This window comes from Quercus robur, chromosome 7 (assembly GCF_932294415.1).
Source record: "Quercus robur chromosome 7, dhQueRobu3.1, whole genome shotgun sequence".
In the NCBI taxonomy this organism is placed as follows: domain Eukaryota; kingdom Viridiplantae; phylum Streptophyta; class Magnoliopsida; order Fagales; family Fagaceae; genus Quercus; species Quercus robur.
The window spans coordinates 27,402,722-27,474,810 of record NC_065540.1 but is presented as its reverse complement, the minus strand read 5'-3'; the positions used below and the strand labels follow the sequence as shown (position 1 = coordinate 27,474,810).

At 38.0% G+C, this 72,089-nt stretch overlaps 2 protein-coding genes across 2 annotated transcripts; both read left to right on the top strand.

The window, feature by feature from the left end:
* Window positions 1–37,105: 37,105 nt before the first annotated feature.
* LOC126692984 (carboxyl-terminal-processing peptidase 3, chloroplastic) lies at window positions 37,106–43,943 on the top strand. Its single transcript, XM_050388817.1, has 12 exons — window positions 37,106–37,524; window positions 37,633–37,714; window positions 37,791–37,921; window positions 38,036–38,122; window positions 38,527–38,605; window positions 40,515–40,603; window positions 41,438–41,473; window positions 41,610–41,729; window positions 41,868–41,954; window positions 42,066–42,215; window positions 43,075–43,182; window positions 43,516–43,943. The coding sequence occupies exons 1-12, from the start codon at window positions 37,180–37,182 to the stop codon at window positions 43,762–43,764; spliced, it is 1,563 nt and encodes a 520-aa protein (XP_050244774.1). The 5' UTR covers window positions 37,106–37,179; the 3' UTR covers window positions 43,765–43,943.
* A 17,178-nt stretch (window positions 43,944–61,121) lies between these two features.
* Window positions 61,122–61,943, top strand: LOC126691231 (uncharacterized). The gene has a single exon (XM_050386290.1). It carries the CDS (start codon window positions 61,122–61,124, stop codon window positions 61,941–61,943), a length of 822 nt encoding a protein of 273 aa, XP_050242247.1.
* The last annotated feature ends 10,146 nt before the right edge of the window (window positions 61,944–72,089 follow it).

The following is a 72,089-nucleotide window of genomic DNA, read 5'->3' as shown; positions in this document are numbered from 1 at the left end:
GATCTATGAGCACCTACACGGGAGGGTCCTCCCACCAAAGCCACTCCTGTTTGTCGAGGGATAGGTTGAATGAATCCAGAGAAGATCGCTCAAGGACACTAAGAAGAGAAAGGCGTGGGTGTCCCAACGCCGCTATAGACGTCGTGAGTCGAGCACTACAAAGGGTGGGTCGATCACTATTCTCTAAAGAGATTGAGCATACCAAGATGCCTAAGCATTTACCCGTCTGCCGTTTACTTGTAATGATGGTAAGACTGACCCTATGGAGCTAAGTCATTACACTCAGCCCATGGCTCTCTACTTTTGGAATGATGGACTAATGTGTAAGGTATTCCCCCCCCCCCCCCCCAGCCTCGGGCCCACGGTGATGAGATAGTTTAACAATTTGATGAAAAGGTCTATCCACAGCTTTAGTGAATTGATTCAAGAGTTCGGGGCTCGTTTTATTACATGCGATCGGGCTCCCCAACCTATTGACGCCCTGCTATCAATGAGAATGAGAAGTAGGAAGACTCTTCGATCATATGCCGACCGATATTGGGAATTGTATAATGAGATTGGGGGAAGGAATGAATAGGTAGTAGTAAGCATGTTCAGAATAGGGCTACCTTAAGAATTCGAGTTGAGGGATTCATAAACCATGAGACCCCCCGAGAGTATGCACCAGCTGATAGAAGAACACAAAAGGTTGGAGGATGATAGGTTGCAGAGTAAGGGGAAGGCTTCTGTTATTTTGCCATATCGCAATGATCCCTGACTTGGGGGCTTCCCACAGAGGTCGTGAAGAGAAGTCCGGGTGCAGAACCCCAAGGTTAGGACTAAGGAAATCAAGGTAGCATTTAAGAAGCCGGTATATAAGATCATGGAATGAATAAAGCATGAGCCATAATTTTGATGGCCAGACAAGATGTGCGGAGACCCATCGAGAAGGAACCAAAGTTTGTACTGCATGTATCACCGAGATAAGGGGCATACTACTGAGCAATGCAGGACGTTCAAAGGTTACTTAGAGTAGCTCGTTAAGTTGGGACATTTGAGGGAGTTTGTGGTCAGTCAAGGGGGAGGCACCATGTGGCAGACGTTAGGGAGTCGTGGGGGTACATTGCCTCTGCCTTTCAGGATCATTGAAGTCATCCATGTGGCATTAATAGGTATGACCGCAAGCAGACAAAGAGGAATTCTAAGTATTGTTGCCTCGTAGGAGCCCGAGGTTCTAGATCACCTAGGCAAAAAGCCTAGGCAAGCAAGAGGACAGATAACCTTCGACGACGGCGACCTTGAAGGAGCCACCCAACCATACGATGATGCTCTGGTAGTAACCCTTAAAATTGGGGGTTTCCTGGTGAAGATGGTGATGATCGACCAAGGGAGCGTGGCCAAGATAATGTACAACCTATACAAAGGTCTGGGCCTAAAGCTAGGGGATCTCAGGAAGTATGAAACTCCCCTAGTGGGGTTTGACGGGAAGATGGTGGTGCCAAAAGGGAAAATAGAGCTCCCAGTGGTGGCAAAAGGGAAATAGGTAATGGTTTTTTATTTATTTATTTTTATTTTTATTTTTTATTTATTTTTTTAGGAAAGGAAAGAGGTGAAGGTTAATTTCATAGTGGTGAACGCGTTCTTCCCATATACATCAATTTTAGTGTGGCCCTGGCTCTATGCCATGGGAGTCGTACCGTCCTTATTGCAAGTCAAGGTAAAGTTCCATATCGAAGAGGGAGTTGTGGAGGTTAGAGGTGACCAGAAAGTGGCTCGCCAATGCTTGGCAGTTGCGATCAACCATGAGATTAAGCAAAAGGGGTAGGAAGAGTTGAAACCTTTATAGTAGTTACAGTGCCTTGAGGAGTTTGAAGGGTCTGATAGTGTCGAGGAATTGATCGAGGTTTGCATCTTGCCATATGAGGATAGATGTTTCCGAATAGGTAAGAGCCTCATTACCAAGGACTGAGTGAAGGTGCTTTCATCCCTGGTCCAAAATTTAGATGATTTCGCCTGGAGCCCATATGAAGTACCTGGTGTCAATCCCAAGTTTATAATGCACAAATTGAATGTGGACCCTCAATTCCCACCCAAAAAGCAAAAGCTGAGGTAGTCCACCAAGCACCATTCCGAAGCCGTGAAAGAAGAAGTGGAGAATTTGAAAAAGGCTGGGGCTATCAAAGAGGTATTTTATCTAGAGTGGTTGGCTAACATTGTAGTGGTGAGGAAGAAGAGTGGGATATGGAGAGTTTGCGTTGATTTTACCGACTTTAATCGAGCAAGTCCTAAGGATCCTTACCCTGTTCCGAAAATAGACTAACTGGTTGATGCAACGTATGGTCACCCGAGGATGAGTTTTTTGGATGTCTTTCAAGGGTATCATCAAATTGCCTTGGCCCCCGAGAATCAGGAAAAAACGTCATTTGTCTCTCTAGAGGGTAATTATCATTACACGGTCGTGCTTTTCGAATTAAAGAATGTAGGGGCGACATACCAATAGATGGTGACTCGTATGTTCAAGGACAGGATTGGTAAAACAGTGGAGGTATATATTGATGACATGGTTGTTAAGAGCAAAGTCCCTGAGCATCATGTAAAAGATCTTACTGGGGTTTTTGAAATTTTGAGGCATCATAAGTTGTGCCTTAATGCCAATAAGTGCGCATTTAAAGTGGGTTCTGGGATATTTCTTGGATATATGATAACCTACAGAGGCATCAAAGTCAATCCCAATCAAATCAGGTCAATCCAGCAACTATGTTCTCTGAGTAATCCTAAAGAAGTGTTGAAACTTACGAGGATGATTGCAACTCTGAATCACTTTGTGTCAAAGTCAGTAGACAAGTGTAGGCTTTTCTTTCAACTACTAAAAAAGTGGAAGGGGTTTAGCTGGACACCTGAGTGCGATGAGGCATTTCAAAAATTAAAGGAATATTTGGCCAAACCACCTATCTTATCGAATCCTGAACCCGGGGAGGATCTTTATATGTACCTATTAGTGTTCGAACATGCAGTGAGTGCGGTACTAATCAGAGTTCAAGAGGGGGTACAAAGGCCGATGTATTACATCACCAAGACCCTGGTGGATTTGGAAACTTGATATCTACCACTTGAGAATATGGCACTCACCCTGGTGCATGCTAGGTGAAAATTACCACTCTATTTCCAAGCCCACATTATATACGTTCTAATTGAACATCCCTTACATGTGCTATTACGGAGATTGGACTTCACGGGAAGAATAGCCAAGTGGGGTACCAAGCTAGGATCGTTTAATGTTAGGTATAGATTGAGGAATGACATCAAGGGGCAAGTACTAGTAGATTTTGTTGCCAAATTCACCCCGACAACCGAAGCACAGTTGGTGTGCCAAGTTTCAGTTCAGCCATGGCAAGTATATGTGGGTGGAGCCTCAAATGCATGGGGAGCTGGGATAGGGATAGTGTTGGAATCGGCAGAGGGCATTAAGTTGGAACAATCACTTAGGCTGGGATTAAGGGCATCTAACAATAAAGCTGAATATGAAGCACTTCTGGCCAGCTTTCGTGCAGTGAAGATCTTGGGTGCTATAGAGGTAGAGATGTATTCAGGTTCAAGGTTGGTGGTAAGTCAAGTTGAAGGGAGTTTCAAGGCAGAAGACCTATGAATGGCGAAGTACTAAGGCTGGTTAACTCCCTTAGGAAGTGCTTTGACAGGGTAAAGGTAACCCAGATCTTTAGGGGGCACAATAGCTATACAGGCTCTTTGGCTACCCTGGCTTCGTCTGTGGAGGATGGCGTACCTCGGGTTATTTCAGTGGAAGTACTAGGTCGGCCAAGCATAGAATGCTCGTGCAGTATAGCCATGGCTTCAGTCATTGCCCCGAGTTGGATGGATCCTATCATTTTGTACATTGCAAATGGTTCGCTCCTATACGAACCAAAAGAGGCCAAAAGAATACGAAGGAAAGCGGCTCGGTTTTGGCTATTAGAGGAAAAGAGGTTGTACCGACGGTCTTATGAGGGAGGACCGTACCTTCGATGTTTGTACCCTGATGTCGTAGAAGGGCTACTTGCTGAGCTTTATGAGGGGATTTGTGGGAGCCACATTGGGGATCATTCGTTAGCCCACCGAGCTAAGACGCAAGGCTTTTAGTGGCTAAACATGTAGAGAGACGCACCAAATTATACTAAAAAGTGTGACAAGTGTCAGAAGCACGCTTCAAACATACATCAGCCCAGAAGAAATCTTAACCCAATCTCCAGTTCATGGCCCTTTGCCTAGTGGGGCTTGGATATTGTGGGACACTTCCCCTGAGCCACTAGGAATAAGAGTTTTTTTTATAGTCGCTACTGATTATTTCACAAAGTGGGTGGAGGCTGAGGCCCTAGAAAATATCTGGGATGTCGACGTAAAGAAGTTCATGTGGAAGAACATTGTCACAAGGTTTGGGGTCCTGTGCACATTGATCTCGGACAATAGGTTATAGTTTGACAGCAAGGCATTCAAGAAATATTGCAGCGACCTTGGGATCAAGAATAGGTACTTATCTCCAGCTTACCCCCAAAGTAATGGACAGCCAGAGGCTATCGACACCCAAGCCTCGATTAGTTAGAAAACCACTGGGCCTTCGTTCGACCACCTGCTGTGGCGACGCTCCCGCACGCACGGGGCTCGTTGGAGGCCTTTCTCAATAATGGTGTGGTTTGACTTTGGGAGTCTCATGTGGAGCTTTAAGTGCTCCCTTTCTTGGTGGAGGAAGGTCGGTCTACCTTTAGAGGTATGGCGGGAATTTTAGCCAAATTTTAGGTGATTACCAAAGGTAAGTGAAGTCGCCACCAATCATTGAGTTTTTCTAAGGTGTGATTGGTCACTTGTTTCTAGTCGATTTTATTACCGATCCTAGGCTAAGAAAAATGTCATTTTTCCTAATCTAATGTGGATGGCAAAAAATCTTGATTCTTAAGTCCTTAAGTTTGATTACGTGTGGAGAAGGTGTTAGGCACCCTACAACGCCTGTCCAAGGACAGTCCTTTATTTTGATAAAGCCTTAATTCTTAGATATTGCAGTGAAAAACATGATTTTAACATTGGCTATCGAGGATTTGCATGCATGGAGCTTTGAGGTTTGGCTTTTGAATGGGTGGTCCCAATCTATGCTTTCCTAAGGTATTCAGGCAAATACCAGATTTCCATAGCGAAAATCCGATGACATGTCACCTTACTTTCATGGTAGAAATTAGGCATTGCTTTGCCTTAGATGACATGGAATGTGACAATGACATCGGGAGGGGTGAGAAGGTATATATATACATACATCATGCATAATGCTAACACACAAAGCAGGAAAGTAAATTCCTACATCCCTAGAGCGTGGCCCAAAATATAGGTGCAGGAAAGTAAATAGGGGTCGCCATACTTTAGAGATGAGGACGAATGATACATGGCATGATATACCTATCTAAAAGAGAAAGGGGGGAGGAAAGAAGGGGGTTTAAAAGAGTACATAATCAATTGGGAGAGGCTAGACCCCTAAATCTATTGAATATAGTCGCTTGGCTCATGTCTACATGCTTGCATCTACACCCTTTTTGCTTGTGCTCGGGAGACCATGCCCTAGCTCCATGCGTTCTCGCTCCATGTGTGTACATGCAAAGGCAAAGACAAGAAACCAACAGACATGCAATGGAAAGAAAGAGATGCGTAGATAATGTGCAATGGGTATAAAGCAAACAAGCAAACAAGTGAAGCAAGCATAGCATGTGGCAGGAGACATGACAAGCAACAAGATAAGCAAGTGAACTAGAAGGCAAACAGACAAGGAAGCAAGTAAGCAAACAAGCAAGAAGGCAAACAAGAAAGAAAGCACACAAAAGGTGGTGTTCGCGGGGGACAAACATAGGTTTGGATCGAATGTCCATAACTTCATTGTGTTGAAGCATGAACGACACACTAGCAAGCAAGACTCATGCATGGACATGTGAGGAAGCGAGTAAAGATGCATAGAAAGCCAACAAGTGGCACAAACAAACATGGTAAGCATAAAATCGCATAGAGCGAAAAAGGAAAGGGTATGCACGGAACAACTGGCATCACAGAGATGCGTCCCAAGCGGTTACATCCAAACAAGGCCTCATAGGTGTTGAATGTAACCAAACAAGATCAAGCCTATGGAGGGCGCCAAGCATGGCAAAACCTAGAACTAGAGAGGCTAACATAGAGCATAAAGCATAGAAGCAAGCAAGCATAGACATGCAAATAGGGGTGATCCAAACCCTTTTATGTAGGCCTTGGTGTATGGATGATGACAAAGACCATAGGGTTTAGATCGGGTCTAAACCAATAGGCCAAAATGCAAGAAAATGCGATAAAAGGAACAAAAGAGCTACAATAGCACATGGCATGACAAACAAGGTCTAGGCCCAAGCACATAAACATGGCATAGAGCATCTAAGCACATAGATCTAACATAGGAGATGGCACTAGGCATGTAGCAAGGAAGATCCAAACACCAAAGCACACGGAGGCGTAGATCTAAACATATAAGCATGTAGATGTACATCTAAGCATGTGGATATGGTCATAAAGACATGGAAGAACAAAAATCTGAGCATGGATATAGGCAGGAAGTATTGGACATGCATACAAACATGTAGATCTAAGCAAGGCATAACCATAGACATGATATCAAGTATGCAGGCATGTAGACCCAAACATCAACACATAAGAAACAAGGATCTAAACATGGCATAAAGCATAAAGCATGAAGAAAAGGCAACTAGCACATGAACAATCATGGAAGCATATGGAAATAAACCAAAAACATGGCAAAAGCAAAATAAAAACAAAGAGCATGCATAGATAAAGCAATAGATCATGTTATTAAGGAAAGAGAAAGCAAGATAAAAGCTAGATGAATCTTTAAAGAAAAAGGGGTATGGCTAGTAGCTAAAAAGCTACAACCATACCCCTTAATCCTTAAATCCGAGGTATGGAACCAAGGAGAGGAATATGGAGGGTATGAACACTACCTCCTATTTTTGGTGAAGAGAAGAATCAAGAGGTTTTGATGTGTTTTTTGTGTTTGGAAGAGAGGAGAAAAGCTCAAAATTTGTCTAGGTAGAGAGTAGGCAGCTAGGAAAGTCTCCTTTTTTTTTTGGTCTAGAGGTACCTGGGGCCTTTCATAGCTCTGGCATGCTTTACGAGGTAGCGCACCTTGGAGGGCTGCCACCTGTGAAGCTCCTCAAATGGGGTTGGGCTTGACACCCTTGGAAATATCTTGACTTCCAATTTCTAAAAAGGTATGGAACTTAAAAATCCAATGGTCGAATCAAAAGTTATGGCTCCGGGCAGTTAGCGGTACATTAATTGGTGCATTAACCGGTTTTCATGCTATCTCGATCGTTTTAACTCCGATTTCAACCCATGAGTAGTCGTTGAAATAAGAATTTGATAATCTTCACAATGGTGTTGAGTTCAACCCGTTTTGACGGTTGGACCAAAATTAGGGTTTTTGGGGCCCACTAAGAGTCCACTCCATATCAAACTTGGTCATCGAGTTTGATGTAAAACTATAAAAAGTGATATTTTGAGGGGATTTTGACCTTATTTGACTTTTGGCCAACTTAGGGTTGACCAAGGGCGTTTTGGTCATTTTGGCTGAAAATAGGCACTTTGAGTGCTCCGATGTCCAAACGGTTTGCGCCACGTCATTCTAGATATTCTCGCGGCCCCATGGAGAGAAGATGATATTTTTGAATTTTTTGGGGTCTAGCACGCAAATTGAGGGTGGACAAAATACGGCATCAACGAAGGCGACGAACAAGACTATTGTTAATGGGTTAAAGAAGAGAATAGAAGGAGCTAAAGGAAAGTGGGCCGAGGAGTTACCTAATGTCCTGTGGGCCTACCGAACTACCCTTAGGAGATCTACAGGTGAGACACCTTTTTTAATGACTTTTGGAATTGAAGTGGTTATAACCGTGGAGATTAATTTGTCAAGCTATAGAATCACAAGGTTTTTTCCAAGCACAAACGACATAGCCTTGGCCGGGCAATTGGAGTTTATCGAAGAGAACAAGGAACGAGTATCCATCAAGCTAGCCAATTACCAGTAGAAGTTAGCTCGGGGATACAACTGCAATGTGAAGTCAAGGGAGTTCGTTCTTGGAGATCTCGTCTTGCGAAGGGTTTTGGGAAGCATGAAGGAACCATGCTTGAGAAAGTTGGCTCCGAATTGAAAGGGCCCTTACCGAGTAACTGCCGTGGCTGGAGCTGGGGCCTACTACCTGGAAGATATGAAAGAGAGGCCACTACCACAACCATGGAATGTAGGCAACCTATGGAAATACTTCCAATAGTTGGTCTTATTTATGTTTACCAAGCTCAAAATGATGTAATATAATGAAAAGTAGATGAACATTTGGCCTTGTCCAATTTATTTCTTCACATATCAAATTATGGCGTATGTCTTTAACTTTAGAAGAAGAAAGAACAAGAAGACTAAAGGACAGAAGCCTAGCCTTGGCTAACCCTGGTCATCTACTGGGTGGAGATCTATAACAGGACAGAAGCCTAGCCTTGGCTGACCCCAGTCACCGACTCGATGGAAACCTACCACAGGACAAAAGCCTAAACTCGGCTGACTTCGGTCACCAACTAGGTGGAAACCTAAACATCCGAAATGTTACAGGCTGGTCCAAGTACAAACACTTTGCGAATTCAAAATGGCAAGAGAGAACAAGAAGGAATTAATTGGAAATGATGCATAAATAAAATATGGAATAAAGCCAAACAAAGACAGATGTGACAATAAAGTACTTGAAACATTCAACAAATTTAAGTCCAAATAAAAGAAAGTTATTGTCCTTACAAAAAAGCAGGCAAACCGCCAAGCAAATCATAAAATAACATAAGAAAATATATATACAAAAAAGGAGGGTATATCTAAGTAGCAACATCTTGTCCGGTAGTGGGAGGGACGGGGAGAACTTCTTTGGAAATTGGGGGAACTGGGTCGGGCAAAGGCCCTACAGCTTCAAAACCCTCGGGACTGTTGGGAGGGATTGGATTTTCCAAGTCTATCACCTTGGTGTGGGCCCCTATCTGCTCGGCTAACTCCCGCATGCTCAGGCTATTCTCCTCTTCCATTACAGAGGTTTCTTTAACTTGAGCCCCAATAGGATCCTCGGGCATAGGAACTTGGCTTGGGTCCTTGAAGGGAGAAGAGGAGGGCAGGTCGAAGGCATTGACGGTGGCCATCCACCCTTCTGGGAAACCCAACCACCGAGAGTCGAAGACTACCTTTCGGCCAGAGTGTTCGGCATCATCAAATCCTTCATCATAAAACTTCTACTCGGCCTCTTCCAAGTCATCCTTGAAAATTTTCAGTTCCCTATCCCTAGCCAAGATTACTCTTAAGGATTAAGATAGCTGAGTGTTAGAGTCCTCAAGCTTTCCCTTAAAGACATCGACCTTCCATTGATAGGAGTCCCAGTCTTTCTTGGCAGCTACATCCTTTTTTTCCATAGCTCTCTCTCGAGTTTTCTTCTCCATGGTAGACTCTGCCACTCGCTTTATAGCCTTTTCCCTTTTGGCCTTCTCCATGACACCTTTCAATCGACCCTTTAGGACTAGGTCATCTGTGTGGCCTGAAGCAAGGAGTACCAAACACTAAGTATGAAGCGAAACACTTAGTTAAAAATTATGCTGGTATAATGATTGTAAAGAAAGGGTGTGCTTACCGTGATAGTGTGCCACTTGAAGTTCAGAGCAATATCTTCATCCTTGCAGTCCTCCCAAAAATGCATGTCATTGGGCAGAAGCAAGGCCTTATCGAGGTTTTTGGCAAGGACACCGGTCTCTCCTTGTCTTCACATCCGCAGGTGCGCGTCCATATGGATGAGACCTTCACCGAATGTAAAGGTATGCTGCCACCCCAAAGGAGGGGGAGTAGAGGAGGAAGCCTATCTGGCGACCACTGCAGCAGGATGTTCCTCTGTTCTCAGTATGGATTTGGTCGTAGGAAGAACAGGTGGATCTGTTATGGTCAGGGCAACGAAAGGAGTTTGCTGTTGGATTAGGGGCTCGGTTTGACTCCTAGAGCCGCTAGAGGTCCTCAACCTCTTACAGTGGTTGACACCGCACTTTGTACCCCTTACGACTTGGGCCCTTGTTCCCTAATGATGTTGAAATTCTAAGGCTTAAGGTTGGTTTAGGGCCTAATCAAATTACAAATTGACTTGAGAGGTGTTAAAATGGAAAATATAACTTTTATGAGCAAATAAATCTATTTTTGGAAAATAAAAGGCCAAGAAAACCCTCGGCTTGCGTATGTAGGCATGGACTTGCATATGCAAGTCTGATGCATGCATACGCAAGCACAAACCTATGCATGTAACTAGGGTTTCAGAAACCTATGAAAGGCAAGTTTTCTGCATTAAAGACTGAGGTTTTGGAATGAACCCCACATTGTCTGAGAGTTGTTCTAAACCCCAAATTTTCAACTATATAAAGTCTTACATGGTATATTTCAAAAACACACAGAAAATCTTAAGGGAAAACCTAAGATTCACTAAAAATAGTGAATCAAAGAGGGAGTTAACAAGACACCCTTAATTCAATTTTATTTTTATTGAGACCTTTTTTAGTCTTTATCTTCAAGTTTTAAAGTTTACTATTAATTTTTGTTTGGTTGTGAATAAATTGACTGAGGAAAACGGTCAAAATCAAGCTTTAAAAGCTTCTTGTTTGAAGATTTGAGTTCTAAACTCTTTTCTTGCATTTCTGCTTTAATCTTGTTTCCTTGTTTTGTTTATGTTTATGTTTAGATATGTTTGTTTAGCTTAGATTTAGTTAGTCTTTATGTTTTAAAGCATGTTAGGTTGTTAGTTTCTTCATTTTAAGTTTCTGCTCTATTTTTCTATTTTTCTATTCTAGGTTAGGGTTCCTGAGAAAGTCTGCATAAACATGCTTTTTACAAGCACACGCAGGCTTGAAGCATGCATACTCGTGCTGAAAAACCCTAATTTAGGTTTTCTACTTCTATTTCTTCGTTTCTTTTACACCATATGCGTTTGTTTGGTTCCTTTTGATGCTTTTTAAGTCTCTGTTCGTTTATTTGAATTGTGTGTTATCCTTTGACATGATAGAATAGGGTTTTCTTTTCTTTTTTCGCTTTGATGCCATGAACATGCATTCATATGTCCATTTATGATGCATAGGTTCTGAGATGTAGTAAAGTAAGGGAGGTAAGTCATGCATTCACATGAACATGCATTAGGTATATGTTTGATGATGAGTATGAACATGTTTTCTTGGATGATTTGTTTTTAATGCAATCACATGTTTATTTGGATTCTGCCATGTTTGTGTTTCTACCATGCATACTTGTTGCCATGATTTGTTGTTACCTTGGATTAGATGCCACGATAGATGTATGCTAGGTTTGGTTGATAAGCATGATTGATGAATGTTAGGTTTTGGAATGTTTGATGCCATGTTGATTGTTAGATGCATGTTAGTGTGTGTGTGTGAGTATAGAATACAATGTTGAACATTCCTTTAATGAGATTAAGACATGAGACACAATGAGTGGAAGCCGACCCATGGGTCGGGAGATTTTATGTGCGTAACACCTTCCCAAAATCGTACCTAAACTTCAAATGCACACTCTAGTAGTAAGATCAGTCCTTCCACGTAAGAGTGCTATATTCATGGTACCTAGACCATAAAATTAAGTGGCTACTCTGTGTTTCTCTGCCCCGGTCCATTGGGCCGAAGAGTACTCTCCAAACCACGCGTTGCCCCACAACGGCCATTGGTAGCAGGAGGTGCTCGGGAACGCGGAGGAGATGGTCGGTCCCCAGAAGTCTGGGCATCCGAAAAATAGTGTCCAATTTCAACATTGCATCGACAAACCATCTCGACATCCTTCCTTTCCTTTTTGGGAATGTTCATTGGAAAATGTTGCAATCGTCCGTGAAAAACAAAATCACCCGAACTGTCCCTTACTAGTTCTCTTGATCCTTCCTTTGCTCGATGGGGTCCCTTTCGCCAAGCCTCGCTCATTGAGATATTGGGAAGGAAACCCGGTATACAGATGTCGATATAGGTCAATAATGGGTTTGAAACAAGAAAGGTTGGTCTTGGAGTTTGGTAGCTGGTGTACGAGGGGGTGTAGCCTAAAAGCAGGTGTGACGCTTGGAGTTGACCATTGAAATGTATAAATATCTTTGAGCAAAGGACAAAATTAAGGTCCTGAGCTTCCATGAGACCTAGGTTCGGTTTGATATGTCTGGAATCTGTAAAACAACAATCGAGAAACTATAGTTAGCTAATAATTAAAAAAAAAAAAAAAAAAAAAAAAAAGAAGAAGGAGGGAAAAGGGCAGAGGATAAGTAAACTAAACAAGTTCTTGGGGAATACCTACCTACAGCTCAAGGTGATGTCGGGCAGGTAAGCTCACCGACAAGCTAGTTCCCACTCACTTTTATAAATTCCCCTTGGGAATTTCTATTGGAGTTCGGGAGACAGGATATCAACTAAATTAGAGGTCCTGGACCTTAAGGTAATAACCATTCTCGAGACTACCACAAAAATTGTATAAAAAATTGATGTCATGGTAGGTAAGGTTTAAATTGTACAGCCTGTGTAAGGTTGAATTTTTTCAACCATCTAATTGGCTTTATTCCGTGCCAAATTTGCTTGTAATTCAGCATTTAGTAACCCTGTATTTAGGTGGGATTGTTGTAAGGGTAGTGAGTGAGATAGTGTGAAGATTGCTCAAGAGTGTGCAAGAAAACAGAGTGTCACGGCTGGGACTCGCGTGTGGACTCGCGGCTTCAACCCGCCAGAAGATGCACACGTGCCAAGCATGCTGGAAGATGAACAGTCATGCTAGCTGGAGCACTACAGGACAAAACAGGACAACTGGCCATACGGTTAACTCGCGACTGGATCTCGCGACTTGGTCAAGCCGCGAGTTCAAGCCGCGAGCCACCCCTGTTTTGGAAAAACCTGACGTTTCGCATTCCTCTTCACTCCAGTATAAATACCCTTTTAACCCACGATTGAAAGAGAGCTTCCAGAGAGAATTTTGAGAGAGAAACCCTAAAGAAAAACCAGATTGTTTCACCCACAATCTCTACCTTAGAGTCTCATCAAAATCCCTCACTCTCTTCCTCTCCATTGTCAAATCCTTGAGAGGCATTATACCAAACCTGGTTCTCACCATTATCATCTCTGTGAGACAGACGTTTGGAGTTCTGGGAAGCAGTTAGGAAGGAGCCAATATTCATTGGTTGATGCTACGGTGTAGTAGCGGAATCCGGAAAGCTAGAAAAGAAAAAGGTTCGGCGCAACCTCGTTGGAGCAAGAAGCTTGGAGGGCTTAGGTGCATTGGGTAGATTAGGCTTGGAGGGTCTATTGCTGTCCTTGTATCCCAACTGTATTTTCTAGTGGATTGATTACCGCTTGGAGGGCGGCGGAGAGGTTTTTTCGCCGAGGTCTTCGGTTTCCTCTTCGATAACACATCCGGGTGTTATCTCTGTGTTTGCATCTTCCTTCCTCTCTATCTCTGCCTTTACTTTATCTGCTGTGGTTTATTTTGTTATGGCTTAGATAGTTGTTCAACCAATTCCATATTATAGCATATGTTAAGTTTCCGCACACTAGTTGTTTAACATATTGCTTGTGTTGATTAAGTTGGTTTTTGGGGGTCTAAACGTTCAAAAGTGTTTTTGTACACGTTTTTGAACTTTCAATTGGTATCAGAGCGGGTACACTTGTTGTGGTTTAAATACCTAAGTGTGATCCTTGACCCCTTGTGTTTATTTGCCATGGATTGTGCTTTGTATGACTCTTTGCATGATTTGGTTGGTGATGAATGTAACATGCCACGTGTTTGTGAAAATGCCTCTATGAGTGTTAATCCTCATAAGTGTGATGACATGTTATTTGAATCTATGGGTGTTGCTGACAAACTCTTCAAGAAAAATGCTAAGAAGTTTCAAAAGAATTTGAGCAAGTTATTTTGTGAAAATGATGATTTGATTGCTAAGCTCAATGAATCCAACAAATTGGTTGAGAAATATAAAAAACTTGCTGAAATTTCTCTTGAAAAGCTGAAAGAGTTTGAATGTTTGAATATGGACTTGGATGCTAAACTTGTTTTGTCTAACAAACTTGTTGATGATCTTAAATGTGAAAATGAATCTCTTAAGATGCATGCCAAGTGTTTGATTGCTGAACCTATTGTTAAAAAGGATGATAATGTTTGTTGCAATCATGTTGTGGTACCCGATTTTGTGCCTAGTGTGTGTTCTACCTTAAAGGACAAATCAGTGTACATTCCTCCACATAAAAGAAATCAAAAGGTGGAGAGAAAGGCTGTTAAGTCAAAGCCTTCGTTTAGGTCTCAACCTAAGGCTTTGGATGGATCTAAGTTTGTTCCAACTTGCCACCATTGTGGTGTGATTGGTCATATAAGACCTCAATGTCATAAGTTGAAGAGGGAACAAAACCGTGTTGCTAGATCCATTCCCAAAAAGCCTAGTGGACCTAAACACATTATTTGTCACCATTGTGGTGCCTTTGGTCATCTAAGACCTCATTGCTCTAAGTTTCAAGCTCTTAAGAGAATCAAAAGAAAAGAGAAACTTGAGCTTTTTGGAAGTTGTGCTAAAAAGAGTAAACTGGATTTGAGTGAAAATAGCATGTTGTTAAAGAAAATGTTTAATGCTCTTAACTCCTTGACTATGTGCATCTCCGGTTCTCATTCTTCCAACCCTCGTCTCGCTTCTCTTGAGACACTCATTCCAAACAATCGTTCCGTTTGGATGAGGAAGGGTTCCTATGGTTGAGCTTTTGCTCTTTTGGTTCTTGATCTAATTCTTTCGATCTTTGTAGGACCCTTCATGCATTAAATGTCATATCTTCATGCATTTTGTGCATCTTGCATTTATTTGTATGCATTGTTTCGTTTTTGATCTTACTTTTATGTTTCTATTTTGTGTGAGTAAAAATCCAAAACCACATAAAAAGTGAAAAATTCAAAAAGTTTGATCGTATATGTTTGAGCACATATCACATGTGAGTTTGGCCTTGTACCTTTGTACAAATGGCTTTGTGCATTTTCGAGCTTAGCTTGTTATTTTTGCACTTATATCTTTGTGGGAAAAATCTTGACATCTTTGTGTGATTGTTGTAAATCGATCTTCAAGCTTGTCATGAATGATTAGTCAATAGTCATGTTGGTTTTGATACATGCGTAGACTTGTGCTTATATCTCTTCCCACTCTTTTATCTTTATTGCTTAAAGAGCTCAATAAATGTAAATCTCAAAATGAAAAGAGATAATGAGCTGCAAAAGCCGTCGCACATACTAGTATTCGACTAGGAAAAAGGGAAAGCGACTTATATGAAAATGTATGATGCCCAAAAAGCCAAAGGCTTGTTCATCAAATTGAAATATCAAAAATTTCAGGCATCAATCTCAAAAATGAGATGTATTGCTCAAAATGAGTTGTATTGATTCAAAATGATCAAATGATATGAATTGTAAGAAGCCAAATGAAAAGCTTCAATCTTATGTAATCATTTTCTTGTGGGAGGTCATATATGTTCACTTCTATAATTGAGATATACCACTTGACTTAGTACTAGTTGTGTATGACTTGATTGAATTGATCATTGAAGCTTCATTCTAGACTAAGGACTATTCCACATTTGATACACACACATAACACACTTGCCTTATGTTCAATGAATGTCTTATTCATTTGTTAGATTGTACTTGTCTAAATGTGATGTGTGTGCTCAATCATATATGGTTCAATCCAAAAAGATTTTTGATCATTTTATATGTTTTTGGAAGTGATTTTTATCACTCTTTAAGTTTATGTTTAGTGCTTACTTTGTTTTTCAATGTTTAAACATGTTCTGGTTTGAAAAACAAGTGTCAGATTTTTTGGCCACTCATTTTGGCTACTTGCGTGAGCTGCCAGCAAGCTGCCAGTTTTGGCTGGTCGGTTTGGCGGCTTGCAAGCCGCGAGTCTAAGCCGCGAGCTCAGACAGAGAGGTTTCGCGGCTCACTCGCGACTTGGCTCGCGACTCGCCAGTCGCGAGTCGCCCAGAATCAGCTTTTTAAAGAGCTTTTTCGTGGGAAACTTGTTTTAAACCTCTCTCATCCTCTCTAAAACCCCTCTTTCAATATTTTTACATCAAAACCCAACCAATTTGAATGGTTTTTCAATCCATTAACATCTCTAAGGTAATTATAAACTCTTTTCATTGATTTTGATCCTTAGATTATGTTTTGGAGAGTTTTGTGCTCTTGGTTGGGATTTTCATCATAGGGGTTGGGAAAACTTATTTTTTGTCAATTTTCTTCATGGGTTTGGTTTCTTTTGTTGATATGCATTGGATATTGGCCCCTTGTGGCAGTAAGAACATGTATTAAGGGTGGTTTTCATGATGTTCATGCATTGTTTCTCATTTTTGTTTATAGTGTGCATGCTAGGTGTTTGATAAAATGTCTCTTAGACATTTTCTCGCTTGTTTGGACTCCGATGAGTACCAAAATTTGGGGTTTCTCATGTTTCCTCATTAGAAACATGTTTGGTTCATTGGTTGTGTATTTTAACACACTTTGCCCCACATGTGCATTTTTCATGCATTGATCATGCATTGCACTTAACCACCTCTTGCACACACCTTTGCTACCCTTGTCATGCATTGGTCTTAACCTTGCTGTTTCATCCTAGCATGTCATGCTTACCTTATGCTTTGTAGCATGTTACTTTGTCTTAGGTTTGAGCTTCATTTTCTCATTCATCTTACACCCCTCATGCATCATTAGCATTGTTCATACCTTCATCTCTTGCCCTCGTTTCTTCTTGACCCTTTGTCTATTCCTGACAAAAAGGGGGAGAGTATACTCTAGCGAATGTTTCGGAGTATTTTGTCATTTCTATATGACTCTTGTGCACATCCTTAGGGGGAGAAATTCTATTTCTCACATGCACATTTGTAGGGGGAGAGATATTCCATAGGGGAGATGCATATACCAAGGGGGAGAAGACATTGTGTTAACTAGAAAACCTTGTTCTGTTTGTTTTCTTGTTGGCTTTATGGTGCTTTGTGTTATGCTTTGGTGTTCTCATTGCATCATGTTTGTGCTTTGGACATGCATATATCCCTATGTTATTATACTTCATTGAATGCATGTTCAGATGATCATTTGCTTTGCTATGTGATCATTGTAGTCATTTCTATACTTGTCATTTATTACTTGCTTTACCTTGAGGGTCTAATGTGGTTTGTGCAAGTGTTTCAGGGTACAAGTATAAATATGTTCCAAGTGCATCACAGCTTCTCATCACTTTGAAGGGGAGAAACTTTAATCACTTTGAAGGGGAGAAACTTTATGCACTTTTAGTTTATATTGTTTAAGTTTTTATTCAATATAATGTGTTTGTACCCATATGCTTATGTAAGCTTTTAGGGTTATTGTTTTATGCATAGTTTGTAGGCTTTATGGTATGTACCATGCTTAAGTGCAGCCTTTATGCTATGTTGAAATCAGTACTTTAATCTAAATGTTCTGCATTGTGGTTGTTGTACTGTCACTCTTGTGCCCTTGTAGGATTGTTCCTAGATGCATATGCCATGTGAGCTATGCATTGGTTGAGTGTTGAGCATACAAGTGTCTTGCTTTGTGCTTGTTAACTTGTATGTCCTTGTGTTCATTCCAAGTGTGAATGAGCACTGTGATCACTACCTTGTGGTGTTCACTTGGTTGATCAAGCCATGGTTTGTTTATTAACTCCATTTTTGCTTGATCTCATTTTGCCTGTTTCATATGCATTTATAATTTTCTGCTTACAATGATCATGGTGTATTGTTGTGTTTCAGGAATTCATGTTCATATGATTCAAGTGCTTCACAGCTTCTAGAGTTAGGTGTGAGTGAGTTTTGTTCAACTGTTCTCAACTCACATGTTAAGTCTAGAGTCTGTTTTAGGGTTTTGTCACGGAATAGCCAAAGGGGGAGATTGTAAGGTTGAATTTATTCAACCATCTAATTGGCTTTATTCCGTGCCAAATTTGCTTGTAATTCAGCATTTAGTAACCCTGTATTTAGGTGGGATTGTTGTAAGGGTAGTGAGTGAGATAGTGTGAAGATTGCTCAAGAGTGTGCAAGAAAACAGAGTGTCGCGGCTGGGACTCGCGTGTGGACTCGCGGCTTCAACCCGCCAGAAGATGCACACGTGCCAAGCATGCTGGAAGATGAACAGTCATGCTAGCTGGAGCACTACAGGACAAAACAGGACAACTGGCCATACGGTTAACTCGCGACTGGATCTTGCCACTTGGTCAAGCCGCGAGTTTAAGCCGCGAGCCACCCCTGTTTTGGAAAAACCTGACGTTTCGCATTCCTCTTCACTCCAGTATAAATACCCTTTTAACCCACGATTGAAAGAGAGCTTCCAGAGAGAATTTTGAGAGAGAAACCCTAAAGAAAAACCAGATTGTTTCACCCACAATCTCTACCTTAGAGTCTCATCAAAATCCCTCACTCTCTTCCTCTCCATTGTCAAATCCTTGAGAGGCATTATACCAAACCTGGTTCTCACCATTATCATCTCTGTGAGACAGACGTTTGGAGTTCTGGGAAGCAGTTAGGAAGGAGCCAATATTCATTGGTTGATGCTACGGTGTAGTAGCGGAATCCGGAAAGCTAGAAAAGAAAAAGGTTCGGCGCAACCTCGTTGGAGCAAGAAGCTTGGAGGGCTTAAGTGCATTGGGTAGATTAGGCTTGGAGGGTCTATTGCTGTCCTTGTATCCCAACTGTATTTTCTAGTGGATTGATTACCGCTTGGAGGGCGGCGGAGAGGTTTTTTCGCCGAGGTCTTCGGTTTCCTCTTCGATAACACATCCGGGTGTTATATCTATGTTTGCATCTTCCTTCCTCTCTATCTCTGCCTTTACTTTATCTGCTGTGGTTTATTTTGTTATGGCTTAGATAGTTGTTCAACCAATTCCATATTATAGCATATGTTAAGTTTCCGCACACTAATTGTTTAACATATTACTTGTGTTGATTAAGTTGGTTTTTGGGGCTCTAAACGTTCAAAAGTGTTTTTGTACACGTTTTTGAACTTTCAGCCTGTTCAGTCAACGAACGTAGCTTACTACCCTATGAAAATTGGCAAGACCCTGGTCAGGGCGAATCCCGTAAAAGCTAAGGGTCCTAAAGAGAAAAGGGTCTAAGGGGAACTTGACCCCACCTTCAAGGATTGCCATTAGGGGAACAAAAATCACCCTCAGCAGCCTTTCATCTTCAATATTTCCCTCAGTACAATACTCTATATCTACATCCCGAGGAATTTTAAATTGAACCTTAAAGGTTGTTATGGCAGCCTTGGTATTTACTAAGTGAGAGAAACCCATCTTAGACAAACAAAAGTGAAAATGAGGGAAGACACAGGGAAAAGAACTTACAAGGAAGTTGCCTTCTCGGCAAAGGGGTTTGTTCTTGGGAAGAGGGACTCTCGGGTCTGGAGGAAGTTTAAAGGCTTGAGAGAATGTAAAGAAAAATTTTGTTTGAGGGGTCAGCCTTTATATATAGGGTTGGGGGTATTAAATGCATAGGTAGGGAGATCGATAACCTCCCATATCCGCCTCTACATGTGTGCCTCAGTAACTGAAGTGTCCTAGGATTCTAATCGTCAATCATGACAGCTGGCCTTCCTCGTGTGTGTAGTCCCAGTTGTCAAATCTGAGGCATTTATTTCCTAACGTTTGACATCCCCGAGGGAACAACGGTCACTTCAATGCAGGCTGTCAAAATCGAGGCATTTATGGTTTGACTTTTGGTATAACTGAAAAAGAAATTGTCGTTTAGGCTACCACCTGATCTCCATTGAGGAGAATTGACCCCAATCTCATATTCCGTGCTTGAAGATGAGATGGTAAGGGGCTATTGTACGACCCAAGAGCCAAAGCCCGGCCCAAGATCATGGCCCATTTAAGCCATACCCACCCGAGCAGCACCGAACACTACTGAAAGGCCCGAACCGACCATCAGCTATACCGAACAATGATGAAAGGCTCGAACAAAGCTTAGTCCGAACCAATCACCATTGGATGTTACCGAAGGCATGACATAATGCCTTGGGGAAACCCGCCTGCCAAACACAAATTTGGTGGCTGGCGCAAGTTCCAAAGGTGTCATTTCAGGAATTTTGAGTGGGACCCACCTGCTTGGGGAAGGGGCCCCTCATAATGGCTAACCCATTTAAGGATGGGTAAATAAGGGGAAGGAGACTTAGGAACAGGGGGTTGGAAAAAATTGGGAGAGAGATAAACATGAGAGATAGGGAGAAAAAGTATTAAGATTGGGAAAGAAAAGGACCCTACTCGGCACGAAAAAGCAGGGGTCATTAAGAGGATACAATGGGTCGAACCACCACAATTTCCTAACAAGAGCAACACCATTCTCGGGCCTCCTGTCATAGGATACACTTGACCCATCACACAAATAAATTGAGAATCTCGACCCATAGTCTATGAAGTACTAGGTTAAGCTTCCACTATATATATAATTTTTTAAAAAAGTTTAGAGACAAAGTGAAATATTTGAATTGTTTTGGGATCAAAAAAAGAACTTTTTAAAATTTAGAAACAAAAAATGAACTTCATGCAAACTTTAGGGACAAAAATAATATTTTAGACTTAAAAAGATAATTGCAAAATTTCATAATCACTCTAAAATGAAATATTCCCCTATAAAAAAATCGAATTTTCCATATAATTTTTATTATTATTTAATTCAGGTATGCACGTAACAATATTGTTTATGCTACTATTTAAGAGATTTTCTCTGTTTAGGATGGACTTTTCTGTGATTCAAAAATACTAATATATTCTACGTTTAAGTACAAACAAAATTAGAAGATAATCTGGTAAAATTAAATTTTTAACTCCTACTAAAACATATATTGTCTACAAAATAGGATCACTCTCTTGTTGGTTTTCAAATTTCTTTACCAGATTATAAATTTGATTAAAAAAATTATATAAAAAATAAAAACAAACACACGTTCATGTCTTTGTAAAATATATTTTTTTTCTCATAATATATATATATATATTTTTTCTCATAAAAAACTCCTAGAATTATGAACAATTACTGTTGTTTTTTTTATATATATTTATTTCTTACTATATATCCTATTCACTTACTACAATAAAATGATAAATATATGAAATTTTGTTTCATTTTAAAATCTCACTAACTCACATTTCTTAGCTACTTACTTTTCAAATGTTAAAAAAAAAAAAAAAAAAAAAAAACCTACTTATTTGTTGTAATTTTTAATGTTAACCACCACAAACTTTTGACAAAGAGAAGAAAGATACTTTATGAGAAGAAAGTGATAGATCATGTCAAAAAAAAAAAAAAAAAAAGAATAAGAAATGGAATCTAAGAATTTTTGTGAGTGGCTGCCTCAAATTTAATGATTATTTTATTGTGTGAGTTTTAAGACTTTGATTTTTTTTTTTTTTTTTTTTTTTGGGATATCGTTATTATTACTATTTTTTGGTTGGGTTTGCTTTTCTTTCTATTTTACAATATTGATGTAATAAAAATTCATTTTCAAAGCCTTTTCGGGCTTCTTTTCCAAAGGAAGTTTCAATATTATTTTAGCACATTTTGCAATTTACTTATTTGTGTTTTACTTATATAGACACACCTCTTATTTTCTCTACCGTTACCTCTCTCTTATAACCTAAACACACATATGATCGCAAATGACAAAATCACCCACACCATCAATTCAACAATATTGCCCATCAACCGCAATCACTCACACGACCATCCACAATTATAATATTCTTCGATCAAAACAGTATTTTTTAATTCGCATAATTATTCAAATTGAATGAAAATAAAAAAGGTGCAAAACATAGAAATATGAAAAAAAAGAAAAAAAGGGGGGGGGGGGGGGGGGGGGGGGGCGCGTATTTGCAGAAAAAACGAGACCGTAAAAGAGAACTTGAATTTTAGGAGAACGTGAGTCTTGCTCCAAGATCCAAGCAATTGGGTCTTTCGGTTTGGATTTTCTTTTTATTGTCAGTCAATGTGAGGTTTGTTAGAGAAAAATGAAACCAGCCAGAAAGAAAATTAAAAAGATAAACATTTTCTTTGCCTTTTTTATGTGTTAAAAATTAGAAGGAAAAAAAAAATCGTTTTAGAATAGGTTAATGACAATTATAATAGCAATAAAAGAATGGGTCACATTGACAATAATTGCAAAATTAGAGGATGAAACTGACAAACTTGAAGGATTTAAAATGATTTATTTTATTTTATTTTTAAAATGAAATTTAATCTTTACTAAACTGGGGCCAAAAAAAAAAAAAAAGAAGAAGAAGAAGAAGAAAAATATTACTAAATATCAATGTTTTCTGTTCCAATAGGTAAACAAAAATGAATTAGATTTTATTTTTATATATAGAGGTCTGTTATCAGTACAACTTTTACCACCATGGCCATACTTGTCATAAAAGAATAGCATTCGATTTACTTCAAATATTCCCTTTTAAAAAAAAAAAAATTAAATGTGGAAAATAAAAATACAATCAATTTTTGATTCAGTTAGGCGGATCTAGCAAGCTGTTCCATTTCCCAACAAAGCACAGCCTCATAAATTTCATGATTACTTTTTCTGGTGTCAATGTTCAGGGTACCTTTATTAATACGGGATAATGAAATGAAATGCCCCATTGGAATTCCTTTATTTTTGAAAAAAAAAAAAAAAACCCGTTGAAACACCAGCCTCTCCCACTTGTGGGATATATATCATTGCTGTATAAAAAGCAAAGTATTGGTTAACAAGGGTAACATCATCTTTTTGCTGATGGGTGCTCTTTTTTACAAAGAAATTTGGGGCACCTTCATTTAATTGTGCTCCTTCAATTTCTTTTTCTTTTTTTCTTTTTTTTGGTTGAGTGGGTGGAAACGCTTTTATCCCTCTTTTGCTTCTTTTTCGCTCCTTGAGTGAAGGTCTCTTTATCTTCCTCTTTCCCATACCCTTTCTATCAATAAAACTTTGGGAAATCCAATCAAAACCTCTCCTTTTTTTTTTTTTTTTTTATTATTATTATTATTATTATTTTTTTATATGAAGGAAAGATGATTACAAAGACAGCTTTTGCTCCAACATTTGTCTTTCACAAATTTATGTTTCTTACATTACATGACATGTTAGGATTTGGAATGACAACTCATTTTACCAACATTTTCAATGGAGATCATGTGCAATATCGTTATTCACACTACCCCTCATTCAATCACAATCTACACAATCGAGTCTCATAGGTCTTTCTTTACAACTTATATGGGATTTGTTAAATTAATGGTAAATGCAAGAATTTTTGTCTCACTTGAGTGTTTTATTTTATATTAATTACAATTTAGCAAGTGTTTGATTTTTTTTTTTTTTTTTTGTTACTTTAAAAGGAAGAAATAATAAATATATAGTAGACTGTAATTAATTGTGTATAAAGTGGAATATATAGGATAAAAAAATATTTTTATTCTTTGGTACCCACATGTAGTGTAGGGAAGTTGCATTAATCCAACGTAAAAGATAATTACTAGTACATGAGGATTCATGGTGGGAAAACGCATGATTGAGAATGTTGTAATTTGCAATGTTGTGAAGAAAAAAAAAAGTGGAGTAGGATTTTGTACGGGCATGATATGGAGGCCTAGCCCATCAATTTAAATATACCAAGAACTCCGAGCCCAATAACAAGTAGTAGGCCACATCGGTCCAAAAATCTACTACATTTCGGGGATGTGACTATTCGGCAACGGTAGTTCTTTAGGGGAAATCGGCTGCTGAGAACCAAATGGCAGCGGGTGCAAGTTTCAAGACAGTCACATTTGTCTTGAGAAGTGGGTCCCATTTGGTCAGGAATATGTCCCAGAAGGGCCCCACCTGCCTAAAAAGCTTCCCTTTTATCATGACAATCCCACTAAGGGAAGTCTATAAATAGAGGCCAAAAGAGTGAGAATAGGGGTTGGAAAAATTGAGGGCGAGAGACATACACGAGAGAAAATTGTGAAGAATAACAGAAGAGGAGGAACAAACCATTAAGCTTGGGATTCCTCGGGGGATGCACAAAAAGGGGTAGGATGACACGGGTGGGACTATAAACTCTATCATTTAGGCTGCTAGATTGGCCTTAGGAGGTCTTCCCATTATAGGAATCTTATTACCCACTTTACACAAATAAATTGGGGGCCTGACCTCAAGACTAACCAGTCACCTTGGGTAAAAATGCTCGCACAATTGGTGTCGTTTGTGGGAATCGCCTACTTAGCTGAAGATCCAGAGTTAGTGTGCTGCTGCCCAAGATGGAGGAGTCAAAATTAAGGGAATCCCTGACGATGCGACTCCCCAAGAACATGCATCAACTTGTGAGGAGGATTGAAGAACATAAAAGACTGAAGGATGATAGGCAACAGAGTAAGGGAAAGGCACCGTTGACCTCACAGTTTAACAGGGACTCACGTTTCGGAGGTTTCTAGTAGAGGCCGAGGAGGGAATCCAAGGCGGTAGAGCCTGAAGTTTGAATTGGAGGAGTGAATGTGGCTTTTAAGGAACAAATCCATAAATGCTCGAGTGGATAAAGAATGAGACATACTTTCGGTGGCCTGGTAAAATGGGTGGGGACCCATCCAGGAGGAACCAAAGCTTGTATTGCACCTATCACTGAGAGAAGGGGCACACAACCGAATAGTGCAGGGTGTTTAAAATTCATTTGGAGCAGCTTGTCAAAGTAGGGCATTTGAAGGAATTTATGGTCGGTTAGGGAGGTAACACAATACGGCAAATGTTAGGGACCCGAGGACATTCACTCCCTCTGCCCTTGGAAATTATTGAAGTTATCCATGTAGCCTCGGTCAATACTAGGGCGAGTCAACGTAAGGGGGTCCTTAGTATCACCCCGCAACAGGGGACGAAGGCCAGTGATCGGCTAGAGAAGAGACTGAGGTTGAATTTAGAGCCAATTCCTTTTGGGGAGGATGATTTGGAGGGGATGTCTCAGCCGCATGATGACGCATTAGTCGTGACCTCGAGGATTGAAGGTTTATTGGTGAAAAGGGTGTTGATAGGTTAAGGGAGTGAGGTTGAAATAATGTGCCTTGACCTAACTAGAGCTTGGGTTTGAAGCAGGAAAACCTCACTAAATATGACATGCCTTGAAAGAGCTTGCCATTGGAGCTTGCCATTATAGCAATTACTAGAGCCTACAATGAACACCGGGGCTGATAGTGCAGAAGAGTTGATATAGATTCAGATCCTTCCATATGAAGATAGGCATTTTCAGATTGGAAAGAGCTTGCCATTGGGAGATCGAGTTGACGTGCTTCTAGCATTGGTGTAGAATGTGGATGTATTTGCGTGGAGGCCTTACGAGGTGCTCGATGTTGATCCTAACTTCATCATTCATCATTCTTGAATGGCTATCCAATACGATCATAGTTAAGAAGAAAAATGGGAAATGGAGAGTGTGTGTGGATTTTACAGATCTGAACCGGGCATGCCCCAAAGATCCTTTCTCGGTACCAAAGATCGACTAGCTAGTTAATGCCACATACGGGTACCAAAGATCGAATAGCTAGTTGATGCCACATGCGGGCACCCAAGGATGAGCTTCCTAGATGCATTTTAGGGGTATCATCAGATTGCCCTAGATCTTGAGGACCAAGAGAAAACATTAATTATAACCCCTGAGGGAAACTACCATTACATAGTGATGCCTTTTGGGTTGAAGAATGTAGGGGCCACTTATCAACGAATGGTGACAAGAATGTTCTGGGATAAAATTAGGAGTATGGTGGAGGTTTATATCAAAAATATGGTAGTAAAGAGAAGGAATGAGGGAGAGCATGTGGCAAACTTGGCCGAGATGTTTGAGATCCTTAGGTGACACAAGCTTCACCTTAACACCAACAAATGTACATTCGGTATAGGTGTTGGAAAATTCTTGGGGTACATGATCTCTAACCGGGGAATTGAGGTGAATACGGATCAAATACAGGCCATACAACAGTTGGTTCTGCTGAGCAACCCAAAAGATGTGCAGAGACTTACAGGGATGATCGCCGCATTGAATCGCTTTGTGTCAAGGTCGATGGATAGATGCAGACTGTTATTTCAATTGCTAAAGAAATGGAAGGGGTTTTAATGGACCGAGGAGTGCAAGGAGGCATTCCAGAATTTGAAGCGTTATCTGATGAGCCTACCTATCTTGACTTGTCCTGAGCGCATGGAGGACCTATACATGTACCTAGCAGTCTCCAATCATGCAGTGAGTGCCATGTTGTTAAGAATTTGGGACGGGGCATAGTGGCCAGTATATTACATCAGTAAGACCCTGGTGGATGTTGAAATATGGTACCTGCCATTGGAAAAGCTTGCTCAGGCTCTAGTCTACGCTACAAGAAAGTTTCCTTACTATTTCCAGGCCCACACTGTCTATGTATTGACTAAACACCCCTTGCAACCACTGTTAAGGAGATCAGATTTCATGGGACTAATAGCTAAATGGGGAACGAGGCTTGGGTCGTTCGATGTGAGGTACAAGTTACGGAATGCTATTAAAGGGTAGGTGTTGGCAGATTTTGTAGTGGAGTTTACCCTAACCATGAATAGTGTGGCTTGGGTTAGTTCAGTTTCATTGAGGCTGTGGCAAGTGTACATCGATGGGGGCATCTAATGCCCAAGGGGTTAGAGGGGGCATTGTGCTGGTGTTACCTGAGGGTATAAGGTTAGAACATTCGTTGAGGCTGAGCTTTAGGGCTTCTAACAATGAAGTCGAGTATGAGGCGCTCATAGCAGGGCTTAGGCAGTTAAGGAGCTGGATTCACAAGTGGTTGGGATTTTTTTTTTTTTTTTTTAGATTCTCATTTGGTGGTGAGTCGGGTAGAAGGAAGTTTTGAGGCCAGGGATCCTCGGATGGCCGAGTATTTGAAGATAGTGGGAATGTTATTGGCCAGTTTCCAAAGGGCGAATGGTATCACAAATTTCATGGAGAAAGAACAACCACGCTGACTTGTTATCCACCTTGGCTTCGTCCATGGACAATTCCGTACCTTGAATGATCTCGGTGGAGGTATTGGAAAAGCTAAGTATAGAGTGACAACTGATTGTCTTAGTGGTCTCGGTGATTGGTCTGAGCTGGATGGACCCAATTATAGCGTTTTTGTCCAACGATTTACTACCAAGCAAGGTTAAGGAGGCAGAAAAAAATTCAAAGAATTTCAGCTCGGTTTTGTTTGAGTAAAGACAGGAGATTGTACTAACGGTCGTTTGGTGGACCATACCTATTATGTCTTCATCCCAAAAAGGTGGATAGCCTCTTAGTCAAGTTGCATGAAGGGATCTGTGGGAGCTATACTGGGGGAAGATCACTACACACTGAGCAATGACTCAAGGATTTTGGTGGCCAAAAATGCAAAGGAATGTTGCTGAGTACGTAAAAAGATGTGATCAGTGTTAGTAGCATTTCCTGAATATTCACCAACCAGGGGGGAACTTGAATCTAATCTCTTGCCCATGACCTTTTGCTCAATAAGGGTTAGATATTGTGGGCCATTTTCCTCGAGCCATCAGCAACAAGAGATTTGTCATTGTCGCTACGGATTACTTTACTAAATGAGTCGAGGCTGAAGCCTTAGCAAATATATGAGATGTGAATTGAAGAAGTTTGTTTGGAAGAGCATTGTAACTAGGTTCGAGGTCCTTGAAACATTCATTTCAGAAAATAGATTACAGTTCGACAGTAAGGCTTTCTAGAAGTACTGCAATGACCTAAGGATCAAGAATCGATACCCCACCCTTGTGTATCCTTAGAGCAACGGGCAAGCAGAGGCAACGAATAAAGCAATAGTTGCTGTAGACACCGTATTTTGTATCTCTTATGACTCAAGCCTTTGTTTCCCAATGATGCTCGAACTCTAAAACCCAAAGCCAGTTTAGAACCCAATTAGATATTTATTTGACTTGAGGAGTGTTAAAATGGAAAATATAACCTTTTAAATAAGCAAAAATCTATTTTTGGAAAATTAAACGACCAAAGTGGCCTTCAGCCTACATACATGAGTCGTGGCCTACGTATGCGAGTTAAAGTATGTGTACGCAAGCACATTCTTGCGTACACAGCTAAGGTTTCAGAAGTATATGAAAGGCAAGTTTTTTGCAATAATGGCTGAGGTTTGGAATGAATCTCACATTATCTGGGAGCCATTCCAAACCCCATTTTTTCAACCATAAAAAACCTTACATGGTACATTTTCAAAACACACACAAATCTTATGAGAAAAACCTAAGATTCACTAGAAAATAGTGAATCAAAAGGGAGTTTTTCATAAAACGCCCTCAAGTCTCTTTTCATTTGATTGAGACCTTTTTTGGTCTCAATCCTTTGAGTTTAAGATTATTAATCACTATTTCATGGAATTGTGATAAATTTGACTGAGGGGAATGGTCAAAAATCAAGCCTAGGAGCTTTTGCTTTAAGGTATGCTTTATAAACTTTTCTTTTTTTCTTTTCTGCTTTAATCTTTGTTTTAATCTTTTTCTTTTGCTTAGTATGCTTAGGTTAGTTTTAGGTTTTCTTTCTATATTTAAGAATGAAAGGTTGCTAGATTTTACGTTTTTGGTTTTTGCTTTGTTTTTGTGTTTATTAGGGTTTCTGGGTAAGAATCTATGTACGCATGATCTAGCTTGCGCACGCAGGCTGAACTCATGCGTACATAAACCTGTTCTAGCGTGTGTGATGTCGTTACCCAGAAAATCCTAATTATTTGTTTTTTTTTTTGTTCTGCCTTCACATGTTTTTTTAGTATAAGCCTCTTTTCCATATGTTTCAAGCCCCATGATCGTTTGTTTGCCTTTTAACATGTTTGTTGTCATCACATGTCAAGCCCCATTCATTCACATGTTCATGCATTGATGCCATAGGTGCTGTGTTGTTGAGAGGTAAGTAAAGGGTAAGCCATGCATTAGCAATGTTCATGCATTTGTGTTAGGATTTTTAGATGTATAATTAGGGTTTCTAGTATGTTAACGTTTTGTTTTTGATATGTTTTGTTTGATGATATGCTTGCTACCATGTTTAAGTTGCTGTTTTGTTTTAGATGAATGCTAGGGTTTTCTTTTATATGTTTGGCTCTCTTTTGTTTGGATAGATGGATATGTATGTGTTTAGGGTTAAAGATGTCATATTGTTTGTTAGATGCATGTTAGTGTGTGTGTGTGTGTGTGTGTGTGAGTCTAGAACACAAGTATTTAAATGGTTTTTAATAGGGTTAAGATATAGGACACAATGATGGGAGGCCATCCTTAGGGTTAGGCAATCTTGGGTGCCTAAAACCTTTCCAAGAGCATATCTAAACTCCAAACCCAAACTTTGGTAGTAAGATCAAAGTTCCTACCTTGAAAGAATGCTATATTCATGGTTCCTAGACCATATAACTAGGTGGCGACTCCAGTTTTAATTTTCCCTTTTCCCTTGCACCCGCAGTTGTCGGATTCAAGAAAAGGTTGGAAGGGGCTAAAGGAAGATGGGTTGAGGAGCTTTCGAACGTGCTGTGGGCTTATCATACAACACCCAGGAGGTCCACGAGAGAAATGCCTTTTTCAATGACCTATGGAATTGAGATAGTGATCCTTGTAGAAATAAGGCTAGAAAGTTGGCCTTGAATTGGGAAGGCCCATACCGAATCACCGCAATGGCGGGGGCTAAAGTATATTACTTGGAGCATATGGAGGAGAGACCACTCCTCCGACCTTGGAACATGAGCAATTTGAAGTACTATCATTAGTTGTAACTATCATGATGGATGTCTTGTGTTGTAAATAGGTTAAAAAAGAAGAAATACGGAATAGATCCGGTTTCTTTTCATTACGTTATGGTAGTTATTTGTTCAGTTATTTTACATGTTGATTATCTGAGAGGATTAAGGACAGAAACCTAGCCTCAGCCTGACCTCAGTCACCGATTAGGCGAAAGCCTAAATGAATTTATTCTAAGGACAGAAGCCTAGGCTCGGCTTGACCCCAATCACTGATTAGGCAGAAACCTAAATGAAAATTTTCAAAGAATAGAAGCCTAGCCTCGGCTTGACCCTGGTCACCGACTAGGTGGAAACCTTAGTGATTTTTTTTCTAAGGAAAAAAACCTAGCCTCGACCTGACCTGGTCACCGATTAGGTGGAAACCTTAAAGAGTTTTTTTAAGGACAAAGGATTAGTCTCGGTCTGACCCCGGTCACTGACTAGTTAAAAGACCCTAATTAATTAATCTAAATTCTAAGTTCTCTTTCAAGGTATATCTCATACATCCCCCGTACATCCACAATAATTATTAACGATTTTTCATAATGTTATCCGAAGATCGTAATAATGAAATTCTTGGATCAAAGGGCTCAATTACAGAGATATATGTCAACCATCAACACTTGAGATCATTTTTGAAATTATACGAAATGAGTTTAACCGAGCATACACACTTGCAATGTTTTCAATCTCAAAATTCAATAACTAAAGTATTGTTCAATACAATAGGCAAATATAGGATGAAAAATAAAGCCTAGCATATTTGAAAAAAAAAAGTGACAAAGAGCTATTAGTGGTTCGATGCATTCATGGGGCTGGGCCTTGTACAATAGTAGGGGATACGAAGGAAACTTCTCCAGAAGTTGGGAGGGTCGGTGCCAGGTTAACTTCAGGGGCATTCGAACCCTAAGGGGCAACGTTGGTGGCCGGGTTGTCCACGTCAATCACCTCTACATGAGAGTTGTTCTACTTGACCAACTCTGTCATACTGGGGCTCTCCCCCTTCTTTATCATCTTTTTCCTTGGGCTACTCTTCAGACAGGGCTTGAACGAGTGGGTTGTTAGGCAGGGGTATTTGAGCGGGATCCCTGAACGGAGAAGACTTAGGGAGGTTAATAGTGTTCACGACTGCCATCTAGCCTTCAAAGAACTTGAGCCTCCGCGCCTTGAAGACAACTTTTTTGCACAAGTTCTTGACGTTTGTGAAGCCCATGTTATAGAACGCTTGCTTGTACCTCTTCATCGTCTCCTTCAAGTTGGTGAGCTTCTTGTCGTGGGCCGAGACTATACTCTCGACCTGGGCCAGCTTGGTCTCGGTTTCCCTAACTTATCCTGTAGCTCCGCAACCTTCTGCTTGGCTAAATCTTGGGCCTTCTCAGCAGTCGTCACCCTCTACTCCGTGGTGGCCAACTCAAGGACTTTTTCGTTCAAGGTGGACTTAAACACTTGCTTCAGGGCTTTTTCCTTGTCTACTTCCTCCATAGCAACCTTGAGCTGACCTTCGAGGATGTGGGTCATTTGGGCGGCTCAGAATAGTGACAAAAAGGAACAAGGGGTTAAATATGACCTGAGGACTAACACTTAAGAAAAAAGAAAATGGGGCACTTATAGCTATGATATGCCACTTCAATTTAGGGCAATGTCATCATCCCAGCAACCTGAGTAGTGTTGCATGTCTTTAAGCAAGAGCAGAGCTTGGCCAAGGCTTTTTGCAACTTGACCTCCTAACCCTGCTCCTTCAAGTTTGTATGGAAGAGTCGTTGGGAAGAGGTTTGCCCCCTAACATGAAGGTGTTGCACCACCTTAAGAAAGGGGATCCAAAGGTGGGAACCACATTGGACCCAATGACCATCGGTTACTCGATGGGCCTTGTTTCTGAAGAAGTTTCCATGGCTGGCGGAGTCATTGTGGCGACAGAGACTGGGGTAAGGGTGTGCTCGATGGTAGGAGCATCGGATCTTGTGGAAGGTTCGTCGGAAACCCTCTGCCTCTATCTGTGAGGGCAGGGTACAAGGGGAGGTGTTTGTTAAGGAGTTTTCTATGGGATTGATTAACCCCCGACAGGTTAGGCACCTGGGAACCAGCGCTCGAGGCTCATGTTGCGCCTTTGTACCATGTCATTGGTTGGTTCAGGGACGATGGGATCCTTAATAGGAATGTGCTCGGCTCTGCCATGGAAGACTAAGTCCGCCAAACCATCTTGGGCTAGCACTAAGGAGCCTTCTCTTATAAACCGAGGTCCTCTCTCCTTAGCTTCACCCACTGTAAGGCCCCTTGGTAAGAATCTAGGTAGGCGAACGTCAACGTACGACAGTAAAGGGCTACCAATCGTTAAAGTAGATTTGGTATCTTGGTAGCTAGTATAGGAGGGAAAGCAACTGAGGATCAGGTGTGATGCCCTGAGTTGCCCATCAAAATGCATGAAGATTTCCAACCGCAGAACAAAGTTCTGGTCTCTTACATGAACGATGTTGAGGTCCAGTTTGAAGCGCTTGGAAATTTTATAATAAACCAAAAACAAGGTCAGTACAAATGAAAGCTAGCAAAAAATATTATATGCTGAATAACAGGTATAGCAGAGGAAAAAAAAATTATGTATATATATATATATATGATGAAATTTATACAAGAAAGGGATAAGGGAAGGCAGGACAAAGGCAATTAACCCTACACTAGGTGTGCTAGGGAAGTAAGAGTATCAACCGATTTCCCACGGTGACGTGGGGCACGTAAGTTCACCAGCAAGCCAGTTCTCGCTCACTTTTACGAACACCCTTGCAGAGTTCCTATTGGAATTGGGGAGACACGATATTAGCCTCATTGTGGGATTGCGAATCTTTAGGTAATAACTGGTCTTGAGGCCACTGTAGATACTATACATGAAGTTAATGTCATGATGGTTGAGCCCTAGACCGTACAGGTTATTTAAGTGAATCACACTATTAACTACCCTATAGAAATTAGGGAGACACTAATCGGGACACTACTCGGGGCTAAGATTGTAGAAACTAAAGGTCCGAAGCAACATGGGGTCCATGGGGAATCTAACCCTGCCCTTGAGGATTGACATAAGGGGGAAGAAAACCACCCTAGGTAGCCTATCATTCTCAATAACCCCTTCATGGCAGAATTTGACGTTAACATCTCGAGGGATGTTAACCTAGCCCTAAAGGCCGTCAAAGCGGCCTGAGTCCTAAGAAGGTGTGCAAAACCCATTTTTAGGGGCAACTAAAAGAAAAACTAGGAGAAATAAGGGAGGACGCGGCAAGTAAGGATTGAGAGAGAGAAATGAAATAAACAATCTGGCCAAGGGAGGTTAGGACGTATTTTATAGGGAGAGAGAGGCTTTAAACGCTTTTGGAGGGAAAAAAGTTAATGACTTCCCCTAATTATCCGTTACACGCTCGTGCCTCGGTATATGAAACAACAGTGAATCCTGACCATTCGATGTGATAGTTGCTGTTCTGCGTGTAAGGAACATAGATAGACCTGTCTATCACATTTAATGACTGGCGATTGGTTTTTTTCTTTTTTCTTTTCAAGAAGGGCTAGTACACTGAGGAAATCATCCACCGACATGAGATCTTAATCCCGACCATCTCCCTATCGACAGGTAGAGGTTAACCACAATCCCATCCCCATGTCATGGGAATGAAATCCCCGGCCGGGGGGGGGGGGGGGGGGAGGGGGGTGCTATTGTATGGGCATGATAAGGAGGCCCAGCCCATTAGTTTAAATATATCGAGAACATCGAGCCCAATAACAAGTAGTAGGCCACATCAGTCCAAAAATCTACTACATGTCGGGGATGTGACTGTTCGGCAACGGTAGTGCCTTGGGAGAAATTGCTTGCCGCAAACCAAATGGCAACGGGTGCAAGTTTCAAGATAGTCACACCTGTCTTGAGAGGTAGGTCCCATTTGGTTAGAAATGTGTCCCAGAAGGGCCCCACCCACCTAAAAAGCTTCCTCATTATCATGACGACCCCATTAAGGGAAGTTTATAAATAGAGGCCAAATGAGTGAGAATAGGGGTTGGAAAAATTAAGGGCGATAGACATACACGAGAGAAAATTGTGAGGAACAACAGAAGAGGAGGAACTCCTCATTAAGCTTGGGACTCCTCAGGGGATGCACAAAAAGGGGGTAGGTTGACATGGGTGGGACTATAAACTCTATCATTTGGGCTGCTAGATTGGCCTCATGAGGTCTTCCCATTGTAGGAATCTCATTACCCACTTTACACAAATAAATTGGGGGCCTAACCTCAGGACTAACCAGTCACCTTGGGTAAAAAGGCTCGCACAGATTTCATTTGTTTAGGCAATTTTTTTTTTTTTTTTTTTTTTGGAGAATGAATCGTACGAAAAATATTTTTTGAATAATGACTCAATTTCATGTGTTTTGTTATGACCTTGAAATGATTTCAAAAACAATTTATATCATTTGATTTACATGAAAAATCATTAATGTTTTATATAATTAGTGCAGTGGTGGTGGATGTGGTGGCAATGATAAACGCCACAAGTGTGGTTTTGGTGTTGGTGCAAAAAATAGAGATAGCATCATGGTGGTAGTGGGTGCTAGTGGGGGTGGCTATATGGCAATTGATATGATGGTGGTGATGACAACAGTGGATGGTGGTGGTGACGATAGTCATATTCAAAGTGACTAGCAGCCAAGAATAAGAGAAAGAAAGGAAATTTGGGTCATAATACTCTTGTTTTATTCTTCATTCTTCATTTATTAAATACAGTGTCTCAACAAAATCAGCAACAAAAAATATATATATATATATATTGATAATTATTAAACAAAGTATTACATCCGAATTCAATCTCCTAATAGTTTTTCTATGATTCTACTACGCCTCTTAAAGGTTAAGAAGTTTTATTTTTTATTTTATTGATAAGCCTATCGGTAACATAATAAGCAATCAAAATATTATTACTTGTGTGCCCAACCCAACCTTGACAAGGCTTATAACCTCATCCAACGGAATGGACTCCTTCAATTCCTCTTCTGCAGCTGCTTGAGATTCCTCAAACTTCATACCCACAGCTTCTTGCATCTTATTCGTATTTGTCTGAATCTTAACATTAGTGTTCACAAGTCACAACAACAACAACAAAAGGGGGAAAAAAGACCGTTCTCTCTCTTTAATTTGGTCTGTTTCCTATTTATAACATGAAACATTTTTATTGTCTAATTGTCTACTAGAAGATATGATCCCATTAAATCAAACGGAACGTGGATGAAAATCTAGTTGCTTAATGTTTCTTATTTGAATAAGTTGATAATATAACTACCCAAAGTAGTATCAAAGATACTCCCAATGAGTTGAGTTAGATGGTACCTTTCTCATACTCTTTAAGTGTATGAAAAAGATGCAAGGACCTCTTTTTGAGCCCAGAGAAAGGAGTGTGGAATTTATGTAGTAATATTTTTAGCCAGTAAAAAAAAAAAAAAAAGGGTAAAAAAAAGGATATTGTAGATCAATGAAAATGGGCGCTGCAAATGCAAGATGATAATAGAAAGGGGATATTCTTTTGTTAGTAACCGGCCAAGCCCAAGCTAGAGGAGCGTTTGTCATTGGGCCTGACCCAACGCAACTTAGTGTAGATCCTGGGTAAGTCATGACAGTTTTTGTTGGCAACTTAACATCCAATCCTCATTTAGGAGACACCAGAACTCTTGCGCGCTCTCTCACTCCCCCTACGAGTAGATGAAGATTGGTTCGTTGATTTGAAGATATTAATGTACATTTGTGCGGTTAATTCAATTAGTAAAACTTTTGATAATTAAATAAGATATTTGAAATTTAATTTTCGTCTATGCTAAAAATTAATTAGTGTTTTGGTCATTTTAGTTCTCTAAATTTATTATTATTATTATTATTATTATTATTATTGTCTTAACAAAAAATTTCAAAAATCTAATATTTTCCACGCCCCCATATAAAATTAAAAAATTATAGAAAGAGAGAAAGACAAACAAAATAAGGTAAGGAAAACAATAGGTTGAATCAAACACATACCCATGGTTTTGAAACCCGGTGGCCAATAAGATGTGCATGGTCCAATGGTTTGCATGTGGGACATGTTATTTCACTTGCTGAGAGCAAGTTCAAGTCTTGCTCTGGTCCGAGTTTAAAAACAAATCACATACATGGAAGAGTTTGCAACAAATATGAGAGAGAGGGAGAGAAAGAGTCAAGATTTTTTGTGTTTGACGTGTAATAAATAAAGCAAGGGGTAATATTGAGTATTTACACAAATAGGTGAAGGGTAATTTAGGAGAGGGAAAAACTTTATAACGTGTGTGCAGGTAGAAAACGCAGAGCATTAAAGTTTTACCAAACACAATAATTTTTTAGTTTGAAAATGTAACTGTGATTTTGGCCTTTGAACGATGAACCAAAAAATTCTGATTATCTAAAACCCGAGTGTGCTTCCATAAGTGTGTGTTAGGGAAATTCCTAGTTTCTCTACTATTCTTTTTTATAATTTATTTTTATATTCTTAACTTTTATAATTTTTGAATAAAAGGTTATATCCTTTTTAGAATTTGATCTATCATGGTTTTGACTTATTAGAATGTGATTCAAGGAATATTTAAATATTCGAGAGGTCTTATGGTCTATTGGCATCATGCTCTTGGTATGAAAGGACTACTGCTATATTTTATTAAATAAGAGAATTAGAGTTTGAATCATTCCTCATCTATTATTATAGCTATTAAATTAACTACTAAAAAGAGAAAAAGAAAGACGAGGGTTGGTGATGTACAACATTACTAGTAATACCAACCATGATCCATAATTAATGAACTTTTAAGTTTTTGGGTTAACTTATACTACTCTTTCAAATTAATTAAAACCAGAAAAATAGTGTAGGATGCTATAGAGCTTTCATAGCTAGATTTTTTTCAAGATACCTAGTAGCACAATGTTACATAACTAGATTTGAAAAAAATATATATATATATATATAAAATAAAAGATGAAATGACTATATTGATTATTGAATGTAAAGAATAATATTAAAATTATATGACTGAATTAAATATAAGACAAAAAAGCGCAATTTGCAATTTAATAAAGAAAAATTGAGTCAACTATATTCATACATACTGGCTGGCATACGCAATAAAGCTTAGAACCACACGCAGAGGATTCATGTGGGCCCCAATCGGAATCTCAACAACACAACGTCTTCCTTACTTCTACGTTTAGCTATAAACAAAAGGCCAAAGTTGAAAGCTTTACTACTGGACATTAATTCGTGAGAGTCTTGCCTTGGAAATGGTAATGGAGGCTCTACGACCAAACTTGAATCTCAAACCAACCCATTGCACATGCACACCAACAATCTCAACCGAGTTCCTAAGACCCACTTCACTCTCACTCCGTTCTCATCGATTTTCATCCTTAATAATACGAAGCAAGAGGTGGAGGAGTAAGTTGAGCTGCATGTCAAGCCACAAATCAGACCCATCAATTTCTGAGGAACAACAACTGATCAAATCAATTGGAAAGGGCCTGTTTGGGTTTGCCGCTGCAGCAGCTGCTTTACTATCAGTCTGTTATGATTCCCCTGCTTTCTCTGAGTCTCTCACTGTCGCTTTTCCTGTTTCACGGGCTCAAGAGGTGTTCTTTTGTTTTTGTTTTTGTTTATATGGTCATTCAAATTAGTGAATTGCTTAGTTAAGTAAATAAGGTGGGTGTTTTTTTTTTTTTTTTTTTGTGCTATGCTAGGTGAATACAGTTCAAAGAACTCTTGTGGAGGCTTGGGGTTTGATTCGAGAAACATTCATAGACCCAACATTTAATCATCAAGGTATCTTAGTTGTTAAGGTTTCATTAAATACCTCTGTGTTTTTGTTCCTAATTCGTGATAATTCTTTGTTTTGTAGATTGGGATTCAAAGTTGCAACAAACAATGGTGGAAATGTTTCCCCTGAGGTCATCCGATGCGGCGTATAACAAAATCAGTGCAATGCTCTCTACACTTGGAGATCCATTTACTAGGATTATCAGTCCTAAGGTCTAGTTCTCTTATATATTCTTAATATCACTATGTTTTCCTTTTCTTAGTTCTAGCTCTTATATACATATAAATGGTATTATGATTTATCTAAGAATGCTATTTTACTTGCAGGAATATCAAAGTTTCAGAATTGGAAGCGACGGAAATTTGCAAGGGGTCGGCCTTTTCATAAATGCTGAACCAAGAACGGGCCATTTGGTTAGTCACACAAAATAAATCTTTTCTTTTTTAGATCTTTTCATAGCAGTTACAGTTATTTACTGGCTGATTTTTGGAAATTAGACAAATTTCTGCTTTAAAATTTTCTGTGTCCATTTTATACGAAAATCATAACTAGTGAGAACAAGGAGTTATCTACTTTCCCTGTCAGGCAAAATCCTTGGTGATTTCATAGAACGTGATCAAAATTTATTGCAATTTATTTTCATTATATGAATATATTAATTTAAGCAACCTCTATTAGATTATGGATTAATCCAAAAAAAAAATTCATTTAAGAAGGGGGGAAAAGGGAAGAGAGTGTAAATCTAGATGTTTCATTGCTACCATTGCTCATCATATGTTCAAGCACCAGATTGATTTCCTTGTTGTTGACATTGCAGGTTGTTTTGTCTTGTGTAGACGGTAGCCCAGCTGCTCGTGCTGGCATACATGAAGGAGATGAGTTGATTGAGATTAATGGTATTCTGCTAACTGAGATTTCCCTTTCATATGGAGTCTTTATATATAGTGATTGAATGAAATAATGACCTTGCCCATCATGGTATGCTGTTGCAGTTACTTCCAAGTCCTATGCACTAAGCTTTCTCAAGGGAACACCTCTTTTTGAGGTTTATAAAATTAGCATTACAATTAGTCTTTAGTTGCCGTATTTCTTTGCTTATATATGCTTAGATTTCTGTTTTATTACTGAAAATAGAATGTTCCTTGTCCCTTTTTGGGGAGCATTATGCATGTGTTACTGAAATTTTTGGAGGATGAAAAATTCTAGATGTCAAATGGCAAACGCACATAAAACTAGAGTTCTTGTAGTTTGATGTTTGACTAGTTTCAAATAGTTTTACCATATCTTTTTGAAGAAGAACCAACTCAAAACCTGGCTCCAGGTATTTATATTGGCAAAAATGTGATCGCACATTTGTCTTAGGTTCCATGAATGGTAAGTATGTTTTGGGCTTTGTGGAGCCTAGTTGTGTTTAATCCGGATTATGACCCGATCTGAAATAATATTGTTACGGTTCTTAATTAGAGATTTTCTGAGACTTAGTTCATGGAACGGAGACTTGGGCCGATAGGCTTTTGGCCCGTTTTGTAGCCCATTGTGAAACTTGTGGTCAGGATATAAATACTGTTGTTTTGGAGATTAGGGTTTTGATGTTGTTATGAGAGAGAAAATTAGACTGCCATATCTTGTATTTTTCCTTGAGGATAGTGAAATCCCTACAACTCTGTGGACGTAGGCAAATTACCGAACCACGTAAATACTGTCTTGTGTGTGATTATTTTTCTTGGTGTATATTTTTTCTCTATTTTTGCATCTCACAAATCTGAGAATTTCATGCATATTCCCTTTAGTATGTAGGTGCCTTCCTGTCCTCACAAACCTCATGCACAAGGTAGGCACTTTCAAACAAGAGTTAATGTATTAGTATCCCTTAACAAGCATTCTTGGTGCTGAAATAATGATAGTCATACACATAAATTATGATTATTAGATTATATAATGCCTGTGGAATCTAGTAAAACTTGAATGCTCACAAGTAGAATGGATATCCATGTTATAACCCGAAGAATGGAATACAAATGACAAGAAGTAATTGTTCTATAATATGCATATTATTATTATTACTTATCAAAAACATAATTTGCATACCACATCGCTAATTACCAGCAATTCTGCATCTTTGATATCTCTATAATTAATATGGAGATCTCAAAAAGAGGTCCATCTGAAGCTATAACTGAATTCTTTTGAAATATAAGAGACACACCATACAGTTCTTATGTCTCTTGTATATATAGGATTCATACAAGAGACACACCAAAAACTATCATAAAAAATTAAAAAGATAAATAAACTCAAAACAAAATGGATAAAGAGCAGCAAGTAGTGGCACACATCCAATAATTATGGGAATGCAGGAACACAAAAGTACATTTCATTTTTAATTTACCTTGAAGTACATCATAGGTTTGTAGGGTATAGTTAGCTGAAACTAGAGTGAGTAAAATTTCAAGGCACATCACTGCCAGTATTGGTAGCAGGCATTTTCATGGTACGACAACTCAAGTATTTATTTTTTTGAATTGCTATTGCATAAATACTTAAATGGCTAAGTCTAACCACTTGCTTTGGCACGTCTGCAGTTATTTATACAATTTTACTTTATCTAAACATTTAACTCAAAGTTTACAATGCATGTTGTTGTAATCTACTATTTTCCTTTCAATATGTGTTTCTCTTGATTGTCTATGGAGAGCAATTTGTTTTCTGGAGAGGCTGGAGGTTTCTTATAAAGGGCATAATTTTTCCAGCCTAATATTCATCAACTTATGTCATCTGAGTTTTGAACTCTCTTTGGGATTTCAGGGGAGAGGCTTGATGGTGTTGATAGTGAAGCAGCTGCACAGAAGCTTAGAGGGCGTGCTGGAACAATTGTTACTGTAAAAGTCCACAGTGTAATTATCATTCTCTCTCTCTAACATAAATTTTCTTTTTTTCTCCATTCTGATACATGTTGAGGATGACCATTTAAGAGTGTCATAGAATTCTTTAGCACTTATCATGCTAAGCTTCTTTCCGTACTACTAAATTTACAAAGAAGAAGATTCAATTATATAGTGTTTTTCTATAATAATAAGATCAGGCCTTTATTTTTTCTTATACGGAGAATTAGTATGTTAATCTATCAGTACGAAAGGAGAATACTGAATGTATATTGCTTCCAAATTTTGGTTCATACTTCATGGTATGTTATGGATTCTCAATTCTGTGTCCCCAAGGATGTTGAATTTGGAAGAATTTGACTATTAAATACTTACCAAAAAAGAATTTGACTCTCATGTACATGCAACAGAAGACTTGGTTAAACATAGCATTCTCCAACTGCTGAACCAAAAATTGGCCTCTATTCTTCATTCCAACTTTAGAGTTTCATGTCTGTTAGTGAATGCCTTTTAGCTGAATAATTTATGAGGGATGATTAACCTTAAGTTGTGGAAGAATGAGGACTGTTGAATTTTAATTAAATAAAAAATGCAGGAAGATTAGAACATTCAAGTCAATTCATTTTGTTAGTACTTGTGGACAAGCTTGTAATACTAAGACATCAGACACTGCATATTTATGGTAAGTCTCCGTATGTATTTATTTTTTGGGCTTGTTGACTGATGCAAATACTTTCTAAGCAGCAATAATTGTTCTTGATTCTGGGGAATTTTTCTTTTTGAATTGTAATCTGATCTTCTTAACAATCTCACATCCCTTAACTAATACAGTTTTCTGTTTTCCAGAGCAAAGATTTGGGAAGTGATTCTAGTATCAGAGAGGTAATGACATGGAATTGGTTTCTTTCTGACTGTATAGAAAGAAAGCCTAAAATTATAGTTTCATGCACTAGCATGCATCCACCCTGGCTTGTTATATTCTTTAACTGATCTGGAAACTTGCATCATCTGCTTGAAGGTCAAAATACCTCGGGAGTACATTAAGCTTTCTCCCATATCCAGTGCCATCATCCCTCATAGAACAGCAGATGGCCATCTGACAAAAACTGGTTATGTGAAGCTGTCAGCTTTCTCTCAGGTAGTTATAACTTAAGAGTTCCACGTCTTTTTATGATTTTGCATTCTATAAGGAAATCTAATGGATCATTTGTTAAGTGTTCAAATTATTTCTATGATTTTTATATGAATCATTAGAAGCCTTTCTGTTTGATGACAGACTGCCGCTGCTGATATGGAGAATGCAATTCAAGAAATGGAGAGTCAGGACGTTCGTGCATATATACTTGATCTGCGGAACAATCCTGTAAATTTTCTTACCTTATATTTTCAAATGGAAAAACATACAAAGTTCATTTTCTTACCTTGAGTTTTAGTTCCATAATTTTTTTCTTGCTTCTTTAAACTCATTCAACAGGGAGGCCTGGTAAAAGCAGGGCTTGATGTTGCTCAAATATGGCTAGATGGGGATGAGACTCTTGTGAATACAATTGATCGGGATGGGAATATGTCACACATCAGCATGGTCAATGGGCATGCTATAACTAATGATCCTCTTGTTGTGCTTGTAAGTATCTAACTTTTATACGTGTAAACTTCATATCAACAGGAAGCCATGTAAATAATTCTTGATTCTCCTATGTAGAAGAATTTGCATGAACTTCACTTAATAATTTTTTGAATCTGTGCATCATATCCTAGAATCATATTAACAAATGTATGTGCAGATCAATATATGATTCACATATAGAACTTGTTTAATTAGTCAATGAATTTGAAAGGTTCCCAAGTTTGTGTTCATGCAAGTAAAATTGCAAAGAAATGAACTTGAAAATGATTAGTATCCAATAAAGCTAGGTCCATTTTAGGATTCCAGTTCGATAACTTTAAACCAATTTATTCATTTAAAAAGTTTGTTGTAATTAAAACTTTTCTGTTCTTGGGTTTGTCTTATAAAGATCAGCACTGGGTTGAAGCTGGTTGAATTTTTAACCCAAAATGACCTTGGCCGGCCAACATGGATCAACATAAACCGAATTATTTTCATGCTATAGATGTGAGCTCTCTACATGCTTTTGCCAATAACCTTTAGGTCCAATGGCATATCATGTTGTTTGCAATGGATTTACAACGGAGATATTTTGGATTCAAATCCCCCTTTGCCCACTTACAATGCATCAAAAAACTCTCGCTTTGGATTAAAACCCCCCTTGTATCATTTTAAACTGATTGTTTTATCGTTCATTCTGAAAAATATATCGATGTTCTAGTTGATCCTTACATGTCTGAAATTGATATCATATGCATGTTGGCCTGAGTATTTAGTGATAAAACATGCGAGGGAGAGAACATAAAGCAATTTTTTTGGGGGTACAGTATCAAGCCCTCAATAATTATGATTGCGTATTAATTACCACTTGAAACAGGTCAATGAGGGAAGTGCAAGCGCAAGTGAGATTTTGGCAGGAGCACTACATGACAATGGTAGGGCTATTCTTGTTGGGCACAAAACCTTTGGCAAAGGAAAAATTCAGGTATTTTTTTATTCTTAACTTATAAAGAAATACAGATTCTTTACCTTATTATAGCACTTCCCAAGGATTTAACATATTCAAGCAATTATCTTTGATTGATAATGCTCAATTGAAAAATATTAACACAATGCGTGCTTCTAATGAATTCAATGGCAATCAAACACTAGAACTTCTGGTTATACAATCCCTGGCATGTTCAGTGCTAACTTTGCTCTTTCTTATCTGCATCACTACAATTTCTAACCTTGCACCTTTGTTAAGCTTAAATCACAGGCCACCATAACTGTTTTGAGCTTATGTTGCATGGTTTTTAACTGATGAGTCTTAATACAGAGTGTGACAGAGCTCCATGATGGGTCAGCTCTGATTGTAACAGTTGCGAAGTACCTATCTCCTGCTCTACATGACATAGATCAGGTTGGCATAACACCCGATGTGCAGTGCACAACAGACATGCTAAATTCTCCTAAGGATTCGTTGTTAAAGGATAAAAGCTCTATTTCATCACTGGAAACTGATTCCTGTATCATGGTTGCTGAGCATGAGCTGGACATTCAACAGTCCAAAGGGACTGCCACTTGAATAAGTAGCTTTTTACCATAGAAAATCAACGTATAGATTCTTTAGAAGAATACACACATTACATAGCCACAACTTTCTGTTGTGCATGTGCCTGTCTATTGTAATTTAATTAATGGTGACATTAGAACTCAGTGTATATGTATAGGTTATTCAAAATTTAGAAAAGAAGTTTGCTCGAATTTTTAGTGATTTTTTCACAAATTTTATACAAGCTTTCGACTATTCTTTCTGGTATCAAATGGTATTTATATCAAAGTTTATTTGAGATGATTTTCATTTTAGCAGCCCTCAGAGACCCGATAATCATATTTCAACGAAGAAATAGTTAAAATAAAAATAAAAATAAATAATATATGCTTCATGGAATCTTCATTTCACTGTACCAGATAAAAATAAAAACTAAAATGCAATTTAATCCCTTGGATATTTACTGCGATTGTGAAATTAGTCTCTAATGTTTAATTTTTATCAATCTAGTCCTAAAATGTGTCAATCTAGTCCATCTATTAATCTGCTCCTATATAAATGAATTGAAAATATACATCTGAGAAATGCGACATTTAATAGGTTTTAAAATAATGCGCAAAAAAAAAAATATATATATATATATATATATATATCTGATGAATAAATTTTTTTTTTTAAATGTTAGGTTTTATTTGTTAAAATGGCTATTTTTAACCAGCTGCACTCGTTCAGAATGACTTAAAAGAATATCATCAAGAAATAACAAAAACTAATAAAGTAGTGACTTTTTATAAAAAGTCATTAAGATGTATTATAAAATTCAATAAGTAAAAAGGAATTTTATTATTATTATTATTTTTTTTTTTTATTATTATTAACATCATGACCATTATTTCATCGTTTAATGAAAAAAATATAAATAAAGGAAAATAAACAAGAAAGAGTGAATAAAATGACAATCCAGGTCCCTCACAAATCGCAAAACCAAAGCGAGACAATAACAACCCATTAATCAATAGAGCGAGCGAAATGGTAGCTCAGTGCTTAAAGAGAGCAAGAAGAGAGAAGACAATAGAGAATCCCATTACAGCGGCAGAAAGCGGTGTAGAATAGCCGGCACCTGTGTCCATTGAGGGAGAGGGAGAGGGAGACGACGCCGTATCGGATGAAGCCATAGAGAAGAAAATGAGAGCCACCAATTGCAAGAAAAGCATCAATGCCTTGGAGTTGCTACCCTGAAAAGCCATATAGATGGACAAGAAAGAAAGTTATTGTCGAATTGAAATTTGAAATGAGGTAGAAGACACAGTGAGAGTCACTTGATCGATCAGGTCAGAGGTATATATAGATCGAGTATGATATGTGATTATTTGTGGTTTGATATACATATGTATATATAGAGAGAGGAATATATGTTTTGTACGTGGAGCCATGCTGAATGTTGAGACAGCTATTGCTATAGCTGTTGCTGAGTGAGCGGGTTGCCACGGTTAAACGAATAGTTCCAAGTTTCAGTAGGTGGAGGATGGGTTGATGGGATGGTCGGCACCTAGTTGGAGATGGACACGTTAAACAGTCTTAGTTGGAGTTTTGCTGTTATAGTCGGTTGGGTTGGGATATTTGCCATTTTGGAAGGAATGTGAGACCATACCAGTCTGACACAAGTCACAGACCTCCATGTGCTAACCCATGCGCCTTTCTTTCTTTCTTTCTTTCTTTTTTGTTGAGTTGTAGGTTACTTGCCTTGGAGTCTTGTGTATGTAATGTATAATGTATCCACCAAGAAAATCAGAAACTACAAGAATACTGGGTCTGATAATTATTGTTAAGCCCATGCTATATTTCCCCATCAGGGTTATGCTCTAACTAGGTCGGCAGGCTCATCTTTTCCTCTTCTACTTGGCAAAACAATATGGGTCCCATGGACTTTGTTCCACCTTAATTAGGAAGGAGTTGGATATTCACATTATAATTGCATAGTTTATCTTGGTAGTCGAAATATTGATGTCTAACTATTGTGTTTCTTTAACAGTAGCTGGGTCCCACTAATAAGTGGGTTTGCCACAAGGGAAAAGAGACATATACCCGATATAGGATATATCTTCTCTCAATATTGAGGGAATAAAACTTTCTTTTAGGGGTAAATTCCAGTAAACACCTTAAGGTTTTAGCTAATGTCAATTAGGTCCAACACATTTCAAAAGTGATTAATTTGGTCCTTAAACCGTAGTTGGGTTGGTCCCTAAACACTGTTAAGACCGTTACTTTTTTTTTTTTTTCCCCACACAGACCTGCTTCTTCTCTCTTCTCTCTCCATTTTACTCTCTTCTAAACAAATTTGATTTGGCCCCACCTCAGTAATATCCCTGGATCTTTCTTTCTCTTTCTCACTTTGTTCCTATCCAAGAGACCCACAATAGCAGTGTGGTTCCTTTGATTCTCACAGCCAAAACCCCACTTTCCCTCTCTAAACTCAGATCTGTTGCTACCACCACAGGCCATAAAACCCAGCCAAACCATAGCATAAAAACCCAAATCTAAAAAACCTATAGCAAACCACTAACCCATCAGAACCCACAACCACCTCCACTGCAAATCTACCTCATACCATAACCTACTTGTAGACACTTGATTTTGCACCCATAATTTAATCTTGAAAAATGGCTAGAATGACCATTCATATATCCGAAAAAATCATAGTTGCATTAATTCATTCAGTACATATCATAAAATGATTTTAAGATTTTAACGGTCATGACGATATGTCCGATTCTTGAATCAGACCGTCAGATTGAAAGATATCACATAATCAAGTTTTCACAATTTGTATGCATTTTGTTTAGATAAAGTTGATCACATGTGATTAAGTTAAATTAATTCTAATCGGTTAAACAATTAAAATTAATTAAATAATTCTATGATTGGTTGTTGGTTTTTGTTAAAAATAAGCCTACTTGCATGGGAATAAAGTGGATAATCAGATAATAAAGAAATTGTTGATAATTAAGTCTTGTTAGAATATTTATCTATTAGATAATTATTACTTTAAAGATATGATCATCAAGAAAAAGGGATTAATTTTTTAGAATATGAATTAAAAATCGTCTAGGTGCAATTCCTGACTCAAAAATCCCAAAAAAAGAGTCCAAATCGAACCAAAATTGGAAGAGGGGCTTAGCATCCAAGAGGGCCAATCGACACTCTTGGAGTGCTAATCAGCACATGGGAAGTGTCGATGCTGATTGGCACAAAGTCGAGGCTCAGCCTGGGAACCTTCTAATTAAGATAAAACCTATCTTTTTCAAAAATTTGGGGATAACGACGCATTCTAATTTGTACCTAAACTGATTCAGCTTATTTTTCAAACATCCAACCTCTATAAATAAAGGAAAAATATTAGAACTTAGGGCCCTTCTTTTTTTGACTTCTTTGCTCCCTGGACATTAAAGACGTTCTGGAAGCCTTGGCTTTAAGAACTTCTTTTTTGTAAGTAAAATATTTTAGATCTCAAAGAGATGAAAATTTCTTTGATTTCTAAAGTATTCTTCCATTGAAGGGTATATTCATGCAAGTAGGTATTTAATTTCGTTGTTGCATTTATTTTTTTCTTTTCTCTTATTTGATATATTTGTGTTGTTCATTGCATGTTTTTTCTTTATGAATATGTGTCCGATGTCATTACCAATATGGTCTTGTTTACAACTCCATGGTCTATGATAAGTGTAATTTTTACATGATTTTTATTATCCTCTTATTTATTAAAATTGCTAATTTTCCTTTATTTCTTTTGATTTGACTTGATTTTTATTTATATTTATCTATTCATTTGTGCTTTGAAGGAATGAGAAGATTTCAGATTAATCTACAAGGGCTTTACATGCAAAGTGGGGCTAGGCCAATTGAATCAAGTCAACTTACATCCAGCTAGGCATGAATTCAAGAGAAGACCAACCCAATTAAATTCAAGTCCAATTGGAGCAAGGAATCAAAGGAAATTTGCACCAAATCCAAGTCCAATTCGGATTAGGATTCCAGCCTGCACATTAGTTAGTATTTTCAGCATAACTTTGGGATCAGATGTCCAATCGAGATGATTCAAGTTGGGCTGGAATGTTAACTTAAAGGGCTACAACTTTGTAGTTTACCAAAAGTCCGAATTATGAAGTTAAATGGGCCAAAATAGTCGGTTAAATGAAGCCTAAAAATCTGGGATTTTCTCACGGGAATAGGATTCCTTGACCTATTTAAAGGCTTTTGGGGAAAAAAGAGAAAGGAGAAAACCTGAGAGAAAAAGGGTGTGCCACATTTGAAGAATTTTCTTTGGAGTCTTTCTGAGGACAAAGGGGCACCGCTTCTTGTTGATCAACCAATTCCCATGAAAGACATAAGTTTTATTTGTTTTCTTTTCAATTTGATCATGAACTAAATTGTAGCAATGAACACACAATTTATATTCTGAGTTATTTTATTTTTAATATTTCCATGATTGAGTGTTTAATCCTTATTCTTAATGCTTAATATTTCTTTTTACGAATTATTGATTGATCAATTGAATGACAATGAGACCGAGAGGTGATTTGTTATTTTAGTTCTAGAATTAAACACCATTAGTTGAGCGAAAGTAAAGATGCTTGACCGCGATTAGTGTGATTTTTCAGAAAATTCAAAGTACGTAATGAGTCTCTAATTAATTAAATTCACATAGAGATATGGAATTTTTATTTGAAGATATTTTTGATATTATTCGAGAGAAGATATTGAATACTTAAGGAATTTTTAATAATCAACGAGAGAATATTAGAATTTAATAATTAGGAAGAATAAATTGTGTGGGATTTGTTAGGTGAAATCAACTGCTCTAGATCCATTCTTATTATATTTTTACACTGTTAGATTTTTATGCTTTGTTAATTCTTTTTATTCGTAGATTTGTTTTTATTAAATAGTTTAATTTAATTCAGATAGTTGAACATTCCATTATTTTCGATTTTCCAAATAGTAATTAATTTAGTGAATTTCGATATTCAATAACATAGTTAATCCCTGTGGGTTCGACATTCGTTTTCTAAAAACACTTTACTACTTGTTACGATTCTGTGCGCTTGCAGATTATTTTTTTGCAAACAGTCTACAAAAATGATACCTACACGTGGTATTTGAACAGTACACATGTGCCTTACATGCTTACACTGAACATACATAACTTGGGCAATTATATCATCCCAACATACAAAAGACTACATCCTACAGTCAAGGTACGTAACTGTTATCCCTTGGAGCATAACAATTCACACTTCACAAAATATATATATCATCATTGTATGTCCAAGATTAGAAATACATACATAGCTTGCTTACAGATAATACAATACTATCACATATAGTACAATTACCAAATCCCTTAACTACCATCAAAGTCAACACCAAAGAGACAAGTCAGAGTCGAGTAAAAAAATAACTATCCATCCAAAGCTTCCTCAACTTAGCATTCTTGGCCAGAAATCCCCTAGTTGCCTTCTTATTTTCACACAGATGATCAAAGGCAGTTATCTTCACTATACCCATTCGACGCCATAGCCATCACCTTAGAGTAAAGACCGGTGTAATCAACAGGCCCCCGGTTGATTTCTTTCAAGGCCACAGCTATTTCCTTAAGCTGATTAGTCAGAACACTATCATCACTGGGAGGTGCACGACCTCTTTTACGGGACTTTGAAACTATGGACCTAGTGGTGGATGATTCTACCATATTCTTCCCCTTCTCCCCCTTATCCACCACACCCTCCTCACCATTATCGGCCACAATCTCAGTGTCATCACCATTCTCTTACTGTGTGTCAAGATCAACATATGACTTAGCAAAGCTACCTGTGGCCATATCCTTACTCACTACAATGGCCAACTTATCACATATCTCTATCCCTATGTTCAAAAACTTGGCATGCTTATGATGCGCTTGTAAGGGAGAAATGAACGTATAATAACAATTCAATATTCACTTCAATCATAAATTCAATATAGATTCCATATTCACCCATAATCTCAATATTTATTAGCATAACTCAGTACACATCGTAGGAGCATCAAAACAAGACTATATTAACAAAACATTGTTGGAAGCCATACCATAACTTCTTCCTGATAGGTCTTGGCATCGCATGTGATCATCTTGAGGTTGTTATCCCATCCAAATCCACTCTTCTTCCGAAAAGTCTGGATGGTACTCCACATAGTCCTCAACGTACGCAGCTAGTTCTCCACAAACGAGGGGTAGCACTCTACCCCAAACTGAGCAGAGATGGCCTTGGCTACAGTGGAAAATGAGCCTACCTTGAAAGTGTTTGAGTTCTTGTTGACCTTCATAGCCTCTTCGGCAAGTAGAGTAAGCATGGTAGTGTGCATTGGGGGTAACTACCTGAATTGCTTAGAGCCAACCTTCTCCTTCTCTTTCTCTTTTGACATTACTACATATAAAAATTGTATAGTGAGAGTAGCATTTAATAATTACTGTGCATATGAATAACAAATCAAACACACATACAACCATGCTTATTTGAGGAAAAATCGCATTAACAAATGAACCAACAAATGTGCACAAAAAACAAAATAACTATTGGAAATAACAATGTAATACTGAAAATAATTATCCTTACACCACCACAAGTCTATAGTAAATACATTGCCCTTACACAACAGAAAAATACATTACATATTACAACAATAGAAATCTAAATAAAGTAATACTTTCCACTCCTGGCATAATCAGACCACATGGCTTGGCATATCTCATCTCTCTTAACATTCCACACTCTATTTTCTTCAGTGGAGTCTCGACGTGAATGTGTTTCTAGTTGTGAGTTGCTAGACTCTACTTGGTTCATTGCAGCTTCCATAATATAGTCAGTAGGATCAACCCTCATAATGTGATTATGAATCAAACAACATGCTAACACTACTTCCACTTGGGTGTCAAAAGACCAAAATGGTTCTGCATCCAACACTCGAAAACATTTCTTCAACACTCCAAACCCTCGCTCAATGGTAGTTCTCAATGGTGAGTGATGGAGGTTGAACAATTCACATTCATTCTTAGGAGGACGATCACTAAACTCCTTCAAGTGATATCGAACACTCCGATAAGGTGACAAAATTCCATTTTAATTACCATACCCAGCATCACGAAGATAATATTTACCTACATATATTGAAAAATAAAACGAAATCACTACTATGCTTTAGTACAATGAACAAAATTTATTAAAACTAATAAACCCAAAAGATGAAGTAATCCTTTAATACCTTCGAGAAATGAAAAGCTCATTGTCCTAGTGAATGCATCATTTAACACACACAAATCATGTGTACTACCTTCCCATCCAGCCAATACATAAGTGAACTTCAAGTCAAAACTAATGGTAGCTAACACATTTTAAGTGGTTCCATCTTTACGACCACAAAACCTTCCTTGTATTTTAGGTGGCACAAATGCACGAACATATGTATCATCTATTGTTCCAACACAATCCTAATTTTCGACAGACATAATTGTTTAAAAGTACACAAATCTTCACAATTTACAAAAATACACAAAGTTGTAATATTTACCTTAAAATATGGGTAGAACCTTCTGGTATCCCTTATCTTTAGGGGTGTATCTTTGCTAGGCAGTCTTATTAGAGCTCTATATAATTTCAGGATCCCCCTAAGGATGATCTTGAAATATCTATGAATAGTCTCAGTTGATCTATGGAACCAACTTCCAATTACATGAAACCTCACATTATGACCAATTATGTGTAAGAAAATTAGCATTTGCTCCCTAAAGGACACGTGAACACTCAGCCGTATGTGTTCCCCCTTAGTAAGGGTGTTACATAACTAGTGGAAAGCTATAGGCTTCATCCTAATTTGACTTACACAATGTCTTTCACTTCCATGCAGAATACTATTTATGTAATGCTCTTTTTCGGCTGCATGATTAACATAAGGCGCCCTACGCAGTTGTCTACGCAGCAATTTTCTTAACAATGCAACCCCCACAAGGAGGACAGATGCAACTGAGGCAAGAATTGTTGCTTTGGTTTTTCTCTTCATCTAAAAATCCAAACACTGTGGTCTAAGAGGTATATAAACAAGCATGCTATTTTAGACATTACACAGTATATAAAAATAGCACAAACACAAAACAGCACAGCACACCCTGTCAACCAACACAACAATGTGATCTCTAACACAATCAGTATATACAACCATGCTTACTTTTTGTTAAACCATCCAAATTCACATAAATATTATAACAAGCCCAATTGAAGAACAATGGAAAAAACACAACCAATGTTGCAGTGTGTCCATAGTATTCACATGATGCCATATACATTCACCAAAACATCTAAATCACATTGATAATGAGTACCATAATTTATGCACATATATTTCTCTACATATAATTTTAACACCAACAAACTACAATTATAAACATCTAAATAAATCCATAAGTAAAAAATTAAATCAATAATTAAATAAATAAATCAAATAAGTAAATATATATATATATATATATAGAGAGAGAGAGAGAGAGAGAGAGAGAGAGAGAGAGAGAGAGATAAAAACAGAGAAGACAAGGGTAGAGAAGGTGTGAAAAATTTGGGGTTTCAATGGGTTTGAGGGTGGATTTGGCTAGATAGGGTTGAGGGGATGTGGATTGGGCATTGTATAGGGTAGGTTTGAGAGTACAATTTCGCTAGCAATGTTAGAGTGACAGATCAGAGATGTTGGAGATGGGTAGGGCTTCGCTAGCATAAGGGAGAGTTTTGGCTCTATGGATCGGGTACATGTAGAGCTCGAGGTGGGCGGAGGTGAGGTTGAGTGAGATAAGAGAAGAAAAGGGAGAAAACTCACCGACGTGGAGGAGAAAATGACGGCGCTGCTCGTCGGAGTCTGGGGTGGAGCTCTGTCTCTCTCTCGTTGGTACATGGGGTGGAGTTGAGGTGAGCTTGGAGAGGTATTCAGACCGTGTGAGAAGTGTGTGAGGAGTGAAAAATTACGGAAACCACTTGAAGGTAAAATAAGTCCTGAAATGAATTTATGGCTTGGCTAGTGTATTTTATAGTCAAACTGAATTCTATTTTCAGTTTGACTATATTTTCAAGTGGTGCCAAACACAGACCCAGGAGTAAAGTGTTTTCGGATTTTAGTTTACCACTAAAACAAACGCAGCCTAAGTACAGATCTAAAAATTTTTCTGAAACTTTTTCTAAACAAAAACAGATATGTATTTTCATTAAATACAAATCTGAAAATTTTTCTAAATAAAAAACTGATCTGTATTTTCATTAAATGCATATATGAATTTTTAAGTATAAAAAAACTTATCTGTATTTTCATTAAATGTAGATCTGAATTTTCAAGTATACAAAACTTATCTGTATTTTCATTAAATACAGATTTGAACTTTTTATATTTTTTTTTAATGATAAAAAATGGTTTTCTTCTGAAATAAAAATTGCAGATTTTGGATTTTTTAAAGATTGAATTAATGTTGATTTTAGGGATTTTAATATGTCATATCATGCATCTTTTGAAAGGGTATATATGTTGGAAAATTACATGTTTGTATCGCATACAATATATACGCAGCGGAAAATTAATGGATCTACTTCATTCACAATTGATAACATGTACTATGTAAGTTTTAGAATTTAAGAACAAGAAAGCGTACCTTGGTGCGGTGAAATTCAAAACACTTGGGAACATTTTTAATCTTCACTCTAATTCCACTTAATGCCCAAGAAGTGTGGTCTCTCAATCAGTTTTCAAGGGGAGAATAAGAGAGTGTCTCACACTCACATACACATCATTTCATTCCTTATATGATCTTAATGAAAAAACCTTATGAAATTTTGTATGTTTCTCTACTTATATATAACTGATTATCTAATTGGGCTAGCCTTTTGAGCCATTCCAATTGGGTTTTAGTATGTGGCTTGGAGTGGGACCAAAAGGGAACAAAGAAGACTTTAGCTCCAATGGGCCTTGGGCTTTTCTGTCAACTCTTAACAAGTCCAAAGTTACCATTAATTATATTCAATACCACTATATGAATATAATTGCACTCTAGGCCTTATTAATAAATTATTTCCCAAGACTTTATTATACATGCAACCCCTTCATTAAAATATTCGTAGTAATACAAAGTCATGATTGTTGACTGCCACTTTGAAGATTACTACATCTTAATTCTTGAGTACCCAGTTTAATCTTTTAAGTTATTCATCATATATTTATGAAATTCAATTTCATAAATATATACTCTACTAACTCTTTACTAAAGTGGTTGGACCCAACACTCTAAATAACTAAACCCATTAAACTTATCTCAAGGGAATATCTTATATCTCCATTAAGAGATTATAAATTTCATCTTGAGAATATATGTTCCATCAACATTAAATGCGGCTGTCCAATATACTGAGGTTTTGATCTTGACTTTAGATCTCACTTCTAATATATCAAAGCAACCTACACCTCATTATTAGGTTCATTATTCTCTCAAGATTTAGAGTTGACATAAATAGAAGTTATGAGATTTATTATTCATTTGATAGTCGTTAGAAGAATAATAAATCTTATAGCAGTCTAATTCAATATGTCTTAACTCTTAAAACATATCAACATATCAATTAGAAGTCTCCACTTCCACGATCAAGACAAATCATCTTAGTTGATATGTTATAGTCTTCACAGATGAAATGCCCAATTTCATCATTGACTAGTGGCTACGAACTAAAATTTTGAATTTACAAAAAACTTGTAATTTATATCTTTTATGACTAAATCACATAAATTACATACTATGCATCTCATGGACTAAGATAATATCCCATTAATTCATTTATAAATAGTCTTATATAATTATACAATTTAATTATTTATGACATGCCAATAAATTCGATTTTAGGGCATAAACCCTAACAATATAATGGTCATTTAGAGTCTAGAAGACTAGACTTCATCTTGGTGGAATGAGCGTCTAACACCTTCCCATTCCATAACCAAATCTCGAACTAAGGTTTTTGGATAGTAGACTAGTGTTTTATCTTTTGCTTTGGTAGATTGTAACTAGGATCAAACCTTTGTAATTGTTACATAGATTGTATTTAGGACCAAAGCCTTGTAAAGTTATTCTACCAAGTTGTACTTGTATAATCAATTAATAAATTTGAGGTATTTTTGGACATGTGAGTTGTATTTTATTTTTTCTTATTTTCTTATATAAAAAAATAAATGGGGACTCCACACAATTACCGAAAAGAGAGGTGCCCTAAGCACCCTAATCTCTTTTTGAGAGCACCCCTCAAGCAGTGCGGTCTCTTACAATGGTGACCCCATTGGGGATGTCGAGGGCTAAGCTTCGTGTTAGACTTTAAATGACCAATTATATACCCTTGTGTTTTTTATGATGTTTTTGTTTGTTTGGTTGCTTATGTCATGGTATGTTTGTATGGTATTTTTTTTTTAATTTGCCATATTGATTGTTAAAAGCTTTCCCTAACTGTCATAGTGTGTGCCATCAAAACAACAAATATACATGCACCCATCTCAACATATGGTGGTAGTAACTATGGATCACTGGTCTTCATTAGATTCAAGTATCCAGTGGTGAACTTACGAACTCATAGCCTAAAGTCACTGGATCATTTCTTGTTGACTACAAAGGATAGACCATGTCATTTGGACCAACATAATGTTCATCACATTACAAGTAGGGAGGTGTAAAGTCCTAGCTATGGGAAACAATGAAACAATAAACCCACCCTACAATGTAATGACTTAGAACCTATCCTTAAGCGGGTCCATGTTAAAATTGCATTGCATTTTGTGTGTGTTTGTTTGGTTGATAGATTGATATAGATGAGGGCCTAGCTTTGTTTGACCCAATCAAGCCTTTTCTTAGGGGAGAATTTGGTCGAGATCCGAAGGAAGGCTCCAAAGAGAATCCAAGAACAATAGCCAAGCTAGCAATTCCAATTCCAAGCCTATCATAGTACTGAGGCCTATCAGCATAGAAGGCACTCCATAATTACAACATCTCAATCCTGCGTTTGACTTACAAGACAGCCTAAGCCACAAGAAGTTCGAAGACTCTGTCACCATGGCAGAGGGATAGAAGCACCCAAACACTAAAGAGCCAATGAACACTCAAGAGCTACTAAACACCATGGTAGCAAGCCAAATTCAGTTGAGGGAGGACATGAACCTTATCGTACAACAGTTTCAGAACTTGAAGGGAAGCCAAGAGGAGAACAAGACCGAACAAAATCCCCCTATCCTAGAGGGTGAGAAGAAGATTAATGAAAGGATAAATAAGATGGAGGAGGTAATCAAAAGGGCCCATAAGATGGAAGACCTCATGGATTACCAGTCGCTCTCACTTTTCCCAAATGTGAGATTGCCCCTTAAGTTCAAGATGCTGGTCTTGGACAAATTCGATGATATAGGCTGCCCTAAATCCCATCGAAAGATGTACATGAGGGTTATGCAACCCCTCGGAGCTACTAGAGCTGCTTTTAGGTGGTTCCTCAATGGTGAAGACAATAGAGCAAAAAACTAGGAAGATATTTGTTGGGAGTTTCACAACCAATACAAGTACAACATAGAAGTGGACGTGATGAGGAGAGATTTGGAGACCACTAAACAAGAGCCGAAAGACTCCTTCTTTGCCTTCATTACCAAGTGGAGGTCTAAAGTTGTATAGATGATGAATAGGCCAAATGAAGAGGAGCAATTAACCATGATTGTAAAAAACTTGTTACCTATATACCATAAATATTTGTTTGCTCAATACTTTCCAAATTTTAAGGCTTTAATTGCTGCTGATACCCAAATTGAGGATACAATAAATAATGTCACCATAAAAAATGAGGATGCACCTAAGTTTAAGAAGAATTTTGGGTCTAGTTCTAAAACTGTAGAGGTCTCTAATATATATAAACATGATCCCTATCAACTTGTTGCCCTAGTGCAAATATCACAAGGACCACCTCCAAGGCCTAGGAGGGAATTTCACGTGTTGAATATGCCAATAAGTCAAGTGTTTAAAAAACTAAAAGAAAAAGGGTTATGAAAACCCTTAGATCCAAAACCAGTTCCAAACCCATTACTCGCAAGGTTTGATGTGAGTAAAAGGTGTGCCTACCGTCAAGGCCCAAGCCACGACACTAACAAGTGTTTTAGGACCAAAATTGGAATTTAACGATGATTTCCCAACTATTTAGTTAGTAGGCCCGATTCTCAAACTATATTATTTACTAACATCTCGAGTCTCAAAGACTCGATTTTGGGCCTATAAATCGAGTCTTTGAAGCTCGGTTTTCATGTTTTGATCAAATCTGACCTGGCAGGAGGTCTACCTAGAAATTGAGTCTCTAAGACTCGATTTCCTTCGTGGCGTCCACGTGGCGATCTGGCTGTGACGTGGTTGAACCACATGGAAGACCAGGAAACCGAGTCTCTAAGATTTGGTTTCAAATAGGGTTTTTTTTTTTTTTTTTTTTTTTTTTTTTTTTTTTTTTTTTTATAAATTAATGCCTCACTCTAAGTCTCCACTCTCTCACTCACCCTCTCTCTCACATAAACCAGTCTCACTCGTCAGAACATGAAAATCGAGCCTAAAAGGCTCGGTTTATAAGCCCAAAATCAAGCCTCTTAGGCTCGAGATGTTAGTCTGTAATATAGTTTGAAAACGTGGCCTACTAATTATAATGTTTGAAAATCAGGGTTAATTTCCCAGAAAGGCCAGTGTTTTAGCCTTTGTCATGCAATTCAAGATTTTTAATAGATGCTAAGGTGATTGCACCACCTACAAGGCCTAGTATCACCAATAATCCCTTTCCCAACCATAATTTTGGGAGGGGACCAATGATTAATTACTTGATGTCTAAAGAAGAAGGAGAAAAGGACTCGTCTAAGTTAATTTATGACCTATCCAAGTGCTTTATGATGACATGGGAAGAGTTTATGGGCATGACGTCCATTGCAGGGTATGATATATAGAGTGAAGATGCTGCATAAACCCTAAATTAACCCAACATCTACATATGGGGGGAGATACTTCAAACCCTAACCAAATTACCCAATATCCACATATAGGGGGGAGACATTTCAAACCCCAAATAGACGACCCAACATCCACAAATGGGGGGGACACTTAAAACCCCCACATTTGGAGACAGACAACTCGATAGAGGCCTTGAACAAGTCTACCCAACAAACACCCACCGAAGAGGATGAGGTCCTCAAACAGCTGCAGAAGATGCAAGCCAATATATCTTTGTGGGGTTTACTCATGGCCTCATACAAGCACCGCCAGAATCTGGTAAACTTTCTCAATCAAATCCAAGTCCCTACAACCACTACTTCTCAAGATCTGAATGCTATGATTGGGTATATAAGTAGGAAACTCACTATTTCATACTCTGACAAAGATTTGACTAAGAAAGGGAAGCACCACAATGACCCATTGCACATTACCCATGATGCCAAAGGTAAGAGGATCCCAATGGTCCTAATTGATGATAGGATTGCCTTAAATGTGTGTCCTTTAAAGATTGCAAGTTTCCTGGGCCTAAACATTGAGGATTTTGTGCCAACTAATCAGCATGTGAGAGCATACAACAATAGTAGAAGAGAGGTCTTAGGAATCGTGACACTGAAGCTCACCATAGGGCTGATGATCAAGAAAGTAGAATTCCAAGTGTTGAATATAGCTTTGTGCTTTAATATGCTCCTTAGGCAACCATAGATCCATGATACAGAAGACGTACCTTCATCCCTATACCAAAAGGTTCGGTTTCTGCATGAAGGAGCCATAGTTGCCATAAATGGCAACACTTTGACCGTACCAAAGCCCCTTTTTGGTATTGATTCTGAGAAGGAGCCATTAACCTTGGACGGCTTTGAAATTGAGAAGCTTGATTTTGGAAGAAGAGAAGAAGAGGTTGAAAGGATTCCCATGGACTTTGCTCCCTACAAAAATAACAATGTGGTTGCAATGATGAGGAAAATGAATTATCTTCCAAGGATGAACTTAGGGAAGACTGTAAAGGAGGCAACTGCTTAAGTTTCGATAATTCCTATCGCTGCACCACCTTTTGGGCTAGGTTATAAACCTACTGATGATGATTTATTAGAAATGGAGGTGAGGAGGATGGCCCGTGTGAAGGCCAAAGCAAAGGGACTTCCTTGCCCCTACATTCCTACATTGAATGGAAAGTTTATCAAAGCTAGAGATAGTCAATGCTATTGGGGATTCCTTGAACCAAGGTATGATCTTGAGTCGAAAACAATGGTGCCTATATTTGAGTTTTTTTTTTACTATGACAACAAGCTCCCAGAACCAAAGAAGGAAGACACAAATTAGGTCCCGACTGATTGGGCTGATTACATGGATCCTGATGCAATGACCACGCTTTTGGGAGATGCCATTTGCAATATAGAAGAAGAAGAGTACTAGGAGACTTGCCAACATGCATTAAAAAGTCCATATGAAGGAAGAACAGATGATGAAGATGAGGAAGGGGGAGAAACCCCAAGTGATGATGATGAAGGTAGCGACAGCAAGAGTGATAGTAATAGTAACAACAGTAGTAGTGACAACAGAGATAGTGGGGACAATTACAGCAGTGATAGTGACAACAGTAGTAGTGAAGACTATGATAGCCAATATAGTGGCAATGATAGGGGAGAACCCCCTAGTGATAGAGAGGATGAAGATGTGGGGTTTTTCTATGAAGAACGCTTTGATGATGATGTGAACTACTATGATGGAGATGTAAAGGATGATACAGAAGCTAAGTATGTAGATATAGAAAATGATGTAGAAGCTGAGAATGTAGATATAGAGGATGATGTAGAAGTTGAAGATGAAAAAGTAAAGGAGGGTGTAGACGTTGAAGGTATAGATTATGATAAATACCCTTATGGGCGACCTTCGGATTGGAGTTACATTACTGATGTCAGTTCAAGATCAAGCCTTTGATATGACAAGCATGGTAGAGAAATTCCTGAGTTAGGGTCATTCCATACTTCAGAACATGGCTCACTGACCCCATACACTAAAGAAGAAGATGACATAGATGCTAGATTGGCGATACTAGATAGAAAGCTCATGATCCACAATTTCAGAAACTTAACACTAGAGAATCTTGAAGATGAAGATGAGAGAATGGAAATGAATGAATTAGAGTACTTCCCCCAATACATCTGCCCAAGCAATAAAGGGAAGAAAGATCTATTTGAGGAGTAGATGGACAACATAGAACACCTGGACACTTATGTGTTTGACAAACCTATAGATATGAAGATTGATGGTGAAAGCATAGATTATATGGATGAAGACCCCATGGTACTAATGTTGAGGGAAGAAGGGACTCACTAGGAGCCAGCCGCCATTGTTGAAACCACAACTGAGTTGGAAAACTGGGCATGGGAGGGTGCCCCCCACCTCATGGAAGACTCTCTAGAAAAGATCAAGACCGATGATCCAATCACTCCTACCAAAAACATTATCTTTGTTCCTATTAAGTCTGTTTCTGCTAGTATTATTGTTCTTGTTGAGTTCGTTTGTGATCATGTTCTTATAAAGTCTATTCCTATTGAGTCTATTGAGTCTGTTAAGAACTCTATTCCTTATAATATGATTTCTAAATTTACTTATTTGTTGGCTTTGAAAGTTTTTATTTCAGAAATTGATAAAGAAACTTTTAATAATGAGGAATTAAAACAAGGGCGAGTAGAACCTATAAAAGAAGAAACCCAACCTGTTAACCTGGGAACTAATGATGAACCTAAGATGGTACAAATAGGCAACACCTTAACCTCCTCTAAGAGAGATGCATTAGTCGTACTACTGAAAGAATTCAAAGAAGTATTTGCATGGTCATACGAAGACATGCCTGGGATTAATACAGATATAGTGCAACACTGCATTCCAACAGATCCAACCACGAAGCCAGTCAACCAGAAGTTGAGAAGAATGAAGCCAGAATGGACTCTCAAGATCAAAGAAGAAGTTGAGAAACAATACAATGCAAGATTTTTTAGGGTGGTTAGTCAGAGGGGAATTGAAGTAGATCCTGACAAGATCCTGACTTTGGCATTATGGTAAGTTAGAGGGGAATTGAAGTAGATCCTGACAAGATCAAGGCAATTGTGGGAATGAAGCCTCCAAGGACTAAGAAGGAGGATTTTTAGTGAGAATACAATACATCAGTAGATTCATAACCCAACTCACCATGACATGTGAGCCACTTTTCCAATTGCTCAAGAAAGAAGTTCCCATAGTATGAAATGAACAATGCCAAGAAGCATTTGAGAAGATTAAAAGTTATTTGATGAAGCCAACAATATTGGTTCCACCAGTACCTAAAAAGCCGTTATTGTTATATCTCACAACTACGGATAAAGCAATAGGGGCTTTGCTTGCTCAATACCTAGAGGAGTTTAGGAAAGAGAATGTGATTTATTATATTAGCAAGAAGATGTTGGCTTTTGAAGAGAAGTATTCACCACTTGAAAAAACATGTGTAGCACTTGTATGGGCAACCCGAAAACTCAGACATTACATGCTTGTTTTCAAGGTCTTGTTGATTGCAAGAATGGATCCTTTGAAATATCTGATGGAGAAGCCAGTGCAAGATGGGAAGATAGCTAAATGGGTTCTACTTCTATCAGAATTTGATATTAAATATGTGACTAAAAAATATGTAAAGGGAAGAGTGATTGCTGATCGCTTAGCCCACTATTCACTTGAAGAAACCGAAGAAATCCAAGGAGACTTTCTGGATAAGGATATCATGGGGATAGAGTTAGAATCGTGGAAGATGTATTTTGATGGAGCTACTAATCAGAATGGAAGTGGCATTGGAGTTCTCTTAATTTCTCCAAAAGGGACACACATCCTATTTTCTAGTAGGCTTAACTTTCTTGCCACTAATAATGCCACTGAATATGAAGCTTGCATAAAGGGGTTACAAGCGGCCCTAGGTCTTGGAGTGAAAGAGTTGGAAGTATATAGTGATTCATCCTTGATAATTTCTCAAATTCAGAGTAGATGGAAGATCAAAGAAGAAAAAATGATGCCTTATCATGAATGTCTGCAAAAGTTGGCCTCAAAATTCAGTAAGATTCAGTACCAATATGTGCCAAGAATGTAGAATCATATTGCAAATGCTTTAGCAACAATGGCATCCATGATGGATGGACTTAAGGAAGATAAAGCTCGACCAATAATGGTGGAACAAAAAGAAAAGCCAGCCTATTGTATGTTAATAGGAGAAGACGAGGTAATGAATGGGGAAGGTGAATGGTATTCAAACATCTTATGGTGAAAGGCTTTACATAAGATCATATGATGGAATTCATCTCCTTTGCATGATTGCCAAGGAAGCATAGCAAATAATTAAGGAGGTTTATGAGTCAAGTTATGGGCCACATATGAATGCATACATGCTATCACAAAAGATAATGAGACAAGGTTATTACTAGACTACTATGGAAGTAGACTGCGTAACTCATGTTCAAAAATGCCACTAGTTCCAAGTCCATGGAGATCTGAAGCACATGCCACCTATGCCATTACATACCATAAATTCACCCTGGCCATTCTCTACATGGGGAATAGATATTATTGGGAAGATTCACCCAATAACATCCAATGGCCATGAATTTTTACTTGTCGCTATTGATTACTTTACTAAATGGGTGGAAGCTACCTCATACAAGGTTTTGAACTCGAAGAAAGTTGCTCAGTTTATTCAAACCAATATCATTTGTAGATATGGGGTACCGCATGAAATTATTTCAGACAATGGACTGCATTTCAAAGGAGAAACAGAAAAGCTACTTTGATAGTTCAACATTCATCACCATAAATCCTTACCTTACCGTCCTTAGACCAATGGAGTAGTTGAGGTTGCAAATAAAAACATAGGGCGAATTTTGAAGAAGAGCATGAAGAACTACAAGGATTGACATTTACAGTTACCCTCTGCACTTTGGGGACATAGGACATCAATTCAGTCCTCCACAGGAGCCACTCCTCACTAATTGGTGTATGGAATGGAAGTTGTCCTTCCCATTGAAATGGGTGTTCATTCATGGAGAACAGTATTAGAGAGTGAAATCTCTGAAGTAGATTGGTTGCAAAGCAGATATGACCAATTATGCATGATGGATGAGAAGAGACTCAAGGCCTTGTATCACATTCAAGATTACCAAAGGAGACTTAGGAAAGCTTTTGACAAGAAAGTAAGAACTAGAGATTTGAAGTTGGGAGATTTAGTACTAAAAGAGATCTGAGCCCCAATTAAAGAAACAAACAGGAAGTTCAAGCAAAATTGGGCAGGTCCATTTATTTTCAAGTAGATATACTCTGGGAGAGCAGTAAGTTTGATGGACTTAGATGCAAACCCTTTTACTGAGTCAACCAATATGGATCAATTGAAGAAATACCATGTTTGAGGTAGTAGTTTCAAAACACCACATCTAAAGTGGTTGTAAATTATGTTATTTTCTTTTCTAGGTTTGTAAAAAAAAAATAAAAAATAAAATCTTGCTAGGCTGAAAACCCAAAAAGATGGTCTAAGCAAAAATTAGGGCCTCAAAAAAATATTTAAAAAAAAAAAGAAAAAGAGAAAAGAGGTAGGTTGAAAACCCAAAAGGGCAATCCACGCAAAAGGAGAGTAAAAAAAAAAGTTAAGGCAAAATTTAAGGCAAATAAAATGAACTACATGATGACCTGATCCTTCTACCAAAGAGGTACGTAGGCAACCATATATTGGTCCAGGCAAAACTTCCCCAAACCCACTATTTACCCATTAAGCACAAACCAAGAAAAAAAAAAAAAAAAAGAGAAAAAAAAATTGTTGCCCAACATTTAACCATTCCATTAAACCATGCCATTACACAAACCTTAAACCAAAAAAAAAAAAAAAAAAAAAAAACCCAAACCTTAAATAGAACCCCAAACCTGTAAGTCTATTTGTAGGTTCCATTTGTGGTAGAAGCCATGTTAGCCTCCTTATCCGCAATTTTGTTCACCAGCCAGTTAGAATATTCCATGGTCATCTTGTGAAAGTGAACCTTAACATAAGATTGATCCACTTGGTCAGCCATGTCCAAGCCCAACAACATGTTCCTTATAGAGGAAGGATTTGTGTCCACAGGAGTGAAAAATTTTCGTCATTTTCCACCAAGTATTCCCTACTCATATTGGAATTGTCTCAAGAGTCTATCAGGCTTATAGAAAGTTTCCCTCCTTAATCCAATTTAGAAGATGTGATCTGATCCTGAGGACAACAACAAAGGAGGTAGACACTTCCACCAATTACAATTTCACCGAATTGAGACACTGGATTTCTTGTTCAAAAATTTCACCCAATTGCTTTCAGTTTGACCTCGATTTTGAGGATAGTCCTACTGAGAAAATTGCTAGGACCATAATTAGCAATAGTAGGTGTAGCAACCATGTCCAGTCTTTCTATCAACCATATCTGCAAAGTCAAAGGGCTCCCAAGAAATTGTTGTGACTCTCTACCAAGAAATACAGAATCCAATCCTAAAAGAGTTTCCGTCAAGATCAGAGAAGCAGTATTATCACCATCCTTAACTTGCCTCACAATACTTATGGCTCAAGCATCCACAAAGCCAAGCCTTCCAGAGCAAAGCCAAAATTCTTTTGCATGCTGTCAGACACTCCATGAGTATGCTTGTTAATAAGTTTTGAAACAATTGCATGAAGATTCACCATGTGGCCTTTAATCATGCTACTGGTAATTGAAGTAGAAAGCCCTAGAGCATTGGACAAGATTTCCCTATGTTTGGGATCAAAAGAAACTGCTACAAATTTTTTACGAGGATCATAACTCAGAATAGCTAAAAAATCTTCAATTGTGGGACAAAGTTCACAATTTTAAACCAGAATACATAGTCTTTAGTATCCCAGAACTTCACGGCGGCACGGAAAAAATCCCACTTGATCTTGACATTCCTCAAAGCCTTGATTCCCTCTAGCTTGTAGGTTGTGAAATTGGTCTTGGTGCCAAAATCGAAACTATGAACCCATCTGTTGATATTATGTGTGATTGAATGAGGAAAATTTTGATTGCTAGCCATGAATAACTCTTGCATGTGATTTCTATTGCTTAATAACTTTGATGTAGAGATTGGTTTGCAGGTTTAATGCTAAAATAAGCTCCCTTTGTCCCTAACCAGGTTTCAATAGGTTTAAAGAGTTTGTAGCTAACTGGGAAAGTGTTTCATAGTCCCAAATAGAAAAAATGTTTTTTTTAAAAAAACATAGAAAACGTGTTGGAAAAGCATGAGGAATTGGGGAAAAATTGGGTGCGCCTGTTGGCACCCCAAAGTGCTAATCGGCACCTGGCCTAGCCATAACCTAATTACCTTGTTTTGCATTTTCAGGCACTTTGTGGGTCTATTTTGGCTCTGTTTTTCACTCCAAAAAATGATTGTGCAATAAAGTTTCTCAAAAATTTGCATGATTTGTCAAACTGGGGCATTTAAACATGCCATATCCATATGTTTTTTTTAAAAAAAAAAAAAAAAATCACCTGCATCATTTATTTAAAAAAAAGGGTAAAATATCATTTTCATCCCTAAACTATCACAAAAGTTTGTTTTTCGTCCCTAAACTTTCAAAAGTTTTATTTACATCCCTAAACTTTACAAAATGTTTTGATTTTTGTCCTTCCGTCTATTTTCGTTACTTTATGTCTTATGTGGCTTGACAGAGTGATGATGTGGTACCTGACTTGGACTAGATTATTTTATTGTTAAAAATATGGACACATGGCAAAGAATTATAGGTACACATGAAAACCATTTTTTAAAAGCCCAAACTTACCCCCACTCTTTGGTGACCCACACTCCCTCCATTTGGGAAATCCTTACTCCCTCCATTTGTAAAACCCCACCCACAATGCCAGCCCAATCGGCGACCAAAATCAACATGTCCAAACCAATTGAATTTGATTACCTTCTTTGCATTTGCACATACTTTGCTCTCTGCCAATTCATTCAAGCTAAACTTAACCAATAACAACATAAAACCAAACAAAAAAAGACCGCCATAATCCATGATAGAAACAAGAAAATAAGATCAAACCATTCATCAAATATAGTTGGTAGATTCCTAGCACAATATAGAACAACATAATGCTTTGGAAAAACAAAATTATATCCAAACCCATATAAGCTATCTATTGTAGCAACCACAAGTGGTCCCAACTTCTTCTTGCTCTTCAAACATATAAAGGAATAGTTGTCATTGTTGGAATTAGAACGGTGCTCAATCACGGCTTAGGTAAAAAATTTCTATCATTTGATCTCAAAAAAAAAATATATTAAAAATACAAAGAAATGCCATAGTATATTATGAACAAAAAATTAATAACCCAAGATTGTGGCAGAGCTAACAAGAACCTAAGATCAAACCCGAGCTTTAAGGCAGAGCAACCTTTAATTTCATATCTCAACTCAGGCGGAGCTTTGCAGTTTACTTCGAATAGGAGCTATTTTGCCGATTGGGGTTGCCAGTTTGAGGGTAGTGGCATTGGAGGGTTTTCATAGTTTAGGAATTGTGGGTTAACGCATACCAACCTAAGATATGGAGATTTTGGTCTAAGGGGTAATTTTGGGCTTTTAAAAAATTTTCCCACATGTACCTATAATTCTTTGCCACATGTCTATATTTTTTATAAGTAAAATAATTTAGTCCAAGTTAGCTCCCACGTCATCACTCCATCAAGGCATATAAGATGTAATTTAACAGAAATAGATGGAAGGATGAAAATTAGAAAGTTTTGCAAAGTTTAGGGAGCAAAATAAAACTTTTGAAAGTTCAAGGATGAAAAATGAACTTTTGTGATAGTTTAAGGACAAAAATAATATTTTACCCAAAAAAAAAAAAAGAAAAAGAAAAGAAAATTAACCAAATCAAAATTTTCCAAAGTCATGCATCTATTTTCCAAACTAGGGGCATTTGGCTATGCCTTATCCCCTTTCTCTGGAACAAGTAAAATCAATCATTCCTTTTCACCAAAAAAAAAAAAAAAATGAAGAGAAAAACCCTTTTCAAAAATAAAAGGTCATCATGCATAAGTTTTCAGACTAGGGGCATTCGACTGTTCATATTCTGGTAAGTACAAATCACATCAGAATTGGTCAGATAAGTTCAAATTGTTTGCTACAGAGCTTCATCAGGTGAATTCTAAACTTGTCTCATCTAAGTTTCAGCAAGACTAAAAACTATCCAAAGATAAAGATCTAAGAAGTTAATACAATTTGTCTAAGGAATACTTTTTTTTTTTTTTTTTTTTTTTTTTGTCTTTGCAAGAAAATTAAGATAAAGGTTAAGCATCATTCGGACTTCGAGTTTGCCTACAGGAAGATCTCCTAGACCCACCTTCAGAGGAGCCACCCTCAGTGTCTCCTTCTTGACTTGCATAAAACCGAGATTCTTGTTGCCGGTTCTAAAGTTCAAGATTTTGATTCTCTCCTCCAAGGATCTTGTTTTGGCATTAGCCATTACCAATCGGCTATTCTGAAAAATCACCAAAGACAAGAGTTAAATCCATTACCATGGATTTCAAGCAAAAAGCATTAAGGAAGCATCATCCTTTACCCAATTCATTTCATTGAGCACATATTGGGAAGATTGAGTGCATGCCACCAACAACAAACATCCAATCATCCGCATGCTTTCTTCCACAAGATCGACACCAACCTAAAGCACAAATTCACAAGTTCAGAAATGACTCAATGAGCAAAAATGTGGATAGAAGACTAAAGGATTCAGGAACATACCGGGTCATTCTAGGGGACATTTAGGGTATACTCTGGCCGGTCTAAATTCATAGAGCTGAATGACCCATCAGGGTTCATTATTTCGTATTGCTAGGCGGGAAAATGAGGATATGTCTCCATGAAAGAACTAGAAGAGTCATCAACATGGCAAGGAGGAGGACTCTCCTCCTCTTCAGAGGATGAAGCCTAAAAGTGCAATATGAAGATATTTTCACAACAGTTAGAACAAAGAAGATAAAAGATAAGGATGCAAGACATGGTGTGAATTGACTTTGGAAAGAAAGAAAGCTTTTGATGTTACAGGAATGCCAGCTAAACAACCCTGCAATTGAGTTTGGTCAAATTCAAGATAATCTCCTAATGTCCCCGAAACCACATGGCCGACTCGATCATGAGCAATTTCTTCATTAGCCAAAAGGTCTACCAACCGGATGGAGGGACAAGGATGAGCAATAATTTTCTTAGGAGGGTACACATGTTGAACTTGAGCCAGTACCGAATCGCTAAGATACTAATATCTCCTGTGGCCACACTCAAACAACACATGGCGGCCATTCATTTCCTAAGCCCATGCACACTTTGCATGCTCCTCACATCCAAGCCAAGGATTTAAAGACATTTGAAAATCACAAAGAACCTGGAATGAAAAGAAGTCAAACCGCAAAAACGAGAACACAAAAATCTTAACCAAACACAAAACCCCTAGAAAAAAAAAAAAACTCACATCATCGGTAGTTATCACCATACGCCAAGCCTGCAAAGAACACTTGGGAGGCGTTGACGGACGATACTTAGGTAGCCAACGAAAAGACCTTGGATACTTATCATCAACATCTTCTAAAAATTGTGGACCAACTCCAAAATATTCATACATCTAGACCTAAAAAGAATCAATAAACCTCATCAACATCGCAACAATACAAATAACCTTTACAAAGCATGCTTAACCGAGAATTTAAAACCTTACCTGCCAAACAAATGGCGCACCTCTTAAGCTTGAAAGGTTGCGTCGAGAAAGCTAAGTCATGAAGTGCAAGAGGGTTGCATAAGCCATGCCACCCCAATCATAATTTTTGATTTGGCCAATATCCCCTAGACTCCATAAATAACGTAAACTCACAGTGCTCCCTAAGTCTGGACATAAGAGAGTTCCAATGAAGAGAAGCATGAACATACGAGTGTCGGTTGCTATAGTTTCACAATGGTCAATATTGGAGTACAGCCACATCAAGGTTACATTCTTACTCCTAACTTTTGGAGGCATCGCACTCAAAAGACCTCTAATTTCCACTGATGTGATGGAATCATTAACTTTAATTCTTTCACCACCCAATTTTAAGAGAGTAATGGCTAAGAAGTCAGTGTCGGCATCACCTCACCAATACTCGAAAAATGAAAAGTGCAAGTGGTGTCCCAGAATCACTCCAACAAGGCAAGAAGCAATTGGAGGTCCTTCTATCCATTGGTATCATGATCTAACAGAGCTCAAAAAAAGTTCTGGAAGCCGGCTTCATTAAGGACATTCTTAATGTCTGGAGACAATGCTTCCCACCTGTACTTCAACATCAGAAGACTACCTTGACTCTTGAGGTTCTACAAAATAAAGTTTAGCCAATCATTGAGATGTTCACAAAATGCCATGTCCCAAAATACTCATTCCAAAATTCCAACCAATAAAATAATTTCCCAAAAAAAAAAAAAAAAAAAACCAAACCCTAATGGCTATTCCATAAATTCAAATTCAATGACATCCCAACAATATCCCCATCAACCCCAAAAATTCTTCATCTCTATAAGTTCATTCAACAATGACTCAAGCACATGCTGAACACAAAAAAAAATTCATGCCAAAAAATAATTCCATACCAACAAAAAAGATTCCATGACCAATAAGAAAAATTCCATATCAACACAAAAAATTTCCATGCCTGACACACAAAAAATTTTCCATACCCATGAAAATTTCCATACTCCTAAAATGAAGCCTACACATCCCAACAAAATTTCCACACTCATCAAAAAATGAGTTTACTCAATCATGCCTACACATCAAATTCTCATGATTTCAATACCCACAAAAACCAAGCCAAGATTCATCCAACAATACTACAAGCTACATACAATCCAAGACTTCATGAATCATCAACATTGTCCAAAATTCACAATACCAAACAATTCAACAATTCAAAAAATGCCCCCCCCCCCCCCGCCCCCCCAAAAAAAAAACCCCACATGACCACACAATGATTTCTAACCAAATCCTACAATGTTCAAAACTCCCACAAAACAAACAACAACAAAATGACAATGTCCCACCATAAAGTTCTCAACAAAACATGAAATCAACAAATTTACCAACAAAGGAAAAAAAAAAAGAGCTTACCTTGAAATTCTTTTTGGATGAGTGTGGAGCATGGGTTTTAGGGTGTTGAAGGAGCCCCTCTTCCTCATTCCATTCTAGGGATGGAGATATTTCTTCCCATTGAAAGTAAGAAAAGTTGGTCCATGAGAAGATGCCATGGGAGTGCAAAGATGGAGCATTGAAAATGGGTTTTAAAAAGAATGGGTTTTGCAAAGATGATGAAGAACTCAAGGATCTGAAAAGATATTTTGAGAGATGAAAGAAATCAAGTTTGGAAGCCTAGAGAAGTGATTTTCTAAGCAAGAAATGGTATAGAAGTGAAAAAATGCAAAAAAAAAAAAAAAAGAGAAAGAAGAAGAAGCTTGTGAATAGTGACAATGGAGAAAGAAGAGAGAGTGAAGAAGAATTTAAAAAAAAAAAAAAAAAAAAAAAAAAAAAGCAAACCTAATGAAAGGGGGCCAAAAAATTCGCCAATGGAGAAAGAAGAGAGAGTGAAGAAGAAGTAAAAAAAGAAAGAAAGCAAACCTAATGAAAGGGGTCCAAAAAATTCGCACCCCCCCCCCCCCTTCTCTCCCCCCTCTATTAAAACACAATATGAGTTACTCTGTCAACTCATGTTTGATTGAGTTGACTCAGACTCACAAAAAAAAATTGTTTTATTTTTAAATGATGTTGAAATGAAATGATGGATAGATAAATTAAAAAAAAAAAACTTTTCAAGGAATTTCCAATAAATAAATAAATAAAATAGATGGCATTAATTTCAAGAAAATTTCAAATTTTGAAGTAAAAAAATATTCTCAAGGATGTCCAAGAACAAAGGGTTTCATTTTTCAAAAGAGAATTTCAAATTTCAAAACAAAGATGATGAAAAGAAAGTTTTTCAAAGGACCCCCAAAAAATTAATGGTTTTTCTTTTTGGAGAAGAGATTCAAGTCTTAAAGCAAAATGAAAAGGGAGGGAAGGAAAAATAAGAAAAATTGCACATCTCAATATGATGGAACAATAAAGCACTAATCATTTAAAAATCTAATCCCAGACTTTGGTCTTTTGCAAGCAAAGCCCCAAATTCAGATTGAGATAAAGAAGCCTTTTAGTCGCCCCAAATTCAAACTGAGATAGAGATGCCTCTTAGTCGCCCCAGATTTAGACTGAGATGGAAAAGCCTCTCAGTTGCCCCAGATTCAAACTGAGATAGAGAAGCCTCTCAGTCGCCCCAGATTCAGATTGAGATAGAAAAGCTTGTCAGTCACCCCAAATTTAGATTGAGATAGACAAGTCTTCAATTGCCCTAAATTCAGATTGAAATAGAGAAGCCTCTCAATCGCCCCAAATTTAGATTGAGATAGAGAAGCCTTTCAGTCACCCCAAATTCAGACTGAGATAGAAAAGCCTTTTAGTGGCCCTAGATTCAGACTGAGATAAAGAAGCCTCTCTGTCGCCCCAGATTTAGATTGAGATAGATAAGCCTCTTAGTTACCTCAAATTTCTAGATCGAGTGAACATAGTTCTTGATTGCCTCATCAACATTCAAGATTTAATTTTGGTTCATCAAATTATCAAGAAGATAAAGTATTCATAGTTCTCATTTTTTTCATGACAATAAAACACTAGTTCTATGTCCCAAGGTTTTAGGTTCTAGGGATAGGCAATCTTTAAGTCAACCTTGATTAAATCATGGTTGCTAAAATCAGTGTCTTTGTTTTACATTGACATTCGCTTTACAAGCTTTGTTAATGAAGGGCATTCTATAGACACTTGATTTTGCACCCATAATTTAATCTTGGAAAATGACTAGAATGACCATTCATATACCCGAAAAAATCATAGTTGCATTAAATGCATTAATTCATTCATTGCATATCATAAAATGATCTTGAGATTCTAACAGTCATGACGATATGTTCGATTCCCGAATCGGACTGTTGGATTGGAAGATATTACATAATCAAGTTTTCACGATTTGTATGCATTTTGTTTGGATAGAGTTGATCACGTGTGATTAAGTTAAATTAATTATGATTGGTTAAACAATTAAAATTAATTAAATAATTATGTGATTGGTTGTAGGTTTTTGTCAAAAATAAGCCTACTTGCATGGGAATAAAGTGGATAA

Excerpts from the sequence above, each read along its gene's own strand:
- LOC126692984 (XM_050388817.1), top strand. The coding sequence starts at position 37,180 with ATGGTAATGGAGGCTCTACGACCAAACTTGAATCTCAAACCAACCCAT. Across the intron at positions 37,525-37,632 it reads CTGTTTCACGGGCTCAAGAG|GTGAATACAGTTCAAAGAAC; the intron begins GTGTTCTTTTGT and ends GTGCTATGCTAG. Across the intron at positions 38,606-40,514 it reads TGAGTTGATTGAGATTAATG|GGGAGAGGCTTGATGGTGTT; the intron begins GTATTCTGCTAA and ends TTGGGATTTCAG.
- LOC126691231 (XM_050386290.1), top strand. The coding sequence starts at position 61,122 with ATGAAGCCAACAATATTGGTTCCACCAGTACCTAAAAAGCCGTTATTG.